This window comes from Emys orbicularis, chromosome 19 (assembly GCF_028017835.1).
Source record: "Emys orbicularis isolate rEmyOrb1 chromosome 19, rEmyOrb1.hap1, whole genome shotgun sequence".
Classification (NCBI taxonomy): Eukaryota; Metazoa; Chordata; order Testudines; family Emydidae; genus Emys; species Emys orbicularis.
Window position 1 is genome coordinate 16,013,749 of NC_088701.1, and position 71,024 is coordinate 16,084,772.

The 71,024-nt window shown below is 53.1% G+C and overlaps 1 protein-coding gene across 1 annotated transcript; it reads right to left on the reverse strand.

The window, feature by feature from the left end:
- Window positions 1-672: 672 nt before the first annotated feature.
- LOC135892013 (epoxide hydrolase 3-like) lies at window positions 673-29,131 on the reverse strand. Its single transcript, XM_065419686.1, has 5 exons — window positions 28,876-29,131; window positions 8,342-8,470; window positions 7,825-7,928; window positions 3,594-3,742; window positions 673-886 (listed from the first exon to the last, which is right to left on the reverse strand). Exons 1-5 carry the CDS (start codon window positions 29,129-29,131, stop codon window positions 673-675), a joined length of 852 nt encoding a protein of 283 aa, XP_065275758.1.
- Between the last annotated feature and the right edge of the window lie 41,893 nt (window positions 29,132-71,024).

The following is a 71,024-nucleotide window of genomic DNA, read 5'->3' on the forward strand; positions in this document are numbered from 1 at the left end:
AAGTAAGGGTGGCAATACCAGACCCTGCCACCCTTACTTCTGTGCTGCTGCCTTCAGAGTTGGGCGGCTGGAGAGTGGCGGCTGCTGACTGAGGGCCCAGCTCTGCAGGGAGCAGCACAGAAGTAAGGGTGGCAATACCATCCCATCCTTCTGTGCTACTGCTGACGGCAGCTCTGCCTTCAGAGCTGGGCTCCTGGCCAGCAGCTGCTGCTCGCCAGCTGCCCAGCTCTGAAGGCAGCGCCGTCGGCAGCAACAGCCCAATAGGAAGGATAGCAGTACCGCAACCCCACACACAATAACCTTGCAACCCTCCGACAACTCCCTTTTGGGTCAGGACCCATACAGTTACAACACCCTGATGCAAATAGCTGAAATCATGATTTTTTTTTTTTTTTTAAATCCTATGACTCTGAAATTGACCAAAATGGACCGTGAATTTGGTAGGGCCCTACCTATACGTCTGGGAGTTCAGGGCTCCTCTCTGCAGGAGGGCTCAGGCAGGATCTGGAGGGGTGACCTGCTGCTGGAGGGATGGTACCCCAGGCACAAGACCAATTAGTGCGGGGGGGGGCTTGGCCCAGTGGAGGGTCCGGGGCTGGTTTGCCAGGATCAGGTCCCTGCCTTGCCACACCCAAGCCAGTAAATGGGGCCCAGGCATGGCACCAGCCCCGCTCAGTCACTCTCCCGCAGGAAGCTCCAGATCAGCTGATTGACCTTGTCGGGCTGGTCCTCGCTGACAAAGTGGCTGGCCTCTGGGATGCGCCGCACGCGGCAGCGCTTGCGCACATACTGCTCCAGGAGGGGGATCATCCCAGCCTCCAGGTACACGTCCTTCTCCCCCCAGATCACCAGCGTGGGCACCAGCACGTCCTTGCACTGCATGGAGCTCCTGCTGCAGGGAGGGGGAAGAGAGAGGTGACCACTTGCCCGGGGCAGTGGGCACAGAGCCCCCTCACAGCACAGGGATGGTGGGCAAAGACAGGAGGGTAAGCGGAATACGGGGGAGGGCGTTCAGGTTACCTTAGTGCTGATGGGGGGTGGCACAGCCTCTGGGGCAGCTGCCTGACTGCACCTTCCTTCCCAGAACTCCATAGTTAGACCTGCTACCCCAGCGAGAGCCTGGGGGTTTGTCTTGCCACTCACAGGCCTGGCAGCACCTGACTAAGGCCTGGTCTACACTACACAGTTAGGTAGACGTAAGCTGCCTTACATCGACCTAGCTATATCAGTGTCCACCCTACTACTCCTGAGGGCATTCTGCACCAAAAAATTAATTCTGCAAGTTTTATTTGTCAATAAATAAATGCAGAGGCTCCAGCATGGCAGTGGGGAGCACAGGCCGATGGCTGTACGAAGATGGGAGATCACCCTACAGCCTCCCCACCCCCACCCCCAGGAACACAGACTCAGTGGTGAGGCTGCACCCAATCCTGACACAGCACAAGGCCTGGGCCTACTCCAGAAACACACTGGGGCCCTGGCCCTCTGCACCAGGCACACCAGGTCTGGGGTAGGCAGGCTCAACCAGGGAGGATCAAAGTGTGGAGGGGCTCAGTGTTGGGGTTTTGGATTCTGTGTGGGACAATCTGGATGCAGGCAGCTCAGTGTGGGGTCTAGGTATGAGGGAATCTGATGCACAGAGGCTCATTGGGGGGGTGCAATGGGACTCTGCAGGGGCTTCCAGGTGAAAGGGGTTGGGGCCCAGCACGGGGGTCTGGGTGCAGCTAGTTGGGGGTCAGTGGCCTGGGGGTCTGGATGTGGGAGCTCAGGGTGGTGCAGGGGGTGGGGCTCATCAGGATGGGGGTTTGAGTGTAGAGAGCTCAGTGGGGGGTGATTGGAGGCAGGGGGTCTGGGTGCAGGGGTTGAGGTTCAGTGGTGTTGGGGTTCGGGCATGGAGGTTCTGGGTGTACGGGGTGAAGCTTGGCAGGGGTGTCTGGGTATGGGAGGTCCATATGCACAGGGGTTGAGTGGATGGGAGAGCAGCTCCCTGTACACTGCCCCCCGTCCCCACAGCTTAGGAACGATGTGGGCCGGAAGCAGGGGAGGATGCTGAGCTTCCTGCAGCTGAGGGAGGTTTCTTGGGGTGGGTCTGACACAGCCCCAGCACTCCTTGCAGGGGAAGAGGAAGTCCCGTCCCCTCCTGCCTCCAGCCCAGCCGGGACTAGCAGCTAATCCCAGCTCAGGGTAGGAGCCACTGGCCGGGGTGTTCCCAGCCCTATGGTGATTTACGTCACCACTGGCTACTCCGGATGCCTGAAATGATGTACCTGCACAGCTAGGGAGTGGTGCATGACTGCTCTTGGAGCTTCCCTTTGCTTCCCTGCCAGAAAATCATTTTTCTGCAGGGAAGCAAAGAAATCTGCAGGGAACATGAATTCTGCGCACACGCAGTGGCGCAGAATTTCCCCAGGAGTAACACTACAGCCTTGCTCCTGCTGATGTAAGTGCACTACTCCTCTGACATAACTACTCCACCTCCACAAGAGGCTTAGGGCTTATGTCAGTGTAGATAGGGTGACACAGCGTCCGTGTCATCCAACATCAGCTATTGGATGTCATTTTTGTTAATTTCACGGCTCCCTCTTAGAGCCCAGCTCACAGTTCAGGCTGTCACCCTGGGGTGGGTGTAGGGCTCCAGCTAGAGCCCGGCTGCCCTCGGACTCCCAGTTCCTGGCTCCCCATCAGGAGCCTGGCAGCCGCCCAGGCTCTGGGTGCGGAGTTCCCCGTGGGGAGCCGTGGGGGGGAGGGGCATCAGGGCTCCCAGCAGTGGGTATCTGGGAGTTGAGAGCCCAGGGAAGGGTGGGGGGCAGCCACGCACAGAGCTGAGAGCCCTGGCTCTCAGCCTCCTGCACTGCCCCACTTAAGTCGGTGGAATCGTGCTGGTAAGGAGGGTAGTGTGGATACGAATCTGCAGTGGCTGTAAGTCGACCTAACATAGGTCAACCTAAGTTTGTAGTGTCAACATGCCCATAGTTACCCCTGGCAGCAGGGCTGGCTCCAGGCACCAGCTTGGCAAGCAGGTGCTTGGGGCGGCCACTCCGGAGAGGGGCAGCAGGTCCAGCTATTCGGCGGCAATTCGGCGGACGGTCCCTCACTCCCGCTCGGAGCGAAGGACCTTCCACCGAATTGCCGCCGCAGATCGCGATTGCGGCTTTTTTTTTTGGCTGCTTGGGGCGGCCAAAACCCTGGAGCCGGCCCTGCCTGGCAGCACCAGACTCTGCCAGGGGCGACTACACCACAGATTTGGTTCTGGGAGCAGAGAGGGGCAGCAGCTCCCAGTGCAGACAGATCCCCCGGCCCTTGGCTCTGGGCAGTGTCAGGGAAGCACGGGGTGGAATGGGATCCTACAGTCCTGTGCAAGCCCCAGCACTTCCCTTCCCTGCCTCGGGGCTGCCACCCACTAGCCCCTCCACTCATTCCCTGCAGGGCTGCTCGGGCAGCCAGTGGGGCTGCAGCAGCCACTTCCCCCTCCTGCTCCTCCCAGCTCAGCACGTGTGCCCTCACCCGTCCCATCTCCCCAGCATCAGAGGGGCAACTCACTGGGTTCAGTGTGCTGCACTGGGGTGAGCTCCATGGAGGGGCAGGGGCCCTACCTGAGCATGTTCCTGTAGTAATCGAGGGGTGGCGTCAGCGCTCCGGGCTTGGAGAAGCTGAACATGTAGGCCTCCAGCTCCTGTGTCGTCAGGCGCCGCTCAGGGTTCTGGATTCCTCCCTTCCTGCCTCCCAAAGTGTCCTTCAACAGCTGCCTCAGGACAGACATTGCCGGGGTCAGGGACAGCTCAGATCTGGGGCTTGGTGAGCAGCTCCCAGCAGACAAACCATCATGCTCCATCCAGAGCCAGGTAGCCTAATCCCTCCGCAGGGATGGCTCGGATCTGGAGCCTGGCAAGCCAAAGGGGTGGGGGCCTGGCTCCTGGCCAACAGACTGTCATGCCCCAAATCTTAGCTCCCTACAGAGCCCGGTGAGCCTGCTCCCCACGGCAGGGATGGGGAGCCCCCATGAAATGCAGAAAGAGTTCCAGCTAGTGTCAAAAGCCTGGCGTATGGGGGCTCCCTCTCCCAGAGATGACCCTGCCCGGCTACTGGGACAGGTGGGGGTGCTCCCCAAAATTGCCCCCCATTCTTCCTAGCCTGCAGGCTTAGCCTGGAGTCAGCGGCCTCCACAGAGGAAACTGACCTATTCCGTCTCCTCTATCCCAGAATGGGCCCCTCGCATGCTCATGCTGCTTCTCCTAGAACAGTGCTGCTCAACCTTTTTCGTACCAGGAACAAGCTTGCTGTCTTCCAAACGTGTCAGGGAGATCTCAGGGACTGGTGCTGGTCCTAGCACTGGTCGTTGAGAAGCACTGCTCTAGAACCCCCACCTAGGGGGACCAGGTGAGGGAAAGAAAAAATTGGGACACATGGGGGGAGCAAAATAAAAAAGCGCTGCCGGCAGATATCGGGACAATTTGTAGGGACAATATCGGGATGTCTGGTCACCCTACCCCCACGTGGCTTTGATCAAGCAAGGGCTGTCTCCCCGGTGGTGGCCCAAACAGTGTGTGTAGAGAGGGCCGAGTCCTGACCCTCCCCATGACAGAGCATCCCGAATCCCAGGGGAGAATCCCAGAATAACGAGGGACCCTAAAATACATCTCCTCAGTGAGTCCTGGAGCATATAGAGAGAGGTGGTCACACTGCTGAGCTCCTGCCTCCAGATCAGGCATGGACAGGACAGACACAGATGGGGAGGAGGGGACATGGGCATCACCAACCTGGATCAGCCACACACCCCATCTAGCCCAGGATCCCATCTCGGACAGGGCTAGTGCCAGCTGCTAGAGAGGAAGGGGTAAGAACTCACCCCCAGTCCCCACAAGGTCTCCTCCCAGGCTCTGAAGCAGGACTGTCGATCTCCTGGCCAACATGGTGTTTTGCCTTTGGTTTTGGTCATAACCTAACAACTCTGGCTCTCTTCCTTACCCAGAGAATCATCACTAAGTTTGAACCTCACTAAGTTCAGGCCTCAATGACTTCCCATAGCAGTGAGTTCCACCAGCTAATTATTTTCTTTCATGGGTTTGACTTTCCCACCTTTCTCCTGAAGTCTGGCTCTAGGCAGCCCAGAACAAAGCACCTTGCTCCAAAGGGCCAGGGTCCTTTAGTATAAAGCTCAGCTCCCTCCAAAGCAGAGGTCATTGGATTGCTATTTAGCTGCTCCTGCAGCAGTTCCAGTAATTACTGCCCCAAAGGCAGTCAGTAGCTTTTATCCCAGCCCCCCCTCCACCCCCACAACACAGTCTGTGGCCCCATCCTGGGAGGGTCATGCCCATTGTTCCCCCCTTCACTTCAGGTCTGTTGGGATATTATCAGCTGCCAAATTAATTGATACTCATTCCCGCCCCGCTCGCTGGGATCCCCCAATCCCATGCTCTCTAGCTGCATTACCGGTTCCTAGCTTCTCCCCCATTTAATGTAGGGCTGACTAGTTCTCCCTTCCCAACCCTGCTGTAGGAGCGACCTTTATCCAGCATGAATTCCATGGTGTCACTCCTGCCCCTCCTTCTAGCTACTCCCAGCCCCTTCCCATTAATCTCTATCCTCCGCACCTGCTAATTAACCAGCAGTTTATTACTGCAGCCATTAGGAACGGGATGATCCCTAATTAGCATGGGTGTTTCCCGTTTACAAAGCAGCCACTGTCCCTCTGACTTACAGGGCCATGGTTAATACACACACAAAAAATGGTAGATTAGATTTCCACCCACCACTGACATGCAGCCACTGCTGGGGTGGAACCTAGCCACTGGGACAGGAGGAGGAGAGGGAGCTCAACTGGTGCATCCAAAAGAAAGCAGCGGGGTGGGGAGATGGACAGAATTGAATTCCCTAGGTGGGTATAATCCCAGAATTCAGCCAGACCAGCACCCTTGCAAAAAGCACCCGAGATCTTTAACAAGTGCCAGTGGGGTTAGGGCCTCTGTTTTACCCCCCAAGCTGAAAGGCAAGGGAGTGCCGGACGCAGTGCCAGTCACCACTCAGTAGGCAGGTTTTCTCCCCCTGCACTGTGCTGGCCCCAAGGTGCTGGGCCCTCACCTCAGGAGTCAGTGCCGATCCCAATACCCCAGCAGGGCTGTATGGGGTGCTGAAGGAGCTGCACACCAGAGCTGTAAATGTCTGCAGTCATTAACGATCCCCTGGCAGCTTTCCCAAGTCAGGGTTAAACTCCTACTGGGGCCATTCCACCCTGCCCTTCAGCCCTAACATGCTGCATAGTGGGTGGTTACCAGGTGCCACATCCCTCCCCAGAGGTGGCTACACCCAGGGAGAGCGAAGGGGCAGTTCTATAAATGGGCACATTTGGAATCCTAATTAAGCTGAGCCACGGCTGCCAGGTCCCTTCCCACCCCCCTCCTCCCCGGATCCCCAGCTCCCCCAGCCAACTAGCCCCACTCCCTGCTCCCACCTCCCCCACCCCCAACTCCCCACTCCCACCTCACCCACCCCCCTCCTCCCCGGATCCCCAGCTCCCCCAGCCAACTAGCCCCACTCCCTGCTCCCACCTCCCCCACCCCCAACTCCCCACTCCCACCTCACCCACCCCCTCCTCCCCGGATCCCCAGTTCCCCCAGCCAACTAGCCCCACTCCCTGCTCCCACCTCCCCCACCCCCCTCCTCCCCGGATCCCCAGCTCCCCCAGCCAACTAGCCCCACTCCCTGCTCCCACCTCCCCCACCCCCAACTCCCCACTCCCACCTCACCCACCCCCCTCCTCCCCGGATCCCCAGCCAACTAGCCCCACTCCCTGCTCCCACCTCCCCCACCCCCAACTCCCCACTCCCACCTCACCCACCCCCCTCCTCCCCGGATCCCCAGCCAACTAGCCCCACTCCCTGCTCCCACCTCCCCCACCCCCAACTCACCCACCCCCCTCCTCCCCGGATCCCCAGCTCCCCCAGCCAACTAGCCCCACTCCCTGCTCCCACCTCCCCCACCCCCAACTCCCCACTCCCACCTCACCCACCCCCCTCCTCCCCGGATCCCCAGCCAACTAGCCCCACTCCCTGCTCCCACCTCCCCCACCCCCACCTCCCCACTCCCACCTCACCCACCCCCCTCCTCCCCGGATCCCCAGCTCCCCCAGCCAACTAGCCCCACTCCCTGCTCCCACCTCACCCACCCCCCACCCCCAACTCCCCACTCCCACCTCACCCACCCCCCTCCTCCCCGGATCCCCAGCTCCCCCAGCCAACTAGCCCCACTCCCTGCTCCCACCTCCCCCACCCCCAACTCCCCACTCCCACCTCAGCCACCCCCCTCCTCCCCGGATCCCCAGCTCCCCCAGCCAACTAGCCCCACTCCCTGCTCCCACCTCACCCACCCCCCACCCCCAACTCCCACCTCACCCACCCCCCTCCTCCCCGGATCCCCAGCTCCCCCAGCCAACTAGCCCCACTCCCTGCTCCCACCTCCCCCACCCCCCACCCCCACCTCCCCACTCCCACCTCACCCACCCCCCTCCTCCCCAGATCCCCAGCTCCCCCAGCCAACTAGCCCCACTCCCTGCTCCCACCTCACCCACCCCCCTCCTCCCCGGATCCCCAGCTCCCCCAGCCAACTAGCCCCACTCCCTGCTCCCACCTCACCCACCCCCCACCCCCAACTCCCCCCTCACCCACCCCCCTCCTCCCCGGATCCTCAGCTCCCCCAGCCAACTAGCCCCACTCCCTGCTCCCACCTCCCCCACCCCCCACTCCCACCTCACCCACCCCCCTCCTCCCCGGATCCTCAGCTCCCCCAGCCAACTAGCCCCACTCCCTGCTCCCACCTCCCCGCTCCCACCTGGAAGTCACCCAAAGACAAGAGCAGCTCAGGCAGCCTCTGCAGCTGGAACATGACTATGTAGCTGGAGCGCAGCAGCTGGCAGGGGTGGCCTCCTCCGTACTCTGCAGCGGGTGGGCAGAAAGGCAGACACCGACATGCTGAGGCTGGAGGGCCTCCTACCCCGGGGCCCCCTGGAACGCTCAGGGCTCCCACCAGAGACAGGAGCGAAAGTCACGCGGCACGTGCCAGTGACGTCATTTCAGAGCTCGCTTGGGCTGGCCTGGTGCTCGGAGAGCCTGCAGCCCCGGGGGGGGGGGGGGGGGGGGGGACGGGTTGGGAGCCCCAGTCACAATGTAGAGACCCCAAGAGCCTTCGTCTCCCCACCCCAAGGAGTGCTACTGTCACCTGGTCAAAACCTCCGTGCTGCTGGCAGGCACCACAGCCGCCTGTGCTGCAAGAACCAGCCTCCTCCACCCTGGACCTGCCACAGACCCTCGTGGGGGGAGCCCAGCACCCCTGCAGGTCAGAGCATCACCTTTAAGCACGGCCGGGTCGGTGGCATTCATGATAATGAGCTTCTCCACCATGTCGGGGTGATTCATGGCGAACTTCCACGCCATGGTGCCACCCCAGTCATGCCCCACCAGGATGCATTTGGTAAAGCCTGGAAGCAGAGACAGCGAGGCAGACCGACTGTCAGGGCAGAGTGACGCTGGACAGAGCTGGACTTCCACAGTCAGGGTGCCCCACCACTGCCTCTCCCACCCCACCCGCTTCCCCCTCTACCTTACCCTGCCAAGGGTATGTCCACTTCTCCCACAGAGTTGCCCTACCCCCCGCACCTCCCTCCTGCCACAGAGTTGCCCCCCTCCATTGTCTCCCTGCTCCCCAACTGGGGCAATAGCCAGAGGCTCGGACAGCCTGGACAGACCAAGCAAGCAAGCAGGTGGGATGGGACACTGAGCGTCTGTCTCTGCTGTAGACACACCTGCTCATTGATCCAATTCTCGCCCCAGAAATGGAACTCCCGACTCAGCAGAGCACAGCCACGCTGCCACACGGCAGCCAAGCTCTGCCCACTTGCTGCTTTGCCCACTTTGCTACCAGCCCCACTGGTACCAGCAGGCAAAGGGTTCACGGTTCCAACAGCCTGACAAACTCACTACACCGAGCACACCACTTAATGGAGTTTACCCAGCAATGACATCATGGGAGGTTTCCAATGGAAGGCGATGTCATCCCGCTCCTCAGAATCATTGCAGGTGGGGGGGATGGCGGATATTGAAGGAGTTGTGTATATGCATTGAACACATGGTTAAATAAGTGAAGTTTAGTCTCTAAGCATCGTGTTACGCTTTTGTCTTGTGTCACCTTCCCATTTCCATCATCCTCGCTCGCTAGCTCTTAGCTCTCGCTCTTCGATACGACCTGTACGCCTGTTCTCACCCGAACTGGAACTCAGCCCTGTGATGTTAGACACGATGCTGAACCATCCCAGCTGGTGTGCGCTGTCCCTTGGACAGCTGACCTGCCAAGTCTCCGTGTTCAGTGGACGGGGGCTAGGCACTACAGGGGAATGCTTCACAGGGGCTCTGGGACTGCAGTGCACCTATTGTTAATCTGCAAGGCAAAGGAAGGGCTGCCTGGGGGCTAACAGACTGGAGGTGGCAGGGAGCTGACACCCACTTAAGCACAAAGACTTCCTCTGGCTGGAGGCCGGGGGTTCCAAAGTGACTCATTCCTGGGCATCCCAAGAACCATCACAGGGGTAAGAGCTGCAGCCTGGACTCTGCAGGCCACTGCCCCTCAAGACTCTGCAGGAGGATCTGTTCAGGGATTGACCCAGCCCCACTGTCCCCCCCATCCCCCCCCCCCCACACACACCCCACAGCACCTTAAGCTGCAGGTAGCGGTGCTCCCCATAGGAGGCATCGGTAAGGCATGCTAGGCATGCTAGGAGGTCTCTGCCAGAGACGGAGAAGCTGGGTGAGTGGTGCTAGAGCCCTGCTGTGACATGGGATGGAGAAGAGCAGAGCTGGCACCTTCTGTGCCACTGGACAGCATGTCTCACACATCTGCACACCCGGCATGGACTGGCATAGCTGAGCCCTGCCTCACTCCCAGCCTGGAGTAGGAGAAACATCTGCGGGGACCCACAAAGGGGCAGCAACCACCAGGCCACTCCTGGCAGTGCCTGGACCAGGACCCAGATTTAGGTTCCCAGGTTTGGAAAGTTCAGTGAGAGTTTTAAACAGTGACAAAGATCTCGCTACCTCAGCCAGAAGGGACCTTTCTCACCTAGTCTGATCCCCAGCAGAGCCCAGGCTGCAGACCCCACCCAGGGACTCCTGCATGGACCCAGAACTGCCGGCTGAGGCTCTCACACACATCCCACCTCTGGGTGATGGCGAAACCAGCTCTTCCCCGGGGAAGTTGTCCCAATGCCAATCCTCCTCCCTGGCAAATATCTGTGCCTCATTGCCAATCTGACGCTATCTCAGTTCAGGTCCCAGCTGCTGGAATTCGTTCTGCCTTTGACGGCTAGGTTAGCGAGCCCGGCCAGCTGCCTGCTCGCCCATGGAACCCACCAGGCTAAACTGGAACTGAATGTCTAGTGCAAGAAGTGAGCGAGAGAGCGTGCGTCTGTCTGTCTCCAACTCTCCCAGCGCTTCTGTATCCCCCACTGAGCAGGAGCAAAGGGCACAAGCCCAGTGCCTTTCCCTGGGCTCCAAAGCGAAGCGCTCCGGCAGTGCACTGGCTCAGGAGGCAGTGGCTTGGGGGGGTGACTCACTTGGACCCACTGCTGCACACTGGTCCATCCAGAGCCCAGGAGCCCCAGCCTCGAACCTGCACCCTGGCCTCTCAGATGGCGCAACAGGACAATAATGATCTGCCAACAAGGGAATTGTTTTTAAAAGCCAGGGGCCCACAGCTTTGACCCCCAGACATGTGTTCACCCTGGTGGCCACACAGCAGGAACCACGCTCCCCCCTCTGCCGAAGGTGAACTACCTCAGCACAGGATGGGGAGGGGGCAGAAGGAGAGGGGGAGGTGTCTCTACCAACTGCCAACATTCACCCACCCACCCAATGTCTGACCCCTGCCCGCTTCACTAGCCACCTCCTCCCCAGTTGCATTTAGTGCTTCTGGTTGCCCCCACTCTTTTACTATTGGCTCCCCCACCCCAAAGGGCTCAGCCCCTCTGTCCAGCTTGTAACCAAGTCTTGGGGCTTCTCTCCCACATCCTTCCCACTCGATAAACCTCTGGGTCCCTCTCAGCTACCACAGCCTCCCTTCCCCTCGGCCACCCCCCCAATCTCACCTCAGCTCTGCTCCAGTTCAATCTAACCCCAGCTGTAGAGCAGCTTCTTCTGCGTCCAGCTTGCTTTTCAGACTCTGCACAAATACAACCCAGCTCCAGGCCCCTCACACCCTCTCTATTCCCTGCCCACACTCTTTAATCTCCTTCACCCACGCCTGACTTCATGGCACCTGCATTGAATGCCGCACCACTGCCCCACCCAGGCCACAGGGGTCCTGGCACGATGCTGCGTAGTGTACAGCACTAGCTCCTCTGGGCAGGGCTTGCCTCACTGTACAGCACCATCCATGCCTGCCTTGGCCCCCAGCTCCTCCTCCATTGGGGTGTGTGTGATCTCCCTCAAATCTGCCCCCTGTGCCCATCATATCCAGGTCCAGGAGGAAGAGAACACACATAGTGTCACATCCCAGGGCCATGTCTGTCCAGCCATGACCAGGGGTTGAACCAAGAGCTGAACCCATGAGCTCACCGACAGCCGGGGACAGGCCCGTTCAGCTGAAAGCCCACTCTGTGGCTGGCCCTACAGAGCATGATCCCCCCAGCTCAGATCAGGGCTCAGGCCTGAGGCAGAGGCTCTCCCACCAGTGGGACTCGGCTGGGGCAGCCACGATGTAGCCCCTGGAATCCAGTTGGGGGTCACAGGACCTAGAGGCAGAAGGGACCTCTTGGGGCATCGAGTCCAGGCCCTGCTACGGCAGGCAACCCCATCACCTGGTCCCTTCTCTGCAAGATGCCCTAGAGGGCAGGGCTGGGGGACAGCCTGTCCGATCCGGCCACGAGGCTCCTGGGGACACAGTGCACTCTAGGTCCAGCTTGCTGCCTCCAGAGTCTGCCTGAGCCAAGGCCTGGATTAGGCGTAGCCCAGACGAGGCTGGGGTGACGCTAACAGGACGTGGGTGTAACTGGGGGAGATGGCACTCCAACCAGGGAGCACTTCTTCATGGGCTACACAGGCTTGTGGCTGGGGGCAGCCTCCCCGGGCACCTGGGTCCCAGCTGCAGCCTTGAACTCCAGGGGTCGGTGCTGTCTCCAGAAACTGGAAAGGGGCTGCCAGTGGCCCAGTCTCCACCATGACCAAGCCTCCCAAAGCAACTGCAGCTCCACCCTTCACACCCTTCCAAACCTGCCCCCCGTATTCCCAGTTCCTAGGGTCAGCTGTCCCAGTAATGCCCCCAGCTACAGCTCCAACCCTCAGTCTTCTCTGATCCTGCACCCCATAGCCCCAGCCCCTTCTGAATCTGCCCTCTATAACCCCAGTACTAGAACTACAGCTCCGACCCGCAGTCCTCTCTGATTCTGACCCCCATAACCCCAGCCCCAAAGCTACAGCTCTGACTCCCAGCCCCTTGTGAACCTGCTCCCCATAACCCCAGCTACAGCTCCGACCCCCAGCCCTCTCTGATCCTGCACCCCATAGCCTGAGCCCCCAGTTACAGCTCCGACCCCCAGCCCTCTCTGATCCTGCACCCCATAGCCTGAGCCCCCAGTTACAGCTCCGACCCCCAGCCCCTTGTGAACCTGCCCCCCCATAACCCCAGCTACAGCTCCAACCCCCAGCCCTCTCTGATCCTGCACCCCATAACCTGAGCCCCCAGTTACAGCTCTGACCCCCAGCCCTCTCTGATCCTGCACTCCATAGCCTGAGCCCCCAGCTACAGCTCCGACCCCCAGCCCCTTGTGAACCTGCCCCCCCATAACCCCAGCTACAGCTCCAACCCCCAGCCCTCTCTGATCCTGCACCCCATAGCCTGAGCCCCCAGCTACAGCTCTGACCCCCAGCCCCTTGTGAACCTGCCCCCCCAAAACCCCAGCTACAGCTCCGACCCCCAGCCCTCTCTGATCCTGCACCCCATAGCCTGAGCCCCCAGTTACAGCTCCGACCCCCAGCCCTCTCTGATCCTGCACCCCATAGCCTGAGCCCCCAGCTACAGCTCCGACCCCCAGCCCCTTGTGAAGCTGCCCCCCATAACCCCAGCTACAGTTCCAACCCCCAGCCCTCTCTGATCCTGCACCCCATAGCCTGAGCCCCCAGCTACAGCTCCGACCCCCAGCCCTCTCTGATCCTGCACCCCATAGCCTGAGCCCCCAGTTACAGCTCCGACCCCCAGCCCCTTGTGAAGCTGCTCCGCCCTCTAACCCGGCCCTACCTATCTACCTGAGCTCTCGGCCCAGCCAGCCCGCTCCCTGCCGGCTCAAGCGCAGGCTCCGCCCTCATCCCGCTCAATGATTGGCCAGCCGACTCTCAGAGCCGCCGGGAGCGGTCGGTGGGCGCAGGAGTTCTCTGCGGCTGGGAGCCAATGAGAACGGGGGTGGGCGGGATCAGCGCACTCAGACCCGCCCCCTGGTTGGGGAGCGCGCACCGGGGGGCGCGATGGCCATTGGCCAAACACAGGCCGCGCATGCTGGGCCTGGGCCTCCCGGCCAAATGAGTCACGTGGTTCAAGGCCAGGCCTTGGGCCTGCTGGGTGGAGGTCAGCCCCCCTCTGCCCAGCTGCTGGGGGAGCTCCCCACGCAGGGCCCATCTCTCAGTCTATGCAGCACCCAGCACCACTGGGGCTGCCTGCTGCAGCCATAAGACCCCGCGCAATGACTGCTGGGCTCTTTCCCAGCCGGGGGTGGGGGGCTGGCAGCCAGGACGCCTGGTTCTGGCCCCAGCTCTGCTGCTAGCTGACTGCACACTTGGGCCAGCTCCCTGCCTTCTTGATGTCTCAACTGCGCTGTGGGACAGGACGAGGGGGACCAGGCAGCTGGTTTTTGAACGGACCCTGACAGCAGAGTGAAGGCAGGCTAGTCCCTACCTGTCCTGACTCCATGTGCTGCCCCCCCGGGAGCTGCGGGGGCAGTGCCTGTGGGCGAGAGCAGTGCAGAGTTGCCTGCTGTGCCTCCGCCTAGGACCCAGACTTGCTGACCACTGCCAGGGCACAGCGCGGAGTCAGGACAGGTAGGAAGCCAGCCTTAATGCCCCCGCTGTGCCGCTGACTGGGAGCCACTGGAGGTAAGCCCACGCCCCAACCCCAAGCCCCCCCCCCCAACACAGAGCTCCCTCCTGTACTCCAAACCCCTCATCCCCCACCCCTGCCCCACTCTCCGACTCCTTGCCCCAGCCCAGAGCCCCAGCCCACACCCTGAACCCCTCTGCCCCAGCCTGGAGCCCCCTCCTGCACCCCAAACCCCTCATTCCGAGCCCCACCCCAGAGCCCCCACTCCCAGTTAGAGCCCTCCCCGCACGCCAGCCCAGTGAAAGTGAGTGAGGGCTGGGGAGAGGCAATGTAGCAAGCGGGGGTCAGGGGCTCGGGGAAGGGGGGCATGGCCTTGGGGAAGGGGTAGGGCTAGGGTGTTCGGTTTTGTGCAATTAGAAAGTTGGCAACCCTAGACAGGACTGACCCTCCCCTCCCTTCAGTCTATGGTTGTGAGGCAGACCGAGCCCTGGGGGAGACAAGGGCTGTGCGTTGGTCCGGCTAGGCAGGAAGCCGGGTTTGGGATCAGCTGTTGGGTACCCTCAGTGCCCCATAGTGCAGAGACTATGATTCTATGATTCTATGACAGGAAATCACTATGCCCTTAGCGTGCCAGGATGCCAGGCGCGACCCAGTGACAGACTCTTCCGAGAGAGTTAGCCAGACCGAACTGCTGTGACAGGATGTCCTGGGGTTGTGAGAAGTGCCCCGGGCTAGCCAGGCAGACTGCTAGCTTGCAAGACTCGGGGAGAGGAGGTGGGGGTCCCATTTCCTGGGTAACTGAGCTGTGGTGTTTCCAGCTCAAGGGCTAGGCAGGCAGATGGGTAACACCAGCCAGCATGGGCAAGGTCCTAGGGAGCCTGAGGGTTTGTGTTTCCAGCAGCATGGATTCACCTGCATTCATCACAGCGCAGACCTAGCAGTACTGCAAGGGAGAACGGGGGTGGGGGGCTGTCAGAACACAGGGGCTGCTGGACTGGATTGGAGTTGAGGTCCATTTAGCCCAGGATCCTCACTTTAGCAGAGCCCAGCACCAGCTGCTGCAGCGGCAGGTGTCTGAGCCCTGCAGTAACAGCTGGGGGATAATCTACCCCTATGAAGATCTTGTGTCAAACTCAGCAGCAGGAGGTTTTCTTTTTTCTTTCCCAAACTGTCAGCAGAGCTGTTAACTCCGGATACTCCCGTTATCCATACAAATGTCCAGTCTGTCAGGGAATGGTGTGACATTCTCGGCCTCAACCCCATTGCACGGCCGGCAAATCACACGCTGAATGAAAACTGGTCTTGTATCTGTTCCGAATGAGCTGAACATTCCCTTGTGTGTGTGTTGGGGGGAGCAGCCAGTGCTCAGTCCCTGGAACACAGTGGAGCCCAATACACTCCATGGGGCTGGCTTAATGCTTTTCTCCCCGCTTGGGCTCCAGGAGGCCTGGTATTGATTGTGATCACTGCAGGGCCCGGGTCACAGGCAGACAGAGGGGGGAGTAAGCTAAGAGCAGTGCATGGGGGAGCAGGGCTTGTGTGTCTGGGGCTGGACAGTGGGGATCTAAGGCAGATCACACGGGCCCTGAGACAGTGAGGAGATCCCGGCTCAGCTGCTCTGGGTGGAACCTTCAGCTCCCATCTCAGGACTCCCTTGCACAGCCAATGATTCTATCTAGCCCCTGCCCACCTGGCTTGGCCAGAACATCTTTTTGGGTTAGGGAAAGGACCAGTGGCGACTTCCTAGCTCCCAGCACAAGGAAGGACTCTGATACTGGGCTCTCTGTCCCCAGGAAAAGGAGCATCCCAGCACTAGGGGCCATTTCATCCCAGCCACGGTGCCCAAATGAAATAGATCTCTGCTCATCCCTCCAGCACCTCTGCCACTTTGTAACCTCCCTAGAGCCATCTCACTCCTAGGGGCAGAAGCATCGGTGCTGGAACTAGGGATGCTGCCAAGCCCCTGACTTGAAGTGGTTCCCATCATATACAGGGTTTACAGTTTGGTTCAGTGGCTCTCAGCACCCCCTGTATACCAATTGTTCCAGCACCTCGGGGCAGAAGTTCTTGTACTTGGTTAAAAAAAAAAAAGTGCAATCAGAACCCCTGTTTTTTTAAACTTTATTTTTATGAGATGAGAAAAACCAAAAGAGAAGATGGAAATATCTTTTATTGGACCACCTTCTGTTGGGGTTCCCAGACCTGAAGAAGAGCTCTGTGTGGCTTGAAAGCTTGTCTCTCTCACCAACAGAAGTTGGTCCAATACATGATATTACCTCACCCACCTTGTCTCTCTAATATCCTGGGATCAACACAGCTACAACAAAACTGCGTACAAAAAACAAGATACGTATTTATGCACTTGTTCAGTATAAGAAATATTCAAGCATTCAAATAATTCAAAGATTCAGAACTATAGATCTTAACATGAAAGTAACATCTGTAACAAACACTGGTCATAAAGCGAAACCTGACAATTTCTTGGATAATGGTGTCTGAGTTCTTCCACAAAGACATTCAGGGTCAGTTCTGAAGTAAAAGCATTTTCATATGACAGGACAAATAGGCTTCCCTTTCTTTCATGGGTCATGCTCATCCTTTGGTGTGATAACATTATTTTCAAACAAGAAAAGGAAACGTTACAAGCTACAGTTGATGCTCCAAACAACAAGACTACTACAGACATTTTTAAAATGCCATGGGAAAGCCTCCTTTAATTCCTTGGCAACAGCTCAAACTTCTTCAAATGCTTTGCAATTTCTCGTATCTATCAGCGGTTTAAATAAAGGCATTTCAGCTTTCACCTTCTCAATATCTAATCCGAGCAAGCACACAGTGATTCCAATTTCAAGACGTCTGCAGAGCTGGTGGAATAGGTTGCTGACAAGCTTTTGTATAACATGGAGTTCTCCTCAGAAAATCACCAGTGGTTTCATCAATCAATTCCTGAGAAATCTGGGACCACTGATGCCCATTTACGCTTTGGAATCCTGGTAAGTGCTCAATGACTACGAAATCTTGACATTTTGGGAGCAGTAGCGTGGCTTTTTGAGTGGCACTTCTTAATATTGATTCTTCATCACATGCATCTTTCAAAACGGTGCTTGGGTGAAATCTCAGAAAAAATCTTCAAATGTCTCTTTTGTTGAAGTTCTTCACAGGCAAGTTATCAATTCACCTACATTAGCAAGGCACATTGGGTTCTTTAGAAGGTAAACGTTCACAGGAGCAAAATCTTTTAAAATCATTCTCATAACCTCAGCTAAGAACAAGAATTTGGATGATTCTGTAACTGCCAACAGCCCTCTTGCTTCAATGGACATATCCACTCACAAATGTTGACAGAAAACTCTGAATCTCTTCCCAATTATTGAAGATTATTCCCAAGGTTTTCAAGTGACCAGTCCAGCTTGTTTCCATGAGTTTTTGCAGGTGCTGCCTATGTACAGAAGACTCACCTTGGGTCTGTGAAAATAATTTGTATAGAGTTACAATTTTAGAACATATTTGGCACTGCTGAGTTCTTTCTTCCCACACACCAGTAACCACCAGATGTAACTGGTGAGTCAAGCAGTGAGTGTCAGGTATTTGCTTGTTTAATTTCTCTTGCAAAAGCATTTGTGCCCTTCCTTTGCACCTGGACATAACTTTGGCACCATCAGAGCAAGAACAAAGTATTTTGAGGGTCAAGACTCAGTGGAGGTCTTTCAAAATTTATTGTGAGAGATCTTCAGCAGTGAGGCCATGCAATGGGGCTAGTCCAATAAGTCCTTGGCTTTGCCATCAACAGAGTAGCATACAATGGTGGGAAATTTTCTATATTCACAGCATCCCTTGTCATGTCACATGGCAGGCAGAAGAACTGGACACCACCATTTTCAACGATATCTTTCAAAACTATCCTCATAATATCAATGATTTCATTCTGAATCTCAACAGAAATGTACTTTGCATTTTTCAGAGCGGTTTTCAGCGCATCCTTGAATTTTGGTTCTTGTCCTGCAGTAAATCTATGCAGATGGAAGAAAATTCCCGATGAACTGTTTAGAGTAGGTCTACACTTAAAATGCTGCATCAGCACAGCTGCAGCGCTCAAGTGAAGCTGTTCCTACGCTGACAGCATAGTTAATCCACCTCCCCAGAGACAGTAGCTATGTTGACAGTAGCCGCTTTCCTGTTGACATCGCGCTGTCTACATGGCAGCTAGGTCAGTATAACTAAGTCACTCAGGTTAGTGTAAGTAAGTGACGTCGTTAAACCGATATAGGTCTGTAGTGTAGATCTGGCCTTAGTCTCTGAAGTTTATGATATCCTCTCAGAAGCAACTCGTTTATCACAGCAAACTGGATAATTTTTGCTAAGGTTTTAAAATACTGTTTCTTACCATTCGTGAGGATGAGACAAAAGCAGCAATTGTAGCACCTGAAAAAAAGTTGATTAAAATAAGCATCACATTCATAATTCAGTAATGTTATTGAGCAAGTGAGTAAACTGAAATCATAAAATTTGTCAATGTTTTGTATGCTGGATCTGCCACATCAAATCTTGGAGTTTCCTCAAGTTTCTAGGGGCCGAAGAGCCTGTTTGGAAAAGGTTTTTTTCTCCTTCTCTTGGCACAGTCACTCATGGTTATTCAGGGTGGGAAAAAATCCCTCCTTTCTTAGTTTTCCAAGACTGGGGCTTTCTTTTCCAATTTCAAGCTGTTGCAGTGTTTTCCCATTAACTTTAATAGCCCACCATTGTCTTTTCCTGGGTCATACAAAGCTAGTTACTAGGAGCTAGTCTCTGGAGGGGAAGGCGGCCCCTCCCTGCCTGTAGTGAGGTGGAGCTGAATGTTGCAGCACAAATTATGAGTGTTACATATACATGTAAGCAGAGTCAGGATGAGCTCTACCCTGACATCTGGTGGTGAATTATGGCAAGTGTGGAAAAGAACTTCAGGGGCTGATCTTGTTTGCATAGGCACACACCCACCCGCCTAGCATGAGCCCACAGCAACCGAAAGTGGTTACTCTGGCTGGTGTAGGATCCCCAGTTTCTCTGTTATTGGGGCAGGAAGAATAAATTGATGTTACCCTGATTATGTGAATCAACGCCAGTGGAACTGTTGTATGACAGAGAGATTCACCATTAACTAAATAGCACTTGCTAGACAAGGAGCATGGGTTCCAACTCCCAGTGAATGGAGAGAGGCTGGGGACAGGTGTTTGTACTTGATGGTATGGGCCCCTTTTGAGAGCCTGAAACACCAATTGCACCGTCTCCTCTCTCTTGCATTGCGTTATTGAATAGCAGAGCTAATTTTGATTCCATTAAGAGTCTAGTTACAGGCTGCTGAGCTGAATTCACTTTGGGCCAATGGTGCACCAGCACTGGGGCTCCCTTACTACAAGCTGAAATCACTAAGAGCTGAGTGCTGTGTTAACTAGTAGGGGAGCCTGAAGATTTATTGCTAAGCGGCTGGCAGAGCAGAGCAGTTTGTGGGACGGTTGGTGTGGCCCACGGGATGGCGAGCGGAGCAGTTTGTGGGATGGCTGGAGCGGCTCACAGGACGGCTGGAGGAGCGGAGCAGCTGGTGGTGAAGGCTGCAGCAGAACCCCATGGAGAGGCGGGGCAGTCGGCCTTGGACCATGTAAGGTGCCCCTTAATACCCCGCGTGCCCCTTTCTCCCCCCCCATTTCTACCCAGGCTGGGGATGGGGTCAGGTAAGACTCTGCAGATAAACTTTTCAACTCTGGGGCTGCACTGACCAGGGACAGAGACTTTTGGGGTGTGGGACTTTGGGGGTGGGTCTTTTGCTGATGGTTTGTGTTATTAATCCTGTTTGTGGTGTTTTCCCAATTTAATGCTGATGTCGTTTACCTCATGTTATTAAACATTTTCTGCTACACTCAGACTCCGCGCTTGTGAGAGGGGAAGTTTTGCCTCTTAGAGGCGCCCGGGGGGTGGTATGTAATTGTCCCAGGTCACTGGGTGGGGGCTCGAGCCAGTTTTGCATTGTGTTATAGATTCATAGATTCTAGGACTGGAAGGGACCTCGAGAGGTCATCGAGTCCACTCCCCTGCCCTCATGGCAGGACCAATACTGGTGTTATTGAAACGGAACCCCTAGATACTGAATGGGCAGAAGGGTTCCATACACAAATGCAGTCTGTGCACATCTCATAATGACCTTCGGGTCAGAACATTACAAGCCTTCATAAGAGACTTGACCTGACAGATTTACACACAACGCATGCAGCCAGTAGCTTAAATTGCACATTCTTGGGGGGTTTAGATCCCCTGTTCTCCCCTTGGGGTGTCTGGATCCTGATAGTCACAGAAATGTAGAAATAGCAACAGATTCGCTTTTCCTTGCTGCAATCCAAGCAGCCATTGCATTCATATCGGATTAAGCCTTTGCCCAGAGAAAGGGCATTTTTCCAATTGCAAAATCCAGATGTGATAAAAACCACATCAGCTCCCCTTCCACCAGTATTGTGCATACATCGGCCAAGGAAAACAAAAGGCCTTATCAGCTTTAACAGAGATGGGGCTCACAACCCTGTTGCCTGTCAACGTAGAGCCAGCTCTACAATCCAAAGTTAAATTGACCCAGCTACGTTGCTCAGGGATATGAAAAATCCACACCCCTGTGTGCCGTAGTTAGGTAGACCTACCCCCCCGTGTAGACCAAGGGCGCCGGAGTCCTCCCAAAAGTGAGGGGGACAGGGGTCCCCACCCCTGCCCCTCAGACCCCACTCCCAGCCAAGCTGGAAGCTGGAGCGGGGCTGGGGAACCCCCCCCACACACACACACAGGGTGGGGTGGGGTGGCAAAAACAGCCTACTGCCCGCCCTCCAGACCCCCTGCCCAGGGCAGGTGGAGGGACCCAGGCTCGCCACAGCTGCCCACCTGGCTCTTGCCGTGGCCGGGCTGCGGTTCTGAGGGTCCCACCCCCAGCCAGAGCTGGGTTGAGGAGAGCTGTGCGGGCAGCTGTGGGAAGCTGTTGCGGAGTCATGGACCCTCCACCTACCGGGGGGAGCAGGGACACGGCCGGGGGCTGCTCTCAAGCCTCTCTGCACTGCAGGCAGGTGGAGGGTTCGCTGCGGCTCCCCGGCTGGCTTGGCGGGAGGGTGGGGTCTCGGGGGGAAGAGGGGAATGGGGCAGGGTCTGTCCGCCCTAGTGAAAAGTGGATGGGCCAGGCCCCCCCACTTTCAAAAAGTGGGAGGGCCCTGCCCCCGCCCCCCCCGGTTCCAGCACCACTGGTGTAAACAGAGGCCTGATCTACACTACAAGGTTAGGGGTGACGAAAGGACAGCTTACATCGACCTAACCTTGTGCATAGCTGCGAAGCATCTTCACTCAAATTTGGCTCCCGCTGATGTAAGTGCCTCTCTACGCCGATTTTGTAACCCCACCTTCCCGAGCGGCAGACAGTCGTGGTCACTCTAGCTAGGTCGATGCAGTGTTGGTGTAGATGTTGCGTTGCTTATGTCACGGTTACTGGCTTTCAGGAGCTGTCCCACAGTGCCCCACACTGACGATACCATCAACACAAGCGCCCCTGGTGAGGACACACCCCGCCGGCCCAAGGAGCCAAGCGTGCGCACACACAAGCGATTTAATGACTGCAGTGCCTGTGTGCCGACATAACTTAGGTCAACATAATTTTGTAGCATAGACATGGCCAGAGCTAGATCAATGGATGAATTCTTCTGCCGACCTAGCTACCACCTCTCGGGGAGGTGGATTAATGGCGCCAAAGGGAGACCCCCCCCCCCCCCCGTCGCTGTGATGAGTGTCCACACGGACGAGCTACCATGGCGCAGCTGGGGTGCTGCCGCTGCTGTACCGTTTCGAAGGTAGACAAGCCCTAGGAGTTCCCCTTGACCCTGCAGTAGCGTTGCAGTCCCTGGACAGTCCTTCTAAGGTTGCTTCTGGGCTCTAGAGGAACCTTCCAGCTCTGGGCAGCCCATCCACACTCTCTTGTGCTCTAAAAGCAGCTTTCTCCTCTCCCTCAGTTCGAAAGGACTCTTTCCTCTCTGGACAGGTAGGCAGGGTCTGGCATGGAAACTCCAGCATCGACCCCTGCGTCCCCACTTTGTAGGGCTCCCTGCAGAGGCCCCTCTCTGCAGACACTTTCTTACCAGGGTTACCCATCTTTTACTGTAGCAGCAACACAATGCAGTTGCCAAACTTCACTTAGCTGAAACGCAGTCAATAATACGGCCCGCTGGCCCCTTAGGCCTACAAGCACTCACCTGAGGAAACTCAGATTAAGAAACAGAGATGAGGGGACTGGAACACATCTTCTTCCGGGCGTGGAGGGGTGGGGAGGGCAGGGCAAAGAAATTGAGGGCTATGGGCCTGAGACAGGCTCACCCACCATTTGCCCCATTGTAGTTTGCCCTGCACAGCATGGAGCCTTCTGCCCTCTGGGGGATCAGCCCTGGGGCAGCTGCTGGGATGGCTGCCATCAACAGCTGGAATGGGGGCAAACACGTTGCAGGCTGGGGTTGCATGGGACTCAGCACAGCCACCTCGTCATGGAGCCAGCCGCATTGGGACTTGGTCTCATGTTGATAAGGCAGCTGGGAATTCGGGTGCAGACCGGACATGGAGTTTGTGGCTCATCATGAGCCAGAGCCCAGTGCCACCCGCGGGCAATGCTGGAGCCCTGCACCAAGCCACACGCCAAGGCTGGAATTCACCAGCAGGTTCATTACCAAGTGGTGAAGCACAGTGGCCCATTCAAGCCTGGCCACAACCTAAGGGGTCATGGAGCAGCTCAGCTCCAAAGGCCAGAAACCCAAGGCCCAGCCAGCATGTGTGTCTGCCAGGCCCAGAGCTGTTGTTTGCCAGGGATCAGTGAGGGGGCGGGCGTGGGGTTGAACAGGATAACCTGCCCCTCCCTGCAGCCTCCCAGCACCAACCCAGGGAGGGACCTGCCTTTGCCTCTTCTCACCAGCCCGGTGTTTGCTCTTCAGCATGGCGATGGTGTTGTCTCCATACACACTTGTCCAGAGCCAACGGGCCCCTCCAGCTTGGCACAGTTGCGTAGCACTGCAATGCAACCACCACCACACCCACCCTTCCCTTCTGACCCCTTGGCAGCTCAATTTCATCCCTTAGATTGAAACTCTCCTCTACCTTCCTTGGTATTCACATGCAGGGCAGCTCTGAAACTGAGTAATGCATTCCAAGCATTCTCCCATCCTGAATGGCACCAGCTCCAGGACTGCACCCTGAGAGCTGGCCAGACTGGTTCTAAAGTACCTGGCCCAACAAGAACCCAGCCGCCCACGAGCTCCTGAAGCGTCTGTGGGTGTCAGGGAAAAGGAAGACGAGGTTACACCTTGGACAGGGGCTGTGGTTCTTCGAGATGTCTCCCTGCCCCACAGGATGCTCTCACCGCTAGGGCGCCTCCTCCTGTCCGCACTGGGGATTAGCTTTTTCCAGGTCTGACACCCCGTTCTGCTGGTCACCACACACCTGCTGCCTCCTCTCTCTCTCACCCTCTTCTGCCAGGGTGCTCTGTCGTCGTGGCTTGGCCCTCCGGGCAGGTCGTGTGTGTTTCCCTTTCTGAGGTATCAAAGTCTCTTCCTCCAAGATGGCCATGACCCCTTCACCTGCCTGGACCAGGCCTCTTCCCCAGTGGCTGGTAGGGGAACCTGGGCCTGCTGTCTACTCTGGCTTCCAGCTTAGGGACCCTCTGATCAGCAGCCAAGGTCTGCACCCCCTTAAACCTTGCCACCTTTTCCTGCACCCTGCCACCTAATTTCCTTCTTTCCCTCTCGACTGTCCAGAGTGGCTACAGACTCCTCACTGCAGCCCCATTCCACGGCCAGCTTCCTGGCTTTAGTTTACCCCGCCTGCTCCTTCCCATCTGGGGTGGAGCATTATTCAGGGATTACTTAGGCCAGCTAATTCCCCTCAGCTGTGGCCTATCCAGATAATTGGTCTCATTAACCCCTTCTAGGCTGATGTGCTATGAACACCCCATCACAGGCCCCCTATAGGTGCTCCACTTCAGGTTCGTATGCACCTCTTGAGGCCTTGTCTGGAAATTTTCCATTAGAATCTGTTCAGTCCGCTCATACGCGCTATACAACCGCGCTCCGAGGGCTGTGTAGGCCAACTGCCATCAGCAACTTCTCTATCCAAACATCCAACAAAAACAGTCCAAAGCAGAGGGGAAGGAGGGCAGGCAGTGGAGCAGCCATACGGACACACGCCTCAAAGAACCAGTTAGTGCACAAGGTGAGTAACCTTTTCTTTGAGTAGCGTCCCCATGGGTGCTCCACTTCAGGTGACTCCCGAGCAGTATCCTCACAGGGAGAAGGGGGCTTCGGAATCAAGTTCAAGACTGAAGACAGAACAGCAAAACCAAACACCACAAGAGATCTGAGGGTGTGGACCAAGGCATAGTGTTTAGAAGATGTGTACACTAAAGCCCATGTAGCAGTTCTCCATATCTCAGGCACTAGAATGTTTTTGAGTAACGCTGTGGAAACTGCCTGTGACCAGGTCGAGTGTGCTGTAATCATTTGGAGAGGAAAGGCACCAGCTCCATCATAGCAAGCAGTAAGATACTCAGAAATCCATCTCAACCATCTCTGTGAAGAGATCATGGACCCCTTTGATCCTTCTGCGATGGAGACAGAATCTAGGTGATTTCCAAAATTGCTTGGTCCTATCCAGACAAAAGGCCAATGCCCATCACATAGCGGGAGAATTCCCTTCACATTAGCTGAGATTTATGTGGTTTAGGGAAAAATACTGGCAGAAGAATAGACTGGATGGAAATCTATCAGTGCTGTAGGTAAGAACTTTGGGTGAGGTCATAGATAGAAGGAGGAGGGGTGCCTTGGGTGTCTTCTACATTTTTATAGTGTCAGGCCCCTCTTAGAAAACATTTCCACCTGTGATTCAGGAGTCAAAAAGTCTCCAGGGGAGGATGTCTCCTCCTGGTTTCCCCACCTGTTGGAACTTCCTTTGTGCTTGAGGACTCTGTTTACTGCTTAAATGCAAATGATGCAGAGCACACATTCTTTTGTTTCAGACAGAGCTGTTTGGGCAGGGTGTGGTTTGGAACCTCTGTTCTGTCTAATAATTAACTTCCTTTATGATGGCCTGGAAGCATTCATAGAATATCAGAGTTGGAAGGGACCTCAGGAGGTCATCTAGTCCAACCCCCTGCTCAAAGCAGGACCAATCCCCAGACAGATTATTATCCCAGTTCCCTAAATGGCCCCCTCAAGGACTGAACTCACAACCCTGGGTTTAGCAGGCCAATGCTCAAACCACTGAGCTATCCCTCCCCCTGTGGATAGAGTGACCAGACAGCAAGTGTGAAAAATCGGAACAGGGCTGGGGGGTAATAGGAGCCTATATAAGAAAAAGACCCCAAAATTGGGACTGTCCCTATAAAATCGGGACATCTGGTCACTCTACCTGTGGAAGATGTTCAGTAAAGGTTGCAAACTTGTAATGTCGGACTTGGCTGTGACTGCCTTACATTTTCCCATCCGAAATCGGAAGGTCGTGGATGAGTAGGCCTTTTGGTCACAAAGGTCTGACTTCTGGTCCTTATATTAAGGGGTAGACCGGGAGTAATGCTGTTTATCCCGCTTGTTTACAGCATCCACCACCAGGGAAGGAGATGGTAGTGGTGGGGAAGGAGGGGGACAAATTCTGAGTCCCTGGGGGGAACATATTGCTTATCTGCCCGTTTGCAACGTGGTGGGATGGTGGCAGAATTTGCCACACAGTCTTTGCTGGATCCAGGAGCACTTCATTAATGGGTAGTGCAATCCAGGTGAGTGCTGCCCACTGCAGAATGCTGAGGAGCTTGTGTTTGAGTCTTAACCGCCTCACAACGTATCTCTGGAGGGTGTCTGCCACCCTCTCCACAAGGGCCTGGAATTGGCAGAAATCATGGTGGGGGAGGCAGGACCTTCTCTGGAGATAAAGAGAAAACAGGGGTTTGAGAGGTAGCCTCTCTTTTCCTCCCTAGCCTTCTGTTCTTCAAAGGCCTCCTCATGTTGGGGATTTGGTGGAGGAGAATGTTTGACCCTAGTTTCCTGGTGCAGTGGAGCGAGAGGTCTGGCAAATTGCTGCCAATTCGCTGCCCAAGGAGCCCAGCATGGCCATATTGGGGCATACAAGAGAAGGGGTGGTACCCAGGACTGATGCCACCATTCCTGATGTGGGCGAGTATCTTTGTCAGAGCATGGGTTCCTGCAATGATGCACAGGGCAGCCTGCCAAAGAGGGCGCCATGCAGTGGCCCGGTGCTCCACTTGCGCGCTGCGGCCAAGCAGCCACAGTGCTGGTTCCTCTCCACCCGGCCCAGCTCCCCCCTGCTCACTTGCTCCTCTTGGCCAGACAGGGGTGGAGAGAAGCCCTCCGCTGCTGTGGCTCAGCTCTGCTCTGGTCCCACCCCACCTCCTCCCCCCAGAGGCTCGTACCACTTGGTGGAGCGAGTGGGGAGGAGGAGAGGGGGAGGCTAGGCGGCGGGCCCTGGGGTTTCTGGCTGCCACGTGCTGCAAACAGCTGGGCTCCCCCGTGGTGCGGCCCCCCTGCCTCCTCCCTGGGCTCTTGGGCTCCTGCCAGCCCTGGGGCAGCGCTGGTGGGAGGGTGTTGAGCATACAGCCCCCCCCCCCCCCCGCCCGACCCAGCCCTGCCTTTATTCAAAAGCAGAGGCCAGGAGGCGTGGGGGTCCCGGACTATGCTGGGCAGGAGGTGGCACCGGCCCCCAGTGGACGGACACCCGAACCAGTGGGCGCTCCTTGCTCCAGGTAAGCCCTCTCGGCCTGGGCCCTGCAGAGCAACTGGAGTCCCTTCACCCCATCCCCTCACCAGCGCCCCTGGGGGAGACCCAGTGCCCCCTGCCCCATCCCCCCATGAGCACTGCTCTCCTGCCCTCTCCTTACGCAGCCCAGGCAGGGAAAGTGACCTGGATGCAGGGAGCCCTGATGTTGCTCCTTGCTCCCCCCTCACAGCTTCCTACGGGTCTGCGGGGCAGAGGAGCGAGCAGCAACGCCAGCTGCTTTGGGCATCCAGGTCAGTTTCCCCATGTGGGTGCAGGAGGGGGATGCAGGAGTCAGGAGTGAAGGAGGTGCAGGGATTAGGGGCGCAGTTGAGAGTTCGAGGTCTCTAACACCATAGACTTAGCAGGAGATTGGGGCCTTTTGGGAGCTGGCTTCTTGCGGTGGGAGACCAAACTCCTCCTCTTTGGACCCTCACTGAGTCCTCTGAAGTCTTCCCCCTCTTAGGGAAGACCTTAGCTGAGGTCGGAGGGGCACTGGATCAGTCTGGAGACAGATGTGCTGGTGTATGTCTACTGACCTGGCTTGGAAGACCCAATTGAAGCTTCTGAAGCTGGAACTCTCCCTGTGACCTGCTTCAGAACTCTAGATTTCAGAGCCAGGCACGAGTGACATGTCTGGGAGATATGGGACTCCCCCAAACACGGGATACACTTAGAGTGGCTGTTGCTGATCTGGATAGTCTCCCGACAAGAGGCATCATTTGAAACCTGGTGAACCAGGCCTGCCCACCCAGGCCAAACAAGTTCCCTAGAAAAAATGGAGGAGAAAGGGAGAGCAAAAAATTCAAACCTCTCACGATCATCTAATTCTGTACTGACAACTAACACTAACTAGAACCACTAAACTAACTGCATGAATACAGGAGGTTATCCAAAATGAGATTCTCTGGGCTGAAACTGGTAGGCCTTTCATCCTATCTGCTATTGCCACAAAGAGTTGCATGGATTTACGGAATGGCTTGGTCTTCTCAATGTAGAAGGCTGGGGCACATCTAATGTCCAAAGAGTAAAGACACCACTCCTCTGAATTCCTGTGCAGTTTTGGGAAGAAAACTGGCAGAAAATAGCCTGGTTATTGTGGAACTGCGAGACCACCTTTAGAAGAAACGCTGGGTGGGAGCGTAGTTGAACCTTGTCCTTGAAGAACACCATGTTCGGTGGTTTTGACGTAAGGGTCCTGATTGCCGAGACTCCTCTGGCCAAGGTAATTGCCACCAGGGAGGCAACCTTCCAGGAGAGGTACAGCAGAGGACTTGATGCTAGCAGTTCAAAGGGAAGGCCTGAGAGTCTTGACAGGATCAGGTTTAGGTCCCATGGTGGAATTGGTTTGCAACTTTGAGGGTAAAGTCTTTTTAACCCTTTAAGGAAGCAAATGGACATCTCATGTGAGAAGACCCACCTACCGCTCACCGGAGTGTGGAAGGCCAAGATCGTTGCTAAGTGTACCTTGGTGAAAGCAAGGGCCAGGCCTTGTTGTTTCTGATGGAGCAGGTATTCGAGCACAGACTGGAGGGAAGACCGAGTCAGCCAAAGACCTTGTTGGGAAGACCATACTGAGAAATGCTTCGACTTGGCCAGGTAAATAGTTCTAGTAGACGGCTTCCTACTACCTAGCAAAACCTGGTGAACTTGCTCCGAACAGGCCTGTTCCTCCGGGTTCAACCATGGAGCTTCCACTTGGTGGAGTAAGCAGCTGTGATCTTGTCAGAGCAGGTCCGGGAGGGGTGGGAGCAGCAGCCAGGGCGCCACTGACAAGTCGAGTAGTGTGTCAAGCCAGCGTTGGCGCAGCCACGCGAAGGCTATAAGAATAACCCTTGCCTTGTCCCACTTGACTTTCAGAAGGACCTGGTGCACCAGAGGAACTGGAGGAAATGCATAAAATAGGAACTCTGTCCGTGGAAGCAGGAAGACGTCTGAGAAGGTGCCCGGGCTGTGTCTGCACAGGGAGCAAAATTGTTTACATTTCCTGTTCGGCCTGGTTGTGAACAGGTCTACCTGGGGAGACCCCCAACCTCTGGAAGACGTATCTGGTCACCTCTGGGTGAAGGGATGACTCGTGGTGAGAGGAGAAAGATCTACTGAGGTGATCTGCCAGGGCGTTCCAGGCTCCCGGAAGATGGGAATCCTCGAGGTGGATGGCGTGCTTCACGCAGAAGTTCCACAGATGGATAGCCTCCTGGCACACGGTGGAGGAGCGCGCTTTTCCCTGCTTGCTGATGTAGAACATGGCTGCCATGTTGTCCGTTAGCATTCGTACTACTTTGCCCATGATCTGGAGAAGGAACGCTTGGCAAGCTAAGAGGACTGCTCTGAGCTCTCTGATGTTTATGTGTAGGGAGAGCTCTTCCTCAGACCACAGGCCCTGTCTCCTGAGGGGTTTGAGGTGAGCTCCCCAACCTAGATCAGATGTGTCCAAAATTAAAGACACTGAAGACTGAGGGGGTAACGAAAGGAATGCCTGCAGTTACTGACTGTGGGTCCTTCCACCAGTTAAGGAAGGCGAGGACCAAGGCGAGAACTATAAGCACCGAGTCTAAGTGGATTTGGTGAGCACACCGAGGCCAACCAAGTCTGCAGGGGTCTGAGGTGCAGCACTGAGCGCCGTACCATGTAAGTGCACATGGCCATGTGTTCCAAAAGTTTGAGGCAGAACCAGACTGTCAAGATGGGGTGGGCTTGACCTTGGATATCAAGATCCAATGTTCTCCAGAATCGAGCCTCGGGAAGGGAGGCTCTGGCCTGGGTCAAGTCTAGAACTGCCCCAATAAACTCTATTCTCTGGACTGGAGTGAATGTTGACTTTTGCTCGTTTATCAACAGGCCCAGTGCTCAGAAGGTGGCTTGGACCAGGCTGATGATGTTCTTCACTTGAGCCTTTGAGTGGCCCTTGATTAGCCAATCATTGAGGTACGGGTACCATCATCGTGCATTTCGTAGAAATCCGAGGGGCTGCAGACAGACCAAAGGGGAGGATGGTGAACTGATAATGGGTCTGGTTTATGATAAACCTGAGGAAACTTCGGTGGCCTTGGAAGATGACAAGGTGGAAATATGCATCTTTCAAGTCAAGAGCGGTCCCCTGGATCCAGGGAGACCATGCAGAACCTCCGTTTCTTGAGATAACTGTTGAGGTGACGCAGGTCCAAGATGGGTCAAAGATGCCCTCTGGCCTTCAGGATTAGGAAATATCTGGAGTAAAACCCCTTTCTCTCTCAAGTTCTGGGGCACCTCCTCCACAGCTCCTACCCGTAGGAGGGCTTGTACCTCAAGCTAAAAGTTGCTCATGAGACGGGTCCCTTAAGAGGGATGGGTAGAAGAAAATTGAAGGGTAACTGTCCGCCACCATACTCAGCACCCAGCGATCCGAGGTGATGAGGGACCATGCCGGACTGAAGTAGGAGAGTTGGTCTGAAAATAAAAAAGGGGGGGGGGGCACGGAGGATCCAAGGCAGGAACTGATATATTGCCCTCAGGCACACCTTCAAAAGCTCTGTTTAGGGCCTCCTGAGGATCTGTGCGACCCTGGTAGTGTGGCTGAAGTGGATTGGGGCAGTTGCCTACGCTTCTAACCCCTGCTCCTTTTCTCGAACGGGTTCTGACATAGTAGTGGAGTCAAGAAGTGGGCTGGTTGCTGGGGCATGAAATGCTTCCTCGAAGGAGCTGGGGAGTAGAGGCCCAGGAGTCCTTCAGACCATGGAGCTGTGTGTCCATTTGCTCTGTGAAGAGGGAGGTACCCTCGAATGGGAGGTCCTGGATTGACTGTTGGCGCTCCAGTGGTAGCCCCGAGGGTTGAAGCCAGGAGCATTGCCTCACAAACACTGCAGAAGCCGTCGTTCTGGCTGCTGGGTCAGCTGCATCCAGAGCTGCTTGGAGTGAGGCTCTGGCTACAGTTTTCTCCTCCTCTAACAGGATGGAAAACTCTTGCCTGGAGTCCTGAGGCAGAGTGTCCTTAAACTTGGCCATAGAGTCTCGCATATTGTAATCATACTTCCCATGCAGGGCTTGTTGGCTGGAAATATGAAGCTGTAACCCAGCCAGCGAATACATTTGTCTGCTGAACAAGTCTAGCTTCCTTGAGTTCTTCTGCTGCCTGCCTGGCCTTGCCTGTCCCTCTCATTGGCTGCTGTGACCACAAGAGACCCAGGAGGAGGGCCAGAACACAAGTATTCGTACCCCTTGGCCAACACGTAGTATTTCTTTTCTGCCTTCTTTGAAGTAGGAGGCAGAGAAGATGGTGTGCGCCACCCAGGGACCTGACCGGACCCATAACGTCCTTGTTAATGAGTAGGGCAACCTTGGATGGGATTGCTGTGGACAAAATGTCAATGAGGCTATGCGCTAACTCCTTGAGTACCTCCACCACCAGCCCCATGTTAGCAGCTTCACTTTTTAGAAGCTCCTGATGGGTTCTAAAGTCATCTTGTGGCACCAAGCAGCTCGGTCCCAAGACAGCTTCATCTGTGGAGGAAGAGGAAGAGGCCTGAACCAGTGGGGTCTTCCTTCTCTTGTTTGGCCCCAATTACATTCCCCAGGCCCACATCTTGTGTGTTGGTATTGGGCTCAGTACCAGAGTCTGGGTCAGATGCAGAATGGTGAGGTGGAGGGGCCCTCCTCTTGGACACAAGCAAATAGGAATTATTGGATGGTGGTCCTGGTACTGCGGGGAAAGCCCCACAGGTTCCAGAATGGCCACTGGATCTGCATTGGCCATTGTTCTCCAGGCCAGGTGCCGGCAGGTGGACCTACACTGGGATCAGGAGGGATGTAGGATGGGTAGTAGCAGCGGCCCTTAGGCTGGGTGCAGGGCTCGATCTCCAACTCCAAAGAAGAGCTTTCCTGAGGTGACCATAGGGGAGTGGTGCCCCTTACTTCTCCTGGTCAGTCATGAGGGTCTGGGGATCGGTGCTGGATCAGGGAAGACCTTGTCAACCACAGGAGGGCCGGTTTGCCTGTAGTCACTACTGAGGCCCCTGGTGCCAGGTAAGAGCTCGAAGCCCCATGCTCCTTCTGCTCGTCACACTCATGGGAGCCAGTGGTTGTCCCATTGACAGTACCGGGAGGGACAGTAGGTCCCTGCCACTGCAAAGGCCTCCAGGGTGGAAGGCACCGTGATCCTGCTGGCGTCACAATGACTCCCCAGCATCGACAGGTGATCCTACTCCAGACTCAACAGCACCTGTGGGCAGGGTGGAGTCAATGGTGCCGCTAGGGCACCGGAGGTGGAGGAGTGGCCTGACGTGGGTCACACTCCGCTGCACTCACCTTGTTTGTCCTTTTTTGGGACCGGGGAGCATCCCCTCTCAGACCGTTGCTTCTTACGTTTCTTTCTTGTCACTGGAGATGGAGAACAGTGCCAAGAAACATGCGGTGCTGGAGGGGCACTTCGCACTGAAGCCGAGGTGCTCGGTGCCAAATCCAACTGGCTTGGCTCAGACACCGGCCTAAGTGCGGCTTCCATTAGGATAGCCCTTAGTCTAGCCTCCCTGTCTTTCTTTGTATGAGGCTTAAAGTCTCGACAGATTTGACAACGCTCTCATATGTGAGCCTCTCTCAGACACTTCAGACAGCTGGAGTGTGGGTCGCTCCCCAGCATAGACTTGCTGCAGGAGGCACAGAGTTTGAAGCTGGAGGACAGGGACATACCCAGCCCCAGTGGCAAAGGGAGCCCCTCTATGCTAAGAGAGGGAGCTCTATCTACACCAGTGCTATTTACATTACTACTAAAACTAAGACTAATAAACTAAGCTGAAGAGAAACCACTGAATAACACCTTGCTGAAGCAAGAGTTGTTCTAGCGACTGTCACGGGGGGTAAGAAGGAATTGAGAGGCTGCGGGGCTGGCAGTGCCCCTTATAACGGCACATAAGCAAAGTGCATGGCACCAAAAGGCACTAGAGCTGGCCTGACTGATATCACTATGGAAAAAAATTCTGGCGAATGTGCACACGGTGTGCACATACCTACTGTAGAACGGATATAATCACTTGAAGAACCTGCTTTTCATATTTAAATGAATCTGTGATTCACCCATAATCCCGACTCTGGGAGCTGGGTCTTTATGGCTGAAGGAATACAAGACACTATCAAGGCCTTGAGAAATGGGCAGGGATAGGGGGGTTGCTAGTAAAATGGTGCCTGAGTCAGGAGGTGAAGTTAGGCAAATTGGTTATGGTCAACTTTGTAACTGTTGGGCAAATTAGACCTTTTCTGGGGAGGTTAGGGACTCCCTGTCAGAGCCAGAGACCTAGTAGGAGCTAGCTGTAACTGCTATGCACAGAAACAGTTGAGACAATTGTGGAAGAAACAAACTCCACTCTCAGGTTGGAAGCAACAAAATCAGAGACAGCTTTATTCAAGCAATTGCAAGGGAAGAATACAGCTGGCAGAGAGCATCCCTGCCTCAGTTTCTCCAAAGTACAAGCAAAATCACACAAGCATTTATACCTCTTTGTGACATGCATTAATTAAAAACATCTATATTTTATTTAGACTGTTTGCTATCTAGTCCAGTATTTTCTCACTTTCTCTTCTCAAAACATCATTATCTCAAGGCTGGTCACACCGACTATTCTGCTGTTTTCCACTCGCTTCTGACGTGAGCCCGGCTTCTACAGGTCTCGCGATATTAGGCTAAGACTTAGCTCAACAGTTGCTCTGTTTCTTACGCTTAAATGGCAACTTAAACACTCTCTTTTTCCCCTGCTTCCACACTAGTGAGTGCTATGCAAGCAGTTGCAGGCAGACACAGCCCAAGTGCAGCTGAACCCACGGGCAAGGGGTGTAGGGGGTAAGTTAGGAAAAGCAGCTCAGAAGGTCCGTCGACAGCCAAAACCACGAAACACCCGGAAGATGTGATGGGTTCTATTTCTGACTCTGCTGTAAGTATCCGATGGCTCCTTACAGTATTTAGGTGGGGACAATTCATTCATATAATCATTTAATGTGCTATTGGGCTGACCAGCCTTTGGACTAACAAAGGTACTTTCAGTTAAAGTGTAGACTGGGGTGGGCAAACTTTTTGGCTCGAGGGCCACATCGGGGAATAAATTGTATGGCGGGCCATGAATGCTCACAAAATTGGGGTTGGGGTGTAGGAGGGGGCGCAGGTTCAGCTGGGGGTGTGGGCTCTGGGGTGGGGCTGGGGATGAGGAGTTTGGGGTGTAGGAGGGTGCTCTGGGCTGGGACAGAGGGGTTCGGAGGGCAGGAGGGGGATCAGGGCTGGGGCATGGGGAGAGGCTCAGGGGTGCAGGCTCTGAGCGGCACTTACCTCAAGTGTGGTGCAGCCCTGACCCAGCACCCCGGCTGGAGCAGGGCCAAGCTGCTGGTGCGGCCCCCGACCCAGTGCCCCATCCGGAGTGTTGGAGCAGTCCCAAGCTGCGTGGTGTGGCCCTGACCCAGCACTCCGGCTGGAGCGGGGCCGAGCCACATGGTGCATCCCCCGACCCAGCCGGAGCCGGGCCGAGCCGCGTGGTGCAGCTCACAGGCCGGTTTAAAATGGCCCGCAGGTCGTAGTTTACCCACCCCTGGTGTAGACTCATTGAACCTTATGGGGAAGGGATAAAGATTCCCAACAATGGCAAATACCAACTATCACCCAAGTTGGCCACATGCTATTTACACTTCAGCAGCTGAAGCGGCTCAGCTGGGCCATGCAGCTCAGTGCTTGGAAGCAGAAGGAATTTCAGATCGAAACTAAAAACTAAAAATCCAGCTGTCAAATGTTTAGAGGTCTGTGTCATGGGTGACCAAACAGGGCGATCACACCAGGGAAGTGCTGTCTGGGATTAAAGCCTATGAAGTCTGTTATGTGCTTGATGTTTGTGCCCCCCCCTCCAGCCCCCCTTCGTCTCATCCCTGGGACATTGGAACCCCAGGGGGAGTGGTAGCTGGTACACACCAGGGGGCAGTTTTCAAGGGCAGGAACAGTCCCATGTCTGTTTAGATGCACTTTTCTTTCAATCAAGCTGATGCAGAAGGCCCCCCGCCCCCAGTGCTGGGGATGATTCCCACCTGCGAACTGCAATCGGGACATTTCAAAGTGGAAGGCGACTCTAGGATCTTGTGCAATGATTTCTCCTGCTGTGTTCACCACCAAACGCCCCTTGGCCCAGGGAAATGTCCACAGGCCCATTTTCCAGTGGGGGGAAACAGAGAGAGAGGCAGCGTAAGTGACTTGGAAAAGGTTACATAGAAAATGCAGGGCAGAATGGGGAAAAGAGCTCTGCTCTCGATGGCAGCAGCTCTAGGTCTGAGCCAACAGAGCATAGAGCCTCACACAACAGACTTCAAATCGCTGACTTCAGGCCACCATCCAATGGAGCGAACAATTCTCACCCACCTTTGTGAAAGACTTTGAGATACGTAGGCAACAGCGTGCTGGGCAAGTGCAATGGAGCGCCCTTAGCCACGCGCTCAGACATGAAGCCCAGAGAAGGTCAGTACATGGCAGGGAGGTCACATGGCCCCACTGGTGGCATCAGCTGTGAAGCCATGAGAACTGGGCTCTAGTCTTGGGGCTGACACTTATTTGGCATTTTCCTTCTCGATGTTCATAGTGAAAGGAGCTGTGTGACTCTTTGGGGGTGTTGCCACTGACATCAGCAGGGCCAGGGTTTGCACCCTTGATCAGGTGTTGAACGACCACAATGTACTTCATACAATATCGCACCATTTCCAAAACACAAGCATTTAGAGCAAGGAGCAGAGCCTTTCAGGACAGCAGAAAGCTTGCACTGCCCATGTGAGGGGGATGGTCATGATTCAATCCAGACTGAAGATCTTAGGTGCCAGTTTGTGATATCTTACAGGAGTCAAGTATGAGAGGGGTAGCCGTGTTAGTCTGGATTTGTAAAAAGCAACAAGAGAGTCCTGTGGCACCTTATAGACTAATAGAGGTATTGGTTTGCACACCTCAACTGCTAGAAGAGGGCCTCATCCTCCCTGATTGAGCTGACCTCGTTATCTCCAGACTGATTCTGGCCTGCATATTTATACCTGCCTCTGGAAATTTCCACCATGTGGGTATTCACCCACGAAAGCTTATGCTCCAATACATCTTACAGGAGTGACTTTTCAGAGGGGGTACCTGGCACTTACATAAACTAGGCTCCTTCAAGGGGTCTCCTGTTGGGCCCCCTTCATCACTGTGAAGACTCTTGACCAGTGCATTGTTGACCATGTGGCAGCAAACAGATTAGAATAGCCAGCACTATCCATTGCCTTGCTTTAAGTGCTGGGGTTTTTTATCAATGAGGTCGGTGGCACTGTTGCAATTTAGCCATGTTAGCTGGTTTTTGGAATATAAAACGGGATGATTAAGGTGTCGATCCTGCAATAAGCCCTTTATGGAGCTGGGGCCCAAACACTATAGCAGTCTTGGGGGGAATCCAGTCTCAATGCAGAAAACCAGATAAAATTTCAGACAAAGTAGTTTTAGCTTTATATTCAGTACAAATGTTTATTTTTGCAATGAGAACTGCACTAAAAAACCTTTAGTATATAAGTGAAAACTCTATGAATTCCCTTCTACAAATGTCTAAAGTGTTTAATACAAGTCTCAAATTCACTGACAGAATTATTTGCCAAGCGTTCCGTGCAAAAAGTACAGTGGGATTGTACGTTTCTCTTATTCTTTTGTACAGGATTAAAGAGGAGGAGAAAATAAGAGGAGGTTACTCACCCTGTGCAGTAATTGATGTTCTTCGAGATGAGTGTTCCTGTGGGTGCTCCACTCCAGGTGTTGGTGCGTCCCTGCGCCTTCGGTCGGAGTTGTTTCGTAGCAGTACTCGTACTGGCCACGCATGCGCAGAGGCTGCCCCCCGCTGTGAGTCTAGGATAATAGTACGCATGAGTGGCCAATCTCCTCAGTTCCTTCTCTACAACGGAGGCTACCCCAACTCCGAAGTAGAGGGGAGGAGGGTGGGTAGTGGAGCACCCACAGGGACACTCATCTCGAAGAACGTCAGTTATCGCACAGGGTGAGTAACCTCCTCTTCTTCTTCGAGAGATGTCCCTGTGGGTGCTCCACTCCAGGTGACTTAAAAGCCGTGTATCTTAAGGAGGTAGGGACTTCGGATCTGATAGGAACGCCGTAGATAGTACAGCCCTGCCCAAACGTATATCAGATAGAGGGCCTTGAGTAAGGGCATAGTGTTTAACAAATGTGTGCTCAGAGGACCAGGTGGCTGCTTTACAGATCTCAGCCAGGGGGAACTTTGCATAAGAATGCTACCGAGGCAGCCATAGATCTAGTGGAGTGTGTTCTGATGCCGTCTGGAGGTGTAACTTTCTTCATCTGATAGCACAACCGGATGCACTGGGAAATCCAGTTCGAAAGTCTCTGAGTAGAAATAGGCGTACCTTTGGAGCGCTCCGCGATGGAAACAAAAAGTCTGGAAGAATTTCTAAAAGGTTTGGTTCTATCCAAATAGAAGGACAAGGCCCTGCATACATCTAGTGTATGCATTGAGGCTTCGAACGAGTTCGCATGTGGCTTCGGGAAAAAGGTCGGTAAGTGTATCGGCTCATTAATGTGGAATGACGAGTGTACCTTAGGAAGAAAATTGGGGTGTAACCTGAGGGTAACCTTGTCTTTGAAAAATAGCGTATATGGTGGGTCTGCCATAAGAGCTGCTATTTCTCCTGCCCGTCTGGCGGAGGTAATTGCCACTAAAAATGCTGTTTTCATCGAGAGGTGTAAAAGGGAGCACGTGGCTAGGGGTTCAAATGGTTGTTGAGTTAGGCAAGATAGTACTAGATGAAGGTCCCACAGTGTGGTAGGTGGTTTAATGTCTGGGCATAGGGTTTGGAGTCCCTTGAGGAAGCGCTTGGTGATAGGATGAGCAAATACAGAAGTATCATCAATTTTGTCATGAAAAGTTGTAATAGCAGCTAAATGGACCCTGATGGAGCTGAAAGAAAGGCCGGATTGCTTAAGGTCCAATAGGTAGTCAAGTATGAGCGGAAGAGATGCTGACGTGGGACCAAGTTGTTTAGCTGAACACCAGTGTGTGAATCGTTTCCACTTACGTAGATAGGTGGTGCGAGTAGATTGTGTTCTGCTATGTAGGAGCACTCTTTGAACTTGTTCAGAGCAATCTAGTTCCCTTTGGGAGAACCATGTAGGAACCATGCTTTGAGGTGAAGCATGGATAGGTTGGGGTGGAGAAAACGGCCGTGTTGTTGTGATAGGAGGTTCGGGATGAGAGGCAAGGGGATTGGTGGTCGAATCGACATTTTGGTGAGAAACGGAAACCAGGGCTGTCTGGGCCATGATGGGGCAATTAGGATCACCTTGGCCCCATCTGTTCGTATTTTTATCAGGACCCTGTTGAGAACCGGTATCGGGGGAAACGCATAGAGTAAGTTTTGGTGCCATGGGATCATGAATGCGTCTCCCAGGGAATATTTGCCTAGTCCTACTCTGGAGCAAAAATTGGGACATTTCTTGTTTTTTGCAGTTGCAAAGAGGTCTATTGCTGGGTAGCCCCAAATGCGGAATACGTTGTGAATGGTGTGCTCGTTTATTTCCCATTCGTGATCCCAAGGGAAACGTCTGCTTAGTTCGTCCGCTGTGGTATTCATCACTCCGGGAAGATAGGCCGCTGATACCCGGACGTTGTTCGCAATGCACCAGTTCCAGAGTTTCATAGCCTCTGTGCACAGCGACTGGGATCGAGCTCCTCCCTGCCTGTTCACATAGAACATGCATGCAATATTGTCTGTCATTATGCGTACGTGTTGATTCTTGATTAGTGGCAGGAATTGACGGCACGCATTGCGAATGGCTCGAAGTTCTAGGACATTTATATGGAGAGAGGTCTCGGTTGAAGACCAAAGTCCCTGGGCTGTGTGGTGAGACATGTGTGCACCCCAGCCTGTCAGAGATGCATCGGTCGTCAGCATGAGGGATGGAGCCTGCTGAAGAAAGGGGACTCCAGAGCAGAGGTTGGAGTGAATTGTCCACCACCGTAGGGAATCTTTGACTCGGACAGGTATGGAGAGAGTCTTGTTTAGAGGGTGCACATTCGGTCTGTACACCGTGGCCAACCATGCTTGGAAGCACCTCATGTATAGGCGTGCATTTTGGACGACAGAGGTGCACGAGGCCATGTGACCTAGTATTTGTAGGCAGTCTCGGACAGTCACCTGGGGACTGTTGCGAATCCTTGTGGCCAGTCGGCTTATAGAGTTGAAGCGGTCTGGTGGGAGAGATGCCAACCCCGTCCAGGAGTCAAGGTATGCCCCTATGAACTCCAGATGTTGGGTGGGGTATAATGTGGATTTGTTTTTGTTTACTTGCAGGCCTAAAGATAGGAAACAATCGATGGTAAGTCGTATGGATCGGAGAGCTTCGTCGAACGTTGAAGCTTTGAGGAGGCAGTCGTCTAGGTAAGGAAATATTACGACCCCTTGTTTTCTGAGGTAGGCTGTAACTACGGCTAGGATCTTGGAAAAATCACGGGGGGCCGTGGACAGTCCGAAGGGGAGAACCCTGTATTGGAAATGTGTGGAGCCGAGAGTAAAACGTAGGAATCGTCTGTGGGACGGGTGTATAGTCACATGAAAATAGGCGTCCTGTAGGTCGAGGGCTGAAAACCAGTCGCCCTGCTCCAGCGCTGGGATTATAGTGGTGAGAGTGACCATCTTGAACTTTTGCTTTTTGACAAATTTGTTGAGCCGCCTGAGGTCGAGGATTGGTCGCCATCCCCCATTTTTCTTCTCTGTTAAGAAATAATGGGAGTAAAAACCCTTCCCTCTGTGTCGTTCTGGCACAGTTTCTACTGCTCCCAGTTGAAGGAGATGCTGCACTTCTTGGAAGAGTAGTCGCTCGTGAGATGGGTCCCTGAAGAGGGACGGGGAGGGTGGGTGGGTGGGAGGAAGGGAGAGGAAGGGGATGGCGTATCCAATTGTAACTACCTCTATGACCCATTTGTCGGATGTAATTTTCTGCCATTGATGAGAGAATGGTCGTAGGCGGTGTCCAAAGATAGGTGTGCTGGCTGAAGTGGGAACGCTGTTTTCTAAACCCTCGACCAATGCTTCAAATCTGCCTATTAGTTGAAGGGGGTTGCGGCGCCCCTGTAGAGTTAGGACGACGACGCTGGAATCTTGGTCTTTGGCGTTGTTGTTGCTCCTGTGGTCTATAGGAGTGTTGTGTAAATGTGGGGTAGCGTGGGCGTTGATAAGGTTGATATCTATATTGTCGTCTTCTGGTCGCAGGTGGCTGGAGGCCTAGGGACCAGAGGGTTGCCCTTGTGTCCTTCATCGAATGAAGCACGTCGTTTGTGGTGGAGGCAAAAAGTTTTTCCCCGTCAAAGGGAAGATCTTCAATGGTGCTCTGGACCTCTCGAGGAAAGGAGGAGGAGGAGAGCCATGACCACTGCTGTGGCGGTCGACCTTGCTGCAGTGTTAGCTACATCGAGGGCCGCTTGGAGAGCGGTACGTGATATGGTTTGTCCCTCGGAAACCAGAGCTGTGAATTGTTGTTTCTTCTGCTCTGGGATGTGATCAATAAAATCCATGAATTTATTATAGTTTTTGTGGTCATATTTTGCAAGGACTGCAGTATAATTAGCTATGCAAAATTGTAGCGTCGAGGATGCATATACTTTACGGCCAAAAAGGTCCAGGCGTTTACTGTCCTTGTTGGCTGGAGTGGAGCGGGCATACTGTTGTTTGGCCCTCTGGTTCGCTGCATCCACTACCAATGAGTTTGGCGCCAGATGGGTAAAAAGGAATTCAGAGCCCTTTGAAGGGATGAAGTACTTCCTGTCCGCTTGTTTACAGGTAGGTAGGGTTGTGGCTGGAGTCTGCCAGATGGATTTAGCGGGTTCTAAAAGGGCTACGTTGATTGGTAATGCCACTCTAGAGGAAGAAGAGGGCTGCAAGATGTCTGTTAGCTCATGCTGTTGTTCAGTGACTTCCTCCAAGTTAATTCTCAAGTCACCGGCAGCTCTTTTAAAGAGGTCTTGGAATTTTGCATAGTCATCCGATGGTGTTGGAGGAAGGGGAAGTAAGGCTTCCTCAGGCGTTACGTCGGGCTCTGCTGGAATAGGAGCAGGACTCAGTTGCTCCTGGAAGTGTGACGGTGCTGCCTGGTATCTTGTGTCACTGGCAGGTCCGTCACATGGCGGTGCTAGACCGGTGTTGCGTCTGGTCGAAGTGCCGTAGCGCACGTGTTCTCGAGGGTACGATGCCCATGGTGCCCAACATTGCCATGGTGGTGGGTAGGGTATAGGTGGTGCCATCCAGGGGTTCACTCCCCATGGGGCAGGATCCTGAGAACAGGCTGAGGTCGTTTTTTTGTAACCTCTGTTGTTTGGGGTCTGGGAGTCTTGATATGGAGAAAAAACTGCCTGTGGATCAGCTTCCTCCTCACTGGAGGAAGGTTGTTCTGATCCTGACTCAGGCATTGGAGAAAAACAGGCATTTATCAGGGGAGACTGCAGAATAGGTGATACAAATAGATCTGCTGTCTGAGTGAATTGAAAAGGTGAGGGCTCCTGCGTGAGGTGAAAACTGTGGAGGAGGAGGTTGCCGTGAGGGAACATTCCTCTGAGCAGGGGTTTTGCCTTTGATCTCCCTGTCAGCCTGTGCCGCGGTTGCCGGTGCCGTGGTAGGTGCCGGGGGGGCAACATCAGCCTGCAGAGGGTCAGGCAGGGCGGGAAATGTCGGCACCGCGTCCGTCGCGGTGCCGAACGGTGCCATAAATGAGGCAGGCAACTGAAAGCCTGAAGCCTTGGCACCGGAGCTTCGCGCTGCAGCCTGAGGCAGCTTTCGTGCGGTGCCTGAGGAGCCCGGCTCTTCAAAAGTGCTGAGGCGAGGAAACACAGGCAGGGAAACTGTTGACCTGCCTGAAGAACTCTTGTGCCTCACCAACTTCTTTGTTGGAGAGGGCTGCCCCTTTTTTGTAGCTTTCTTCAGTTTTTTTGAAGCAGGGGGGCTGTGGCAGGCAGTAGAGCCGGAGTCGGCGCCTGGGTCTGAAACTGACCCGATAGACTTTTGCAGGAGGAGCAGTTTCAGTTTGAGCTCCCTGTCCTTCCGTGCCCTGGAACTGAGTTTGCTACAGTGGGCACATTTTTGGGGAATGTGTGTTTCCCCCAAGCACTTTATACATTGAGAGTGGCCATCAGAGAGCAGGATAGCGTCCTTACACGTAGAGCAGCGCTTAAAGCCTGTGGAGCCAGGCATGGTAGAAGCGGCTGCGGATGAGAGAATTTTTTTTTTTTTTTTTAACAGATAAAAGAACTAATGAACTACACTAACAAGAACTGACAACAAACTAACTACTAGGATAGGTAATTGTAACAAGGGGGATTTCCTAACGAGTCTGCTGAGCTCCGTCTCAGGCCGGGGACGGTAGAGAAGGAACTGAGGAGATTGGCCACGCATGCGTACTATTATCCTAGACTCACAGCGGGGGGCAGCCTCTGCGCATGCGTGGCCAGTACGAGTACTGCTACGAAAAATCTCCGAGCGAAGGCGCAGGGACGCACCAACACCTGGAGTGGAGCACCCACAGGGACATCTCTCGAAGAAGAACCAGGATTACATCATTTAGACTAGACTTCTATAGCAAGAAGATGCATTCTAATGTCCATAACTGTTAAATCATACACAAGGGGTGGGGTGGGGGAAAATTAAATAGTGTATCATCTGAATTACAACCCAATTATAAACACACACAGTAAAACAGGGGGGAAAAACATGAGAATAGCAAAAAACCCAAACCAAAACAAAAAAAACCACAACCACCTTTGGCAGAAAAAAAACTGAAGGAATCATTTCTCCAGCTAAAGATACCACGTTATGGTCATCATTCGGCGACGTGTAAAAACAAACCAAAAAAATGCACAGAATAGAACAAGAAGAGTACAACTTAAAAAAATATTTAAAGTTACAGAGTATGTATGTGCAACCTGTAAACGTTTCCAGATATTTGCAAACAATACAGAGGTGAGCAAGAAAGGGAAAGAAACAGACTACTGGATTAACCCACCAGTCTAAAAAATGCTACCGCTACTCTGAATTATTAACTACTGACGATAAAGGTTTGGCAAATTTCAAATGCAAAAAAGGGCTGAACATTAAAAAAAGGACTAATATCGCTATTGACTAGATACAGGGGGGGTTTGTTCTTTGCATACATATAAATTATATAATATTTGTTTTATTTTACAACCTAGGGTGCTCTCTTAGAAGTTCCAGCACTTCCAATTGGTTTGTTTTCTTGTTTGCAATGTGGTGGATTTTATGTACAATTGCGATGAGTGTGTGTGTGGTCACTCTTACAGCGGATGTGCACTTAAAAATACCCGGAAACCCTGAGCTTAAAATTAAAGGAGGGAGGAGATGATCACCCAAAGTGCTTTCATAAGAAGAGGAGAGAGCGTGGAAAGAGGAATACTGCCCAAGAAGGGTGAGAGATGGAAGCAGCTCACCCCATGGTTCTGCGTGAGGTTCAAGAGACGTCGTTGGAAGAGGTTAGAGGAGAAGCCAAAGGTTCAGATTTCCCCCACGATGCACAACCAAAAAAAGATTGAAATCCAGAGGCAATTTACAGACTGTGACACAGGCCTGTTCTGCAGAGGATGCAGCTGAAGCCTTGGGAAAGGACTGTAAGAAGTGACTGTTACTAGCCCTCGGGACATGGGAATGGCACGTGCCCTACCTCTCTTCCATGCCCTACAGTGCCATGAGGTTTTGCTCCTGCCAATTCTTGGGGATCAGAGTAAAATCAAGCATATCCCCTATTCCCCTGCTCGGCACAGCACAGAGAATCTGCCCAAGCCAAGAGAGCCTGCCCACACTTTGCCCAACCTGAGGCCCCATCAACCATTTGCCAGCAACATAAGGGTGGCTCCTAATTTGCATAAAATGATGCCAGTTGTGTCCATTATCATCATGGGTGGGGGGCCTTGGCTCACAAGAATACTACAAGTCCCAGCATGCAATGATCTTGGCCAGGCCACTAGCATGAGCACAGGATACTGGGACCTTTCAGACTGCAGTTGTATTTTAAAGTTAAGGGCAGCCACCACTTGTTGATCCACACTGGCACATCTCCTCTAAACAAACCCACTGAGCTCGGAGGCTAAGCTGCAGCCAGTCACTGGTCTGGCCTGGGCTCTGCCAAGCAAGGAGAACAGGGATGCTGCTCTCTTGGGTTTCTCTTTGCAACAGCAGCAGGATCAGCTGCTAATGAAGTTCCCTGGTGCAGGTTCTCCCAGACAAAGGAAATCAGGACTTTTCCAGTAGACACACCAAGGGGCTCTAATGAGACAGGCAGTTCACTGGGATGATTTCCTCAAATAGCCAACAGAAAAGTGGGGTTCTACATTCCCAAGCACAGACAGATCCTCACCTGATGCAGTTAATAAGCTCCCTATGATAATTAGATAGAATCAAGAACTATTCCTCATGCCATCACCAGACAAATCCTGCACTCTGCTTCTCTGGTCTTGCCTGTGACTATGGATAGCACAGTGGGGAGGCCAGAGATTAAGAGCTACAGAGATGAGGGACTTGAATGTCCTGACCATTCTCTTGGTCAGTACAAGTTTCGATCGGGAGGAGCCTGTCAGGTTTGACTGAGTGTTGTTTCATTAGAGTGGGGGGTAGGGGATGGATTTGGGCAGGTTTATGGGATGGATTTCTAGACTTTCTTGCAGCCTCCCCACTACCCCAGCCTCAGCTGGCTCACACATCACTAGGTCGATCATGTTAGCTAAGAGAAACTTAACAGGCTGATTTCTTTTAAACTTATTCCCCTCCCCACTGGCAGCAGAGAGCTCTAAGGGATGACAAGAAAGTAGCTTAGAAAACACTGAAGTCAGCTTATGGCAGACGGTCAAACCCTACAACCTGAGGCTGCTATTTCAACGCTTGCTTGGTCACGGAGACAATAGCAAAGTGGAGTTTATCCATACTAGTGCCAGCTAATCTGTCCCCTGTCCTGACTGGATCTTCCCAGGGATAGCTGCACCCAGTTCTCACACTGAACTAGGTCTGGAATGTGAAGAGAAGGCCCTCCCACCCCGTCATCCAACCCCCACATTCAAACCTCAGAAAGCAAGTATCAATGGAAGCCATCAGCTCTCAAAATGAATAGCTTGGCCAAGGCTTGGAGAATCCCAGCTCTTGCTCAGTGGGACAAACGTCACCTCTGGAGTTAGTCAGGCTCTTGTGCTTGCTTTACATAGTGTCAGCTACGTCTGCATCACAATCTCAGAAACTGGGAAGGGACTGCGCTGGTTGTCTGAGATGCTGTGGGTGTCAGTGCTTGGGGTCCTGATGCGCCCTCTGGGTGAGAGAGGGGGCCAACAGCAGGTGAAGCCTTCACACAAGTTCAGCCTCACTACACCTTGTCCAGGATTGTGTTGCTTTAGCATGGCAGCTCTCCTGGCCCTCGTTTAGGAGGGAAAATGCACACTGGCTACGTAGGACAAGCTTCCCCCCAGGATTGTGAGAACTCCTTCCTTTCCCCTAGAGCACAGTCAGGAGATAGGGACAACCTTTCCTCAACAATCCTCACCCCTTTAAACAACTTAATCACAAATAGGGTTCAAAGAAATGTCAGTACGACACCATCTTTTAAAAAAAAAAGAGATGAGTTTATTCCATGATCAGTACAGACCAAATGCATATTCACCGTATTAAAGTAAAACCAATCAATTACTCCAGCGCTCACCCCATACTGACACACCAGTATTGTACTGTATAGTGGGTATTTATGGCACATAACGTTTTAACAGTTCATAGAATAAAATTAAAAGCACACACACTGAAGGCGCATGGGAAAGCGCCCGCTGCCAGTGAGTGAGATTTGATAGGTGGTGGAAGGAGCCTTTCCAAAACTGCCGCCTCCACTTGCCCTCCTCTCAGCCACTTCTTTTAGGTATAAAAACTTTTTTTTTTTTTAATCATATTTTATGACATTTAAAAAACCCCAAAATGCAGCTTTCTGGTTTTACAGTTAAAAATATAGACTAAAAGTTTGAAACTGAGCAAAATATAAGCAGTGTTTTTACACCGAGTTTGGTGGCTCACCAAAACCCTCAAACAAATATATGCCAACGATAGTCACTATACAATACAGCCACAGTCAAACACTAGTGACAGGGTGGTAGCTTCCCCTGGTGTTACTGGTTTCTCCACTCCACTCTATAACAAAGAGACAATTCATACCCAGTCAAGAGTTGAGCAGTGACAAACTGCCTGGAGGAAAAAAACAGACTGAAAGAAACTGACTTTGGTTGGTAGTCTAGCTCCAATTCCCGGACCTCCACACAATGCTAAAACAAAAACCTCACTCAAATGGCCAGTTACACTTGACACCTCCACTGTACTATTCCCTTTTTCACAAGCGAACACTTACAGAGAATGGCTCCCAGCTAAAGGCTTGTGGGAAGTTAAGTTAAAGGCAAAGCCAGTGATGAAAGGACCAGACACAGCTTGTGTATTTTCCCAGCTGGACCCCAGGTCTCCCATTCTTGCCAGGATACTCCCATAGGCAGCCTCTCAGTGAAGAGCATCTCTTGCTGTCATGACACAGCACTGTTTATTCATAGACATTCTGTAACTTAGAACCTTTATGGATAGAAAAGGTGTGAAGAACATGAAGTCCTGGATATACTGTGAATACGTTTGGCATAGAGAATGTCGAGTGATCAGGGCACCCTTCCCAGCAGCTGCATGTCCAATCAAACCTAGTACGTAGTTGGCTTGTCTTGGTCGGTCTTTCTTCAGTGTGTGGGGGGGGGGCAAAAGTCAAACTGTAAGGCAGACTCTGCTGATCCTTCGGAGGCCTCGACTGAAAGATCTGCAATGGTCAGACATGCAGAAGGGCTGCAGGAATGCTCCCCCTCCCAGCCGCCATTAACACTATGGAGAGTCAAAGATTCGCCGGGAAATTAAAGAGTCAGGAGAAGAAAACCAGGCGCTATTAGAAAAGATTCTCTTCGAATATTGCCAACAAATCACTCTGGAAATTCATGTTGATAGTAGCTGCCATTTGAAGGGGGAGAGGAGATAGGAGAATTACAAAGGCTGCAGGATTGATGCTCACAGGAGCACATTGCAGGGATGCTGCACTTGACTCAATGGGTGGCATTAGGGGCCAGGGATTTTGCTGGGCTACCTAAACTTTTTACTGGTATAATCTAGTATTTTTGCCCTATAAAAGTGGACCTAAGTCTCCTGGCACAGTTGTCTGCCAATCTGTTCAAGTTGGGAGTCTTCACTCAGTTCACCAAGGGATCAGCATCCCAGCAAAAGCACTCTGGCCTGCTTGTAACCCCTGGCCGATAAACCCAGCGTGCTCTAGGACTATCAATTAAACTGCAGAGTGATGCTCTGTCACTCAGCTCACTGCCTGAACATCTGCCTCAAATTGCCCCCCATCAGAGTGCCCAATATCTCTCCCCCCCCCCCCCCCGCCTCTCTGCGCCTTCGCTCCTGCTCCCGTTTTCTGGCCATCTCTCTCTGCTGATCCAGCATAGACTGAGAGGACTGTGGCTGAGAGCTCTGTGCTTGGGGCGCAGAGGCTGCAGCTGACACCTGCTGCTGCTGCTGCTCCTGGCATCTTCGGACTTCTTCCTGAACTCTGCGAGATTGCTCCAGGGCATCCTCATCATCACGACTCCTGCCAAGACCCAAAAGTGTCATTAGAATGGTGGGGCGCTTTGTGCAAACCCATAAGGCATAGAAGTTTCTTAAACAGCTCTATGGGGGTACTGCTGGGTCCTTCTTCCACCCATGGGCTGGTTCATCATTGCTGTGATGAAGGACTATTTGAGGAAACACCATTCTAGAGAGTGGGAAGGGAGGTCTCAGATTTGGCTGTTTCAAACTTGTTCCTAGTGTGACCCATATCTTAGATTTCAGAGTAGCAGCCGTGTTAGTCTGTATCAGCAAAAAGAACAGGAGTACTTGTGGCACCTTAGAGCGTCTCATGGATGCCTCCCCTCTGTGATCCTATAACCTTCCTGTGGGAACTCCAGCAATCACTGACATAGTGAAGTCTCTCAGGAAAGGACTCAATGTATTACATTTTTAATGCCAGGTAGCAACTGGAAACGAGGAAGAGCAGCCAGCACCATGTGTCCAGCCATCTCCCCCAGCAAGTGCTCCCTGGGGATCCCAGTTGGAGAATGGGCAGCTAAGGGGTTTCTCCCTGTGGAGTTTGTTGCATAGTCAAGCCACCCATTTTGCGACACCCATGCTGTGGAATGGGAAGTGCTTAGCGCATCAAGAGATTCTTGCTCATGTTGCTTCTTGCTTAACAGTACAGTTAGTCAGCTTGAGAAGGAGGAAACCGCAGCTGTTATCCAGCTGGCACACCCAGATACCTCAGTGGTATAAACTGTGAACAGAGTATGATGCTGGAACTCTACAACTTGCACTGGCTCCTGCGTGGGCAAGGAGCCCACCTCCTCGTGAGCCCACCATGGAAGCGGTGGCTATATTACACACACTGATTATGTTCAGAGTTCCTGCACTGCAGCATGTAAGTGCTGCCATGCGTCTAGGCTAACAGAGCCCAGGTACAACCCAAGGGAGCTAGAGAAAAGGTGGCCTGGACAACAGGGCCATGTCTGGTATACCCCTCAAAAGGGCAGTGGAGACAGCTTTACCCTCACTGTCTTCTGGTTGATCATGCTGAAAAACCTGTCTTTTCCCAAAGAATCAGCAGTGGCTCCAAGGCACCAAGCTGACAAGTGAAGCAAAAAGCAGAAGTGACTGTCCCCAATGGGGACATAACCCCATTCACAGAAACCTCGGTACCCTGGGGAGACAAGCTTTAGGAGCAATGAAATACAGATGTGCAGGCCTCTCACCTCATCCTTTCCTGCTCCCGCCTCAGCCGCTCCACCTGTTCTGCCTGAGCTTTGAGCGCCTTCTCCCGCTCCTCCTTCTCCCGCGCTGCCCTCTTGAAATGCTCAAAGCTATCGCTGGAGAACTTTGCTGTGGAGGATGGAGTCGTGAGGGGTTTCTGGACCAAGCTTGCCCACGAGCCCATGTTCTTTATTTTCAGATCCTGTGAAGTCAAGAAGGCAGCATTAGTGTTGAACTGGGCCATAGCTAGCAGACAAAGCCTCCCAGCTAATGTTAACAGCACACAAAAGCATGAGGAGTCTGGCATGAACCTTAGTGCTAGGCATTATGGTTAAGTTCAGAGAGTCATAGTAAGAGGCCACAGAACTCCCCCAAAATCATTTGCTGAAGGGAACCTTCAGCACTTGTGACCTGTTTCAATCCAGCACAGACTGATAGTTACTGAAAGAGGAGGTTACTTACCTATAACTGGAGGTTCTTCGAGATGTGTGGTCCATATTTGTATTCCACTGAGGGATTACGCACGCGAACCATGCGCCTGCAATCAGAGCTTTTGAAAGTAGTGTGCATTGGTCCGTGCATGCGCCCTGGTTCACCTTGCGCTTCCAGCCGAGGTGATAAAGGGTGAGTCGAACCGGACCGTGTCGCCAGTTCCTTCTCCAACACGAATCAGACAGATGCGTAGCAGAGAGGAAGGAGGGTGGGAAGTGGAATACACATAGGGACCACGCATCTCAAAGAACCTCCAATTACATGCAAGTAACCACCTCTTCTTCGAGTGATGATCCCTACTATTCCACTGGTGGTGATTAACAAGCAGTACCTAAGTCGGAAGAGGGTGCAAGGATGAGGAAGGAATGGTTGTGTGGAGAACTGCCATCCAAAGGAGGCATCTGCCACTGAGTCCTGCACTAAGACAGTGTGCTGCAAAGGTGTGTAAGAACTCCCCGTGGCCGCTCTACATTGTCCCTAACTGAAGGGAGTCCATGGTCAAAGCCTGAGCTCTCGTGGAGTTAGCCTGCACCCCTGTGGGGATAGGTAGGCCTGACAGTTGGTAGCAGAGTGAAATGCAACCCGAAATCCATTTAGAGATCCTCTAGGTGGAGATGGCTCGCCCCCTGAGTCTTTCTGCTACTGCAACATATACAGCCTAGGGGAGTTCCTGATTGGTTTTGTTCTCTGCAAGCAACAGGCCAGAGCTCGTCAGACATTGAGGGAATGGAGTTGATGTTCCTCTGCAGATGCGTGTGGTTTCAGGAAGAAAATAGGTAAGTGAATAGATTGATTGATTTGAAACTGGGAGACCACCTTTGGTAAAAAGCTGGGGTGTAGATGTAGGGAAATGATCCTTCTCTAACACTATAAAAGGCAGGTCCTCTATCATAGCTTCAAGTTCACCAACCCTTCTTGCAGAAGTGATAGCAACAAGGAAAGCAACTTTCATGGAAAGGAGGGACAGAGCACGATGGTAACAGTTCAAAGTGTGGTTTCGTTAGCATGGAGAGAACTAGATTCAGGTAACCATTGGGGTGTGATCATTTGGATGGGAGAGGTTGTGATGAGGCCTTTCCAAAACCTAGTGGTTGTGTAAAAACAGTGCAACCTTCCACTGGACAGTAGAACGTGCTAATCACTGCCAGGTGGACTCTCAAAGAGTTGAGACAAAACCTGATGACTTCAAGGACAGAACATAATCCAGGATCAGGGGGATCCCCATCAGTTCAGGCAGAAGTACTTTTTGTTAGACCCAAGATGAGAAACGTTTCCATTTGGCTCGGTAACATTGCCTAGTGGAGTCCTTCCTGCTGCTGGAGAGGATGTCTTGCACAGCAGGAGAGCACGTGGAGGCTAAAGCAAATGGCCATCCAAATACCATGTTCTGAGGTGGAGCGCATGTGGATTGGGATGCCTGATCTCACTGTTGTACTGGGTCAGGAGATCAGGGAAGTTGTGGAGGGGAATTGGTGGGCAGAATGACATGTGGAGGAGATTGGGAAACTGGAATTGCGTGGGCCAACAGGGTGCGATCAGAATGACCATTGCGCTGTCTTGTTAGATCTTGTGCAGTACCTGAGGCAGGAGGGAAGGCGTAGTTGATTTGGTCTGACCAAGGGAGCAGGAGAGCATCACCCTGAGAGTGGTGACCGAGGCCTCCTCTGGAGCAGTATGTGGTACATTTGCTGTTAGTTTGTGATGTGAATAGGTCTCTGGTCAGGGTCCTCCATCAGGTGAAGATGCTGTGTACTACTGAATTGTGAAGTTCCCTCTCGTGGGAATTGCAAAACATCTGCTGATCGAGTCCGAGACTACATTCTGTGTCCCTGGATGACAGCCTGCAGACAAGAGAATCTGGTGATTGATGAACCAATTGCAGAGATTGTGCATAGAGCGGCCCATCATGTTCCTGTTTGTTGATATAGGAAACGGCAGTAGTGTTGTCTGACATGAGGAGACCGTGACGGGAGTGAATAAACAGAAGAAAGGATTGGCATGCCTTTCTTACAGCTCAGAGTTCCAGGATATTTATGTACATCCTGGATTCTCGGGGAGACTCATCCATGTGGGCTCTTCAGCCTATTGGGGATGCATTGGTGATGATCATCTTGTCTGGTAGGAGGGAAGGAAGGGAACCCGCACGCATATATGACATGGCTCTGACCACCATCAGAGGGATGACAGCATGAAATCCAGGGAGTGATGATTTGATGAGTAAACGTACTGGAGCCACGTCTCAAGGCAGCAAAGGTGGAGTTGTGCAAATGGGTCACATGTACACAAAAGCCACGTGGCCCAGGAGGGACAGGCAAGTCCTGGCTGGTACATAATGATTGCTCATGATGTGAGTTATGGCGTCACTAACTGTCTAGAACCTGTCTTTCAGTAAGTAGGCCCGTACTGTGTCCGAACTGATGATAGCTCCTGTGAAGTCCAGAGACTGTGTGGGGTCTAGGATTGGATTTCTCGACATTGATGTGGACTCCAAGGTGTAGCGGGGTGAACGCCCGCTCCAGCCCTGAAGGGGTTGGAAAAGCCCTGCAGAGGGCTGGGGCTGTGTAAAGGAGCAAAACCCCGGCTGATTGGGGAAGTGGCTGCAGCTGGGGCCATGCCCCAAACTGAGCCACTCAGCCTTATAAGAAGGCCAGGGTAGCCAGAGCTGAAGAGTCTCCCTCTGACTGCAGAGAGAGACAGGCCTGGCTGCAGGGAGCTCACCCGGGGACCTAGAGTGAGGCAGGGCTGGGGAAAGGCCTTGGGGGCTGGGAAGCCCTAGGCCAGCAACTCCCCAGGCTGCAGGGCCTGGTCCTAGGCCCATATAGGTATTGGGGTTGCAGAGGGGCAGCCTGAGGGTGGGTAAAGGCAGACAGTCCAAACCCTTTGCTGCCTGTGATGATTGGCTGATAGACTGCGGTCTGCCCCAGGGCGCAGGGGCTAGATGGTGACTGGCAGTAGCCATGACTGAGGCGACATTGGGATAGGGGGTGGAGAGACCCAGAGAGAGAGAGTGGGGTACTGCCAGGGGGGCAGCACCCAAGCCAAGGGCACTGGGGTCCGGGAGGGATACGGGGGCCAACAACAGGTGGGACACCAGGTCTGCAGAGGGCGCTCCGGATGCTGGCGAGCTAATTCCCGAGACGATCAGTAGGAGGCGCCGCAGGGGTGAGTCCACGCCTGATTACACAAGGGATGAAAGGAAGTTGAGCAACATGGAGGTTGCTTCTTGCCTGGATCGTGCAATTAGAAGCCAATCTAATGTCTGACATAGGCCGCAAAGATGGAAAAAACTTTGGCGAAGACTCGGAGTGGTGGCTATTCTGAAGGGGAGCACCCTGTACTGGAAATAGTGGGTGCCCACTATGAATCTCAGGAAATGTCTGTGGGACGGATGGATATCAATGTGAAAATAAGCAACTTTCATATCGAGAACCGTAAACCACATGCCCTTTTCTATGGATAGGATAATCGCTGCCAGCATGACCATATAAAACTTGAGCTTGTGAATGAACCGACAGATGTCGGAGATTGAGGATTGGTCTCCACCTGCCTTTCTTCTTGGGTATCAAGAAGTAAGTTGAGTAAAACCCTGTTCCCTGGTATTCTCTGTGTGTGTGTGTTCTACTGCTCCCTGTTGTAATAAGTTCACCATTTGGGTGAGAATGCTGTTGTGAGGGCGGTCCTGAAGAGGGACAGGGAGGGGGGTCTCGGAGGAGGTAATTCGATGAACTCGATCACATAGCCCTGGTGGATGATGTTCAACACCCATTTGTCTATTATCATCACACTCCAACTGTGGGAAAAGAGTGCTAAATGACCCCCAACGGGGGGAGTGTGGTTGTGAGGTGGTAGGCATAGTTGTTGGCAGCTCTGGGGCTCGCCTCAGAAATACTTCTTGGTTGGAGGTTGTAGCTGTGATGTTGAAGCTTGCAAAGGAGGCCCAGGAGGGGGTGAGATAGCTGAGTCTTTTGATGCTTCCTTGGAGGCTCAGGGGGTCTTTGAAGGCAAAATTGTGGGGACCTATAGCACTGGTGGAATTTGAGCTTGGGGGCAGGAGCATAGATGCCCAGTGAGCGAAGGGTGGCTCTGGAGTCCTTGAGGGAATGCAGCGATTTATCTGTCTTTTGGTTAAAAGGATGGGATTCACCAAAAGCGAGGTCTTCAACAGTGTTCTGTACCTCCCTCGGGAAAGGACAGTTACCTGTTCCGTAACTGGCGTTCTTCGAGATGTGTTGCTCATGTCTATTCCACAGTAGGTGTGTGTGCTCGCCACGTGCACCGGTGCCGAAAGTTTTTCCCTCAGCAGTACCCGTAGGGGGAGCGCTGCTGCGACCCCTGGAGTGGCGCCTCTATAGCGCGCTATAAGGGGAGCCGCGTGCTCCCCCCACCCTCAGTTCCTTCTTGCCGGACCAACTCCGACAGAGGGGAAGGAGGGCGGGATGTGGAATAGACATGAGCAACACATCTCGAAGAATGCCAGTTACGGAACAGGTAACTGTCCTTTCTTCTTCAAGTGCTTGCTCATGTGTATTCCACAGTAGCTGATTGCAAGCTATGTCTGATGGAGGTGGGTAGGAGTTCAGATTCCCTGGCTGAAGCACAGCTCTACCGAAAACAGCGTCATCCCTGGCGTGGGAGACGATCGCATAGTGCGATGTGAACGTGTGTACAGAGGACCAGGTAGCGCCTCTACTGATGTCCTGGATAGGGACAAGGGCTACAAAGGCCGCCGCCGAGGCCTGAACCCTTGTCGAGTGAGCCCTTACGATAGGTGGTGCGGGAACCCCTGCTAGGTTGTAGCATGTGTGGATGCATGATGTAATCCACCGGGAAAGCCTCTGGATGGAGATCAGTTGACCCCTCATGCGCTCGACTGAAGCAACAAAGCGTTGCGAAGAGCTAGTCTGATCCAGACTCTGTGCACATCGAGCGTATGGAGGCGACGTTCCTCGTTAGAGGCATGAGGTTTGGGGCAGAGGATAGGCAGGAAGATGTCCTGGCTCATGGGAAAAGCGGAGACTACCTTAGGGAGGAATGCCGGGTGTGGGCGGAGCTGAACCTTGTCCTTGTGAAAGACTGTGTGTGTGTGGGGGGGGTTTGCAGGTCAGGGCCCCGAGCTCCAAGACCCGCCAGGCTGACGTGATGGCCCCGAGGAAGGCCACCTTCCGTGAAAGGTGAGACCATGAGCATGTGGCCAGGGGTTCGAAGATGTGAGGCGGGATAACACTAAATTTAGATCCCACTGAGGGACAGGGGTTCTAGCATAAGGAAAGGACCGATCTAGCCCTTTGAGGAAACGCCCAGTCATGGCATGGGAGAAAACGGAGCAGCCCTGGACCGGCAGATGGAACGCCGAAATAGCCGCCAGGTGCACCCTGACGGAGGAAGGGGCCAGGCCTTGAGTTCTAAGGTGAAGAAGGTACTCAAGGATAAGTTGGAGCGGGGCAGACATTGGGGAAGTACCCTGCTCGCCCGCCCACCTGGAGAACCTGGACCACTTCGTCAGGTAGGCTCGGCGCGTGGATGGCTTTCTACTTTCGAGGAGGACACGCCTGACCCCTTCCGAACACCTTCTCTCCTCCGCATCTAGCCAATGATCAGCCACGCTGTCAAATGGAGGGTGGCCAGATTGGGGTGGAGGCAGCGGCCCTGGTCCTGGGAGAGTAGGTCCGGGCGGAGCGGCAACGGCCACGGAGGGGCCACGAGCAAGCCCAGGAGGGTCCTGTACCAATGTTGCTGGGACCAAGCTGGGGCGATCAGGAGGACGCGCGCCTTGTCCGTTTTCACTTTCTCCAGTACCGTGCCAATGAGGGGAAACAGGGGAAAGGCGTAAAGGAGTTGACCCGACCATGACAGGAGAAAGGCATCTGAGATCGCGTTCCTCCCCACGCCCCCTCTGGAACAGAACCTGTGGCAACGGCGGTTCTGTCAATACCGAGAGGATCTTGTCCAGTTTGTCCCAGGCCTGGGAGAACTCTGAGGCCAACCAGAGTTGGAGGGGCCTCATCCGAAGCCTGGCATGGCGGACCACGTACGTGCACGCCGCCATGTGGCCCAGGAGCTGCAGGCATGCCCTGGCTGTGGTGACGGGGAACTCCGTGACTGAGGCTATAAGTCCCTTCAGGGTCTGGAACCTGTCCAGGGGAAGGGAGGCTGTGGCCTTGGAGGCATCCAGGAGAGCGCCTATGAATTCTATGCGCTGCACCGGAACCAATGTTGACTTGGCCTCGTTTATTAGGAGGCCTAGGTTGGCACACGTAGCCAAGAGCAGGTCCACGTGGTTCTGTACCTGGGACTGCAAGCTGCCCTTGAGCAGCCAGTCGTCGAATAGGGGAATATCTGTACCCCTCGGCGACTGAGGTAGGCCGGCACTACTGCCATACACTTTGTGAATACCCTGGGCGCGGTGGACAGGCCAAACGGGAGGACCGTAAATTGGTAGTGGTCCTGTCCCACTAAGAAACGGAGGAAGCGTCTGTGCCCCTCGAATATATGGATATGGAAGTATGCGTCCTGCAGATCCAGGGCCGCATACCAATCGCCAGGGTCCAGAGTGGGTATGATACATGCCAGAGAGACGATGCGGAACTGGCATTTTGCCATGAACTGATTGAGGTCTCACAGATCCAGGATGGGCCTGAGCCCCCCTTTCGCCTTGGGGATCAGGAAGTAACGGGAGTAAAACCCTTTCCCCCGGAACTCCCACGGAACCTTCTCCACAGCTCCCAAGCTGAGGAGCCGACCCACTTCCTGCTGTAGCGGGGTAAATGCGACGGATCCCCCTTGCCGTCCGAGTGAGGGGGGTGGGAGGGCGTGTAACCCTGGGAAATGGTGTTGAGGACCCATCGGTCCGATGTTATTCGGGACCATTCCATAAGGAATGCACACAAGCGGTTGCTGAAGGTAAACTTTATTGGTAGGAGGGTCCTCTTGGGGGTCACCGGGGTACCCTCCTGCAACCAGTCAAAACCGCCTCTTGCCCTGCTGCTTGCCCCTGGAGGGCCGAAGCTGCGGGGCAGAGCGAGACTGCCTCTGAGGTCGCCTCTTTTGGGTCTTGGATCTCTTGTAGGCGGGCTCGTATCTCGGCTGGGGCGCAGGGACGGAGGCTTGCGTCTTGGGCTCTACGTCCCACCCAAGGACAAGCCTAAGGGTTTGAAGGGTAGTATGTGAGTCCTTCATGCCATAGAGCCTCACGTCTGTTTGTTCTGCGAACAGGTCCTTGCTATCAAAAGGAAGATCCTGCATCACAGACTGCGCCTCCGCGGAGAGCCCAGACAGCAGTAGCCACGATGCCCTGCGCATGGACATGGTCGAGGCCATGGACCAAGCAGCCGTGTCAGCTGCACCCGACGCCGCCTGCAGAGCAGCCTTCGTGGCGGCGGCGCCCTCCTCCACCAGTGCCTTAAAATCCTTCCGTTCGCGCTCTGGAAGGGAGGGCTCGGATTTCGGCCGTGACCCCCACAAGTTAAACTCATATCAACTGAGGAGGGCCTGGTGGTTGGCCACCCGGAGCTGGAAGCTGGCCGACGAATAAAGCTTCCTGCCAAACGAGTCAAGTCTTTTAGAGTCTTTATTTTTGGGTGTGGGTCCTGGTTGACCCCGTCTTTCCCTATGATTTACGGACTCCACCACTAGGGAGTTGGGGGCCGGGTGGGTATAAAGGTATTTGTGCCCTTTTGTGGGCACGAAGTATTTGCGCTCTGCCTTTTTCGATATTGGGACGAGGGAGGCCAGCGTTGGCCAGAGGGCATTGGAGATATTAGCCACCCCTTCGTGCAGCAGGAGGGCCACTCTGCCTGGTACCGAGGATGAGAGCACGTTAAACAGTGAGTCTGAGGGTCCCTCATCTCCTCAGCTTGGAGTTGGAGACAGGATGCAACTTGCTTTAGTAGCTCCTGACGAGCCCTGAAGTCCTCCTGCGGTGCAGAGGGGGGTGGGGCTGCAATTTTGTCATCTGGTGCAGGGGAGGGGGCCGGTACGGGGCTCTGCACGTCGGCCGGTGCCACGGGATCCACCCCTTGGTCGGACTCCTCGTGCGGTGCCGAGGATCCATGATCCACCGATCTATCCCTCGGGGGTCTGGATAGTGCAGCTGAAGGGGCCTCCGATGCCCCGGCTATTGACTGAGGGCCTTGCTGGGCGTGCACAGGGAGCCGGGGGTCCACTGGCACCACTGGCCTTGCCATAGGGGCCCTTGCCATTGACTCTGGTGCGGCACCAGCGGCACCAGCTAGTCAGGTTGCCCCGGCTGAGTCGTAGGGCGCTGCCTGTAGGCCGAGGTCGGGGTTACCAACGACCTATCGGTGCCGTGGGAGCGGTACGAGCGGTGATACCGAGAGCAACGTCTGCCACGGGACCGGGACTCCGATGTCGACAAACGGTGCCGCCTCGAGCTGCTACTCCTCGAGACGCTTCGACGCCTGGATCCGCGACGACACGGAACTGGCGATCCCCGCCAGGAGCCGTGGGCACGGTGCCTCGATGTGAGAGAGCTGGAGCGAGACCGACGACGACGCCCATGCCGGGAGCGGCTTCGGTAGCTCCTCCGAGAATAGGAGCGTCTACGGCGTCTGCCCGTCCTGCCGATACTCTGTACTCGGCGTGGAGCAGTGCCTGGAACTTCGCTCAGACGGCACCCAACCAGACAACCTGTTGGGCGACGAAAGTGGAGGCTGGAGACTGTGTCCTGACAGGACACTGAGTGGCGAGCGGGCCCGAGAGCGATCCCCTGACCGGGATTGGCATTGGGTCGGTGTCGACTGTCGAGAGCCCAGCGGCGGCAACTGAGTCGACACAACCGGGCTGCTCCGCTCAACCTGAGTCGGAGCTCTAGAGCCTGGGGGGGAGGGGGGGGGAAACTGGGGCTGCCTGACGTGGGTCTAGCCTCACCCCTTGCTCTCTCTCAACGCCTTTGAGAGGACAGGGCCTTTCTCTGCTTCTTGGACGGGGAGCGGTGCCGGCCATCGGAAGGTGCCGGGAGATGGCGGCGCACCGAAGACGAAGTGCCCGGTGCCGATTCTGCTCGGTGCACCAGGGTTGGGGCCAGTGCTGACTCCATGAGAAGGGCCCGAAGTCTAATGTCTCTCTCTTTTTGAGTTCTGGGTTTAAAGGACCTGCAGATTTTACAGCGGTCGCTGATGTGAGATTCGCCCAAGCAGCGGAGACAGTCGGCGTGCGGGTCACTTCTAGGCCTCCAACACCTGCAAGTCTCGCACGATCTAAACCCTGGGGCCCGGAGCATGCCCCGGCCCGAACACTAACTAACTAAGCTGAAACTTTATTGAACTAATACACACAGGTACTAACAACGACGAAACGAGCTCTGGGACGAGCTGCAGCAAAGCTGGAGCAAGTAGTTCCGATGCACCGTCACTGGCGGCAAGAAGGAACTGAGGGTGGGGGGAGCACACAGCTCCCCTTATAGTGCGCTATAGAGGTGCCACTCCAGGGGTCGCAGCAGCGCTCCCCCTACGGGTACTGCTGAGGGAAAAACTTCCGGCACCGGTGCACGTGGCGAGCATGCACACCTACTGTGGAATACACATGAGCAAGCACTCGAAGAAGAAACCAAAGGAATGGAGCCAAGACATTCTACGCATAACTATGGCGGTAGCCATGGCCCTGCAAGAGGTATCTGCTGCATCTACCCCCGACTGGAGGGCTATTCTGGCTATCAGCTTCCCTTCCTCAATAAGTGTCTGAAAGTGAGCCCAATCGTGTTGTGGCAGGCTATCAGTAAATTCCTGGAACTTGCTGTAATTCAGGAAGTCGCACTTGACTAGTAATGCCTGAGAGTTCACAATACAGAATTGAAGGCTGGCTAAGGAAAACACCTTGCGTCCCAAAAGGACCAAATGTTTGCCCTCCTTATCATCAGGCGTAGATTGAAGGTGCTGTTGCTTGGCTTGTGCAGTTGTTGCCTGGACAATTAGGGTGTTTGGAGGAGAATGCAAAAAATAAAAAATAAAAGGGGGGGGGGTCTCAGACCCCTTAGCAAGAACGTAATGCTTTTTGGCCCCTCTGGGGTAGCCATACATGTGGGAGGGGTGTGCCACATGGTCCTGGCAGGCTCCAGAACAGCTTCAGTAATAGGAAGTGCAATTGTGGCTGGTCCCGGGGTCCTAGATTTCTTCCAGCGGAAACTGGAGTTCCCTTGAGAATCTCTGCAACAGTTCCTTGAAATTGCCTGAAGTCATCCAGAGGCGAAGGGGATGCTGCAGTCACTGCTTCATCTGGAGACGAAGAGGGAAAACGTACCAATTCTTGCAGCACCGCGGGGACCAGACGGAGGTGTTCCTCCTCTACCAACAGATCTGAGAGTCTGCTCGAAGGAGCCTTTAAGCAGGAGGCAGGCAAAATGTCCCGTGGACCAGGCTGGTTCCAAGGGGGAGGGGGGGGAAGAGGGTATTGGGACCAGGTCCCCAGTATAGCCAATAGGCCAGATCTGAGGAAGGTTGTGGTGGCCCCCACGGTACCAATGGCTCTGAGGCCGTTGAAAAGGTGGATGCTGCCATGGATGTAGCAGTCTCTGTGAAGACACGTAGGGGTGATAGGACATAGCTGGTTCCTCTCCTGGTTCCGATTCTTCAGAGGAGGAGAAGGCAGACTGGTTCAAATGGTGGTACCGTCCGAACCGGCGGAAGGGTGTAGACCATCGGAGCAGATGGTGAGAGGACCTGTAGTGGGGACATATCCTGAGGTGAAGAAATCCTCTCTAAAGGTGGAAGGGCTGGCTGGCTGGGGTGACTTTGGGTCCGGCAAGGTGAACATGTCCTGGGGTTCAGGTACAATTCCAGATCTCCCCGGTGTCACAGGCACCCTTTCCCTGGGCTCGTATCAGTGCCGGTGGCATGGACTTTCCCAGAACAGGAGGATTCCATGTCTTGTGGAGGGTTGGTGATGATGGTACTGTTGGACAGGTACTTGGAAGTACCAGATTCCATTGCTTGTGGGACTTCTTCTCATGCCTATGGGACTTAGTGAGAGTTCCATCCCCATGGCTCGAACTCATGGAAGGAGCGTCCACTTTCTTTGGCTTTGAGGAAGACTTAGTACCATGCGTATGGGTATGCTTCCTTACCTCCCAGTTAGACCCCGCCACAGGGTTTGTGGGGGTGGTTCTGCCGGTACTGGCTTTGGATGTGGTAATGGGAGGTGTGCGTTCCTCGCTGATTCAGGCTGATACACAGGGGGAGTTTCTCTGCCTGGATCCGAGTGAGGCCTCATGGCAAGCTCCATGTGGTGCTTTTGGAAGCCGAGGATCTGGTCTTTTTTGGTGTGGCTGGGAAAGGATTGGCAAATACTGCACCTGGATGTGATGTGAGCTTCCCCCAAGCAGTAGAGACAGTATTGGGTTAATCACTGATGGAGAAGAAGCACGTGCAGGAGGCGCAGAGTTTGAAGCCCAGAATTCTGGGCATAGTCCAGTACCTGCACATGGGTACTGGGTGGTGTGTTGGATGAAGGAAAAAAACAAGCCCCAATCTTATCTTAACTAAATGCTAAAACTGCAATAAAAACTGTAATAAACTACCATAAAACTGGGTAAAACTATGTACAACTATCTTAATTAAAGATGCACCAGAGAGGAGGACACTGAAAGTTCCGACCTGAACCATGCGGCAGTGAGAAGAACTGGAGATGCGGTTGGTCAGCCCCTCCCTTTAACACCTTGGATGAAGCACAAGATGATCCAGGGCGCATGAAAGGACCAACAGACACTACTTTCAAATTCTCCAACTCTGGGCACATGGTGCGCATGGCTTAACCCCTCAGTGGAACACAAATAGGGACCATTACTTGAAGAAGGTGATATTACCATCTGAAAGCTGTTCACAGTGGCATGTACGAAATGAGTTGGTAGTCTCATTTTACAGCTCCTGGTTCCCATATTGTCAAAACCACCACATCTGTGCCTGCCATTTGTGGTCAGAAGTGTAGGGCTGAATGGGTCACAGAGACTGAGCTCCCTTCCCACGCATAGGGAGTCCCCTCTGCATCCCAGCGACACAGGTGGGAGATGCTTGCCCTGCTGTGCCCAGGCTGTTCCTGATCTGCAGATAGAAGCCATCAGTCCTTACAGCTCTCAGCCAGGCCAAACTCTCTTGTACAATCACTTTCACATTCAAAAATTGAGCCCAAACCTACATGAAGCAGTGAGGCTAATGGTGCCCCCCCACCCCCCAGACACTTGTATACTCTGTGAACCAAGAGCTCTCAGGGGAAGCTGAACTAATTACTATAGGGATTGATCCTTGAACTGGGACTCCAAGAATATTCCAGCACCCATATAAATATGAGCTAAGATACACTGATGGCAATGTCATTCTTTAGCTCCCAAGCAGCCATTGCACCCGAATAAACTGTATCTCACAGCACTGGTGCACCCAGAGCTCAACGTCTCAAAACACTTCACAAACAACCTTTCCCCCTGAAATGGGCAGGGCAGGTATCATCTCATCATTTTAGAAATGGGGACACAGAGGCTCAAAGGTGAAAGCTGTTGCCCACTGAGCCTCATGTTTGTTTCCCCAGACCCCAAGCTGTGACCAGATGTGCCTAATTAACGGTATTTTAAGTCTTGTTATAGCCAGGTTGGCCCCAGCATATGAGAGGTAATATATTTTATTGGACCAACTTCTGCTGGTGGAAGGTACAAGCTTTCAAGCTTCACAGAGCTCTTCTCCATGGCTGGGGAAGGAAGAAGTCTGATTTCCTTCTCCAGACCTGAAAAGATCTCTGTGAAGCTTAAATGCTTGTACCTTCCACCAACAGAAGCTGGTTCAATAAAAGCTATTACCTCACCTACCCTGTCTCGGTGTATTTTAGAATAGCTCTGTGCTTACTAGCTCTATGGCACACAGAGTTGCTCTACCCTTGCAAGCGGCCAGGACAGCCCCCTGCTGGTAGTAGGATGCATCCACTGCATCCATTTTCTGCACCCAAAACAAACAGCATATTTCGTTAACTCAGGCAACTGAAATGGTTACCAGTGGTGAGAGGGAAACATGAACACCCTTCCCATATGATGTGAAGAACAAGGCCCAGGAATGGACCCAGGCATATTCCCCAAGTAATCAGACACCAGGCACATCTCCCATGGCCCAGTGCAGGACTGCGCACCAGTGTCTATTTGTTCAGTACAGTTAAAGGACTTTCCACCTTTTCCTTTATGTCTTTAAGTGACCTAGCAGTAGATCACATGGCGAGTGAGCTTTGACTTTTGCTGCTATTCAGCCGGTATTTTATTTTGCATCCAGAATATTGAGTACTAATCCCCATAGCTCAGAAACCATTGCAGGGCACAGCATCAGGGAGAGAGAGAGCACTAAAACTAGTTTACTCTGGTGAGCCTCACCCTGGCGTGAAGGGACAGGTCTGCTCAATCTGGGATAAGACATGAGGCCAAGTCCACTTCGAGGCACCCCAACCTGTGTCCTAAGCAGAAGAGGATGGGGGACCTAGCTGAGTAGATCAAACCGTTAGAGAAGGGCCAACTTTGGCCTAGAATTTTTAAGAGCTTTACACTGAGTTCAGCCTCTCCTAGTAGCTTAGAGTTCCTGTGCCCCATTCGCACAAAGAATATAGACCAAATGCTGGAGGGTAGGCAGGTCAGACCAGGCCACTAAACAACCCCTTCCCCCAAACCGACTGCATCCAGGTGTGGTGAACTGTTACCTTTTTAGGGGCGACGGGTGTTTTCAGTTCCTGTTTTTGTCTGTCTTTGTCCTGTACTCCAGGTGGCGGCACATTCTGCTCAGGGGGTCTGATTACAGGCCGCCCACCCTCCATTGGTTTCATTTCTGTTCCTGAAACACACACACACACACACACACACCACAGTAAGGGCAAAAGACCATTCCTGCAGGCTGCCAGGGTGTCTGAGTTTCCTAGAGCATTTAGGGAGTGATCCTGTCCCTTCCTTCCCCACTGTCGAGGGAAGGCCAATAGACTGAGGTGTAGACTCTCAGGCTTTCACCATGATGAGCAGTCCATTTCTCCATCTCAGCCTTCAAAGGGAAACAGACTAGCCCATGTTACACCCAAAATACACATTTCAACACTAACAGCGCAGGGGCTCCAACTCACTTTGCTGGATATGTGTAGGGGGTTTGATGCTCTCTGGGTGCTTGGGAGGTTCCTGTCGCAACGTGGGGCTGAATGTTTCGTTTCGGATGACTGGTGAATGCATCTTCTCTTCCTTTGCCGCCATGGGCTGGGATTGTACGACAGAGGGTGCTCTCAGCTCCTGCCATGTTAGCACATTGAGATGGGTCAGTCACTATCCAAACACCTTCCTTGATGTAAGTCCATCCCACATCCACAGAGCCAGTAACATCCTGAACAATCCACCACGAGGGTCCCACAATGGGGCTGGCCTAGCCTCTAATGCATGCTCATGGAGTGTGCACCATTGTGAGCATGTGCCCAAGCTACCCACACAGGTTGGGAACCCTGTGCTTTGAGAGCAGGCCCTTTGGGACCCCACATTCAGGCTATGCCTTCCTTTACCTGTTTTTTCGGCTGGATATTTTGCTGAGGTGGTGACTGGTGGCCCAGACCCTGGAACTGGGGCATCTGTGGGGAATGCATCATGAGAGGGGAAGGCGCTTCCCTCAAGTGACCTGGAACAATTCAGCACCAGTCAGTTAACCTGTCATCACTATCGCTTATCCAAACATTAACCAAGGTGAGAACTCGTCCTTGAGTCAGATCGAGCAGCACGCAGGTTGAGTTTAACCCAGGCACACCTTACAAATATAGGAAGACTCTACACCAGTTTGGCAGTTTCTGTAGTCTAGTCCTACCCCTCAGTACTTCCAGGTGTCACATGGGCTGCACTGCTACACAGCATGCACTAATTTAGAAGCAACTTTAGGACTCTGTCACTCAGATCAGCACACAAACAGCCATACACTTAATTGCATCTATTTATTGTTCTCCATAAGCCTGCCAGACTTGCATGGAGTGGTATTCAGATAGGGGGAACCTCCCACCAGCCTTCTTACTGTCCGGTGTCAGGCCAGTGCCATGGTTGTCACAGGCACATTCACAATGCACAAGGGCTGCAGGTGACTGGGCAGTGGCAAGTGAAAAGGATTTTGTTGGATTGCCCTTTGGATTTGGCCATGAAGCCTATGGACTTCATTCTGAGGAATGGAAAAACTCCATCCAAAACACATTCATATTTTAAAGAATTTGTAAGCTCCCCTGTGCAATTTCTTCCACTGAATCACTGAACATTTACTATTTTAAAACTCTCCCCTTACATTTCTATGCCCCCAGTCTCTCTCAAGACCTCTGTTCAGGAATCACACATGCACTTTAGGGCACAGAGAACTGAGGGAGCACCTGGGGACATCCATTTCATTTGCTGTTCACTGAAATTTATAAGGGAAGTGAGCTTTCCTTTTTCAAGCTCTGGTTGGACTCAGCCAACACACTAAGGCACTAGAGAGGTGCTCAGCAGATTGTCTTATGGGTGGGGGGCAACTGAATTTCACTTGTCTGCCCTCTATTGTTATATCTCCCTGGCTTGTAACAGCTCACAGAAATCCTATATGATGATTTATGGCAGGAATGGAAGAATCCTGCATTCATTTGAAACTACAGGTGGAGGGGGGGAGAGAAGAGAGGGTGGGTGGGGGCACTGAAAGAGGCAGGATGTAGTAATTCCAATTAGAATTTAACCAAGGCACCATGGACAAACACCCCTAACTAGAGATCTTTAATGAACCAAAGTGAGCCTCAGTTTTACATTTAATTGGAAAGACAGGACTCCAGCAGCACCCTGCTGGGGGCACCAGCCTGGTGCTAAAGAGAACCACCTCCTGAATCGCTAAATGACCTGTAACACTTTTTGCAATGCCTGGGTTTTTCTTGGAGGCCTCTCCTCTCCCATCGAAATCCTGCTCAACCCATTGACATCTGAGAAGGTCACAGCCCAAAGTATGATGGCTGAAGGCCACTGACACATTCCTCTTATTTCTCCTACACACAGTTCAATGTTTAGCATAGGAGGAAAAAATAGCACTCCACCCAACAACCAGGGGTCATTACATAACATATCTAAAACAACACAAAGGTAAGGAAAAGCAAAAAGAATTCATGCTAAATATTTAAGACAGAGAAAAATATATTTGTCCTTCACACAAAAAATGAATACCCTTCTTTCTGTACACTATTATCCTATAACAAAGCTTGTTAGAGATTGTAGAGAAAATATTCTTGATCAAGGGCACTATGAGGGAGACTAGGCTACACCATTATCAGCTCAAATAATCTTACAAGGGTTTAAAACATGCCCATAGCTAGGAGGGACAAGGCCCTGTCTATGTCTCAGGGACCAGTCTGAGCACTTCGCTTGAGACTTCCACTCGCCCAATCTGGGTAGAACCACTCACGCAGTCATAGGCACTTTATGTCCTTTTCAGCTGTGCCTCCACGGGAGCATACTCCTGAAGGGCTGTCATTAAGGCAGGGAAAGCACTTTGGGAAGGGTGCTTGCCATCTGCTCACTTGCTGGGGGCTAGCATACATGTCTATGTTTAGTGTTGTAATGCTAGCTTGGCCATTCTGGAGATGCTGGCTCTTTCCAGAGTTTGACGGTCACCAGATTCTAACTATTTGTATTTTAACTTCTAATAAACTACTCAAGGGGCCAACTTAAAGTGCTTGGCTAGTAAACAATACTTAACAGCCGTCCTCCTTAACTTCAGTTTATCTCCTTTTACCGGATACTACGCTGGCAGTCATGCACTTTCAATCCTTTCATGGGGAACGTCACAACACGCCTGCCAACAGCAGGAGAACTTTAAATCCAAACAGAATCAGGAAGCCTGATCTGCTCCTGGGGAGGTGGTGATTTATGCTATTACTATGATATCACAAACCAAATGTCCTGCCAAAGGGAGCAAACAAGCCCCTTTTCTAGATGGAGCTCGCCAACTGTACCCTGATTTCAGGACAGCTAGACTTCTGGGCTGAAATGGGACGGGATGAATCTTAACAGGGCACAGCACTGCCAATTAGAATCTGTTTCCTAACTTTGAGCCCTACAACAGTTGGTTCCCCCATGGATTGGGATTTAAGCTCCCAGGAGAAAAGCTTAGAGTCCTCAATAGGCTATCAAGTTATCAAGGAATTCCTCCGAGACTAAGTACGTTAATTGATGACCTGTCTGTGCTCTAAGCCCGATGCCAACTCACCACCAGTATTCGCAAAGCTCAGAAGATTGTGGAACAATCATATTCCAACCAGGCATCCACCGCCCTTAATTTGTTACGAATTTTAGCTGCCCTGATGTTAAGAACTCCGAGGGGAAATTTCAGCACTCACCCGTTGAGTAGGGGTCGGGCTTATGGTGCCGTGGTGACGGGTGGTGCTGGATGACTTGCTGAGGTTTAGCTGGCTGCGGGAGTGGATGCTGCTGTGGAGCTGGCTGAGGCGGAGGGATATGAGGAGGGAACTGCATGGGCTGCATGTGCATCGGCCTCTGCTGCTGCTGCTGTTGCACTGAGGGATGAGCAGGAGGCTGAAGGGGGGGCTGAGGCTGCGACTGGACCTTCACTGAAGGGAGGAGAGGAGTCTGCGGCTGCACTTTCTGCAGCTGTTGAAGGTAGAGCTGCATCTGGCTGGTGCTCAGAGGCAGGCTGTGATGAGGCGTGGGAGGCTCCTCATCCTCCAGGAGGACCTGGGGAGGCTGAGGCAAAGGCGGCTGGGGGAGCATGGGCTGCTGGCTTATGGCTGGTGACGCTGCTGGAGGACGCGAAGGCTTAGGGGGTAGTGCTGCGGCTCGATTACTGGGTCTCGATGGCTGCTGAGGCAGAGCGTTGTGCAAAGCTGGGGAAGAAGAGCAGGAATACATGGCATCACATACAACAGAAGAAAGAGAGCACAACTCCCCACAGCAAAACTGCACAAGTTGTTCTGCTTATTAGACCGCCCATGCCAAACAGAGGAAAAGATGTGCCATTATATCACACAGAATACCCGTGGAATATAAATAAGATCCCATGGCATCTAACCCCGTTTCTTAATCACGTGACCATACGTCCTTCTCTAACACATCAAGTTATCCCCAGACTTGCACAGCCTGGGACCATGTGGTGCCAACTAGGGAACCCAGGGCTGTAGAAAAAACAATGACTTACTGTAACCATGTTTCTTTGAGATGTGACGCAGATGCGTATTCCACTTAGGTGTGTATGTGTGCTCAGAGCACTGGAGATGGAGAAATTTGCCTAGCAGTACCCGTAGAGGGGCAGTGCTCATGCCTCATGGCTATATGAGGCAGCACCACCCCAACCATCCCTCATTGAATGCCCAGACATGAGAGACTGACGCAAAGTGGACAGACAGTGGGTCGTAGAATACACACCTGCATCACATCTTGAAAAACCACAAGTACAGTAAGTAACCATTTCTTCTTCTTCAAGTAGATGCAGCTGTGTATTCTATTTTCCACTTAGGTGAATTACAAGGAGTACCACCCCCCTGGAGGTGGGGCTCAGAGTCTACCTAAACAAGGATTGCAGGGCAGCTCTACCAAAGCTTGCTTCTGCCCTGGAAGATGTGGTGATGGCGTAATGGTTCGTGAATGTATGTATCAATGATCACGTAGCAGCCCTGGAAATGTCCAATATGGAAAGATTACTAAGGAACACTCTGGACAATGCTTGCGTCCTTGTACAATGAGCTTACACGCACTGAGGAGTGTAGCCAAGGCTATTTCATGTGCTGTCAATGCAGGATGTTACCCATTTGGAGATCTGTGACGAGACCAGTTGACCCTTCATGCAATCTGCATATGGCACAAACAAATGAAGTGAGGCACAAACCAGTTTAGTTCTGTCCAGATAAAAAGGCTAGATATTGCCTGACATCTAAGATATGGAAATGCAGGTCCTCCAGAGATGAATGCGGTTTAGTAAAAAACTCCAGTAAATACATCACCTGGTTCCAATGAAACAGAAACCACTTTAGACAAAAACGTGGGGTGTGGTTGTAAAGTTACCTTGTCTTTGGAGGACTGTATACAAGGAGGTTCTGCCATTGGAGCTTGCAACTCTCACAGTCTCCTTGCTGATCTTATTGCTAACAGGAAAGCGGTTTTCTGACACAAGAGCAAAAAGGGACAAGATAATAGGGGCTACAATGGATGACCCATCAGAGTTGCCAGGACTGTGTTTAGGTCCGACAAGGGAACCGACTCTCATAATGGAAGATATAGACAAAGAAGCCCTCATAAGAATCTCATTACCATGGCACTGGAGAAGACTGATTTTCCCTGAACAGGGGGATGAAGTGCCGGTATTGCTGCCAGATGCGCTTTCAATGGACTAAGCCAGTGGTCTTCAACCTATTTACCATTGTGGGCCACATATGCAGGTCTGTGTGTGTTATGTGGGCTGCACCCACACAATATATATATATATATATATTTTTTTGTGATAAAGGCTAGGTCCACACTACCCGCCCGATTCAGCGGGTAGAGATCGATCTTCTGGGATTGATTTATCGTGTCCCATCTGGACGTGATAAATCGATCCCAGAAGCGCTCCCCCGTCGACTGCGGAACTCCTGCTCACCGAGAGGAGGAAGCGCTGTCGAAGGGGGAGCTTGCCTGCGCCGCGTGGACCCGCAGTAAGTAAACTTAGTTCGATCTAGGAAACGTCGACTTCAGCTACGCTATTCTCGTAGCTGAAGTTGCGTTTCCTAGATCGATCCCCCGCCCCAGTGTGGACCAGCCCAAAGTTCCTCCTCTACCTTGGTGGGTCCTGCACTTATTGGCGGATTTGCTCGCTTCACAGATTCACCCTGTGGGTCAGGAAACAGTCCAGAGACCTTCCCCTCTGGTAGAAGCTATAGTCCAGGTCAATTCCTCCTGTGTTTGATCAGGAGTTGGGAGGTATGGGGGGAAACCAGGGCCCGCCCTCTACTCCGGGTTCCAGCCCAGGGCCCTGTGGACTGCAGCTGTTTAGAGTGCCTCCTGGTACAGTTGCACGACACCTACAACTCCCTGGGCTACTTCCCCGTGGCCTCCTCCCAACACCTTCTTTGTCCTCACCACCGGACCTTCCTCCTGATGTCTGATAACGCTTGTACTTCTCAGTCCTCCAGCAGTATGCCTACTCACTCTCAGCTTCTTGCACACCTCTTGCTCCCAGTTCCTCAAACACACTTCCTCTCCTCTGGCTCCCTGGCTCCCCCTGGCTTGACTGGAGTGAGCCCTTTTATAGCATCAGAGGAGCCTTAATTAGAGTCAGGTGCTTAACTGCCTCACCTGACCTCTTAGCAGGTTAATTGGAGTCAGGTGGTCTATTAGCCTGGAGCAGCCCCTGCTCTGGTCACTCAGGGAACAGAAAACTACTTATCCAGTGGCCAGTATATCTCCCTTCTGCTACTCTGCTGTTCCCAACTGGTCTGGGTCTATCACAATATATATAACCTGTATGGCCCTGAGGATGTCACATGGGCTGCAACTGTGTGCTGATTGGGGCAGGAGTGGCCCACGGGTTGAGAACCACTGGACTAAGTGCAAGCCCCCACGTCTAAAGGTGTAGCAGGTACTCCTAGATGTCGTGGGGAGAAGTCAGTTTCGATTGGATTCCACGAGCTAATGACCATACCAAAAAAGGTTTACATTTTGCTGAGTAGGCCATTCTGGTAGAGGACTTTCTACTGTTGAGCAGCACTTGTTCGATAGCCACTGAACACTGCTCTTCCTCCTCATTCAGGCATGCAGAAGCCATGCCGTGAGATGCAGAGAGCTGAGCACGTGATGCAAGATGCGTCCGTGATTCTGATTTAGCAGGTTGTGATGGAGAGGAAGCCTCATGGGAGGCTGAATTGACAGCATGAGAAAGTCAGAGAAGCAGCTTTGTCTTGGCCACAATGTGGCACCAAGAATGATCTTGGCATGAGCCACCTTGAGCTAGAGAATGACCTGAGGAGGATCAGGACCACAGTGAGTTTGGACAGGGAGGCTTGACTGAGGCCCGGTTGAGAGCAGAACAGACGACATTTCCTCTTGTCCCTTGTAGTGAACAGGTCGATCATTGGGATGCCCCAAGCTGTGAAGATAACCCAGAGGACACTTGTTTTCAGGGACCATTTGTGTCTTAGGGAAAAATACTTGCTGAGATAGTCTGAAAGTTATTTTGAACCCCAGGCAAGTGAATGACTATCGGAGTAACATTCTTCTCGATGCAGAACTGCCACAGCCTGATTGCCTCTAGGCAGAGCAATCTGGAGCATGCTCCCCCTTGTTTGTTTACATAACACATCGCGGTGATATTGTCAGTAAGTATGCGAATCACCGAGTCTCTGATATGTTGCCAAAAAGAGTGACATGCATTTTAGATGGCCCAAAGCTCCAGCAAGTTGATATGGAGTGAGGCTTCCTGTGCCGATCACAGTCTCTGTACTTTCAATGACCCCAGGTGCACCCTCCAATCCATCAGGGAGGCTTTGGTAACAACCGGACTTGGTTGGCGAGGGATGGACAAAGAGAACGCCTTGGCAAACATTCTGTGGACACATCCACCACTGCAAAGAGTCTATGACTAGTGGAGGCAGATGAACCAGTCTGTTTAGAGAATAAAGAGTAGGATGCAAGACTGTCCTGAGCCACATTTAAAGGGGATGGAGGTATAACTTTGCAAACTGGACCACCTGTGTGCAAGCAGACACGTGGCTCAAATCTCAGGCATGGTCTAACTGTCATGGAAGGCTGAGATTTCAGACTGAAGCAAAGATGGCGAATTATCTGAAAACGGTCAGTCAGCAGAAATGCTCCTGATGTCGTGGAATATAAC

Coding starts and splice junctions, on each gene's coding strand:
- LOC135892013 (XM_065419686.1), bottom strand. CDS start 29,131: ATGCTAACGGACAACATGGCAGCCATGTTCTACATCAGCAAGCAGGGA. Junction 7,929..8,341: donor CGACCCGGCCGTGCTTAAAG/GTGATGCTCTGA, acceptor CACCCGCTGCAG/AGTACGGAGGAGGCCACCCC. Junction 887..3,593: donor TACTACAGGAACATGCTCAG/GTAGGGCCCCTG, acceptor CTGCAGCAGGAG/CTCCATGCAGTGCAAGGACG.